The 63,276-nt window shown below is 36.5% G+C and overlaps 1 long non-coding RNA gene across 2 annotated transcripts; it reads right to left on the minus strand.

Moving 5' to 3' along the window:
* Positions 1-36,680: 36,680 nt before the first annotated feature.
* On the minus strand, positions 36,681-42,568 carry LOC147843516 (uncharacterized). 2 transcript variants are annotated; one of them, XR_015492921.1, is made up of 6 exons: positions 42,520-42,568; positions 41,204-41,237; positions 39,786-39,841; positions 39,547-39,692; positions 39,359-39,435; positions 36,681-38,036 (listed from the first exon to the last, which is right to left on the minus strand). It is a non-coding gene; the product is annotated as an uncharacterized LOC147843516 (long non-coding RNA). The 2 variants fall into 2 exon arrangements; XR_015492922.1 differs by lacking the exon at positions 42,520-42,568 and adding an exon at positions 41,852-42,203.
* Between the last annotated feature and the right edge of the window lie 20,708 nt (positions 42,569-63,276).

A 63,276-nucleotide genomic window follows, 5' to 3' on the forward strand; every position in this document is an offset into this window, starting at 1 on the left:
TGCAAACTTAACTGGGTAAAAAACAAAGCCGGCTTTGTGCAGTGGCCTCTGTTATTTCATATATTTATGTCCTTTCTCTTTGTAAGTTTTGGTACTTTTGTTGTGATTTCAAAGACCATCAAAATAACTAAAATCATTTGGCAAAGTGACAAAATCTGCCCAAAAATACTTTAGCTGTGTGTTATCCCTGAAAGAACATTCATCAGCCAAACATTCAACAGCTTTCACGTTATATAATCTCTCTGACAGTGTGATTCAGTTCAGCATGAGCAACAGGACAAACATGCCTCAAGCCTTGATCAGCAATCTCACCAATCCTAGTTCACTGTTTCATGCTCTGAATGAATATCAACACTGATTGGGCTTATTAGAATTCTAATATCTGCACGCAACACGAGCACCGCCCTATCTGAATCCATTTTCTACCCTGCAGGATTTAAAGTCACATTTTCTGTGACTTCACTAATAGACAACCAGACGGAATCTGCATACTTTTTTTTATCACATAATTTTGTAAAAATAAATAAATAAATAATTATAATAAATTAAAAACAAATAAATGAATATAAAAAGTAATACTTACTATTAATAGTAAAAGTAGTAGTTGTAAAAATAATAAAAACAAACATGGATTTATGCAAAATTATTTTATAAGTGTTTAGGAGCTGAAAAACCTAAAATAAAAAAGAAAACAAAACTGCTTTGAGGTTTGCTATCAAAATAAAACTCACTTAGAGCCCGCTTTTTGTAAATAAAAGTCAAACAAAATATGTTAATTAATTTTGTTTAAGTTTTTTTCATTATTTAATTATTCATTGGAGCGTCATGGTGGTGTAGTGGGTATCACGATCACCTCACAGCAAGAAGGTCGCTAGTTCGAGACCCGGCTGGGTCAGATGGCTTTTCTGTGTGGAATTTGCATGTTCCCCCGGGTACTTCTGTTTCTCCTAAAGTCCAAAGGTGAACTGAATAAGCTAAATTGGCTGTAGTGTACGAGTGTGAATGAGGAAGTGTATGGGTGTTTCCCAGTGTTAGGTTGCGGCTGTAAGGATATCCGCTTTGTAAAACATATGCTGGATAAGTTGACAGTTCATCATTCATTCATTTTCCTTTGGCTTAGTCATCAGGGGCTGCCACAGCGGAATGAACCACCAACTTATCCAGCATATGTTTTACGCAGCGGATGCCCTTCCAGCTGCAACCCAGTACATACACTACGACCGATTTAGTTTATTCAATTCGCTTATAGCGCATGTCAAACCAGAGCACCCACATAAACACGGGGAGAACATACAAACTTCACACAGAAATGCCATCTGACCCATCCGGGACTCGAACCAGCGACCTTCTTGCGGTGAAGCGACAGTGCTAACCACTGAGCTATCGTGTCAATTTTCTCCAGTCTCCGGCGCCTAGACTGCAGCTCTGCACAAGAAGTTTGGCCATAGGATAAATGGTTGTATCCAACTGAGCCTGGTTTCTCTCAAGGTTTTTTTTTCCTGACCAGGTGAGCATCCATGGATTTGCTCTTTACTGTTTGGACTTTCAGCAGTGAAAATTAAACCACACTGAACTGAACCAAACTTCAACTATGAAAACTGGACTGACACAGTTTTAATTTACTATATTCGTCTATGTTAAGCTGCTGTGACAATCTACTTTGTAAAAGGGCTATAGAAATAAAGATGACTTGAATAATAAAACTAATATATATATATATATATATATATATATATATATATATATATATATATATATATATATATATATATATACTTGTATATATATATATACTTACACACTGACGGAATAAATAGACTGAAGTATGGACTCAATAATCTGTGAAAATCTGCAGATTTCTGTTGGTGCAGATTCCGTGTGGGCCTACTAATAGGTAGTTGGTGGTTGTGAGTTGATGTGTGATGATAATGCAATTTTGCATGTCCTCTTGCACAACCTCTCTCGTGCACACACAGAAGCACACACAAACATGAAGAAAAAGAGATATTGGTAAGGCATGGCTGATTGGCACCATGTGCAGATCACATGCAGCGACAGTGAGAACCATGTGGCGGAAATGCAATTACACCCTTCAACCACAAATGCCATTTACTCGAGCACACAAACACAAAAAGCAGTCAGTTCTTGAAGCACAAGTCTGGAAGTGGAGTTTCAAATACAACATGAACATAAAGAAAGAATTTTTGAGTTGAGGTGGTTAAAAGGTGAAACGTGAGCAGCTCGGTTGCCATGGCAACCATAGACCCAAGACAATGTGTGTTTTGTGCAGCTAAAGTGGGGGATGGTGGAAGGGGTGTTGGAAGTTATGTAACAAATCTGGGTCAAACATACATTCCCCCACCGACAATGATCAGGTCATCTGCTTGGTTGAACACCCTAAATAAAAACTGCACAAATCATCTGTTGCGGAAAGCTGCTCATTGTAAAATGGTCACATTAGCGTCTATAATTATCAACTTACATAAAAGCAGAATTCGTTAACAATCTATAGGCCATCCAAATGTCCTTTTACAGCTAAATGAATCACCATGCTTAACCTGTTGAGGCCTGTTAGACTTCACACGGACAGCACGTGATGTTAGTAAATGACTAAGCTATAGGGCCTAAAATTAAGACTCACCAAACAAGTAAAAACTGGTACGGACAAGTATATGTAACATTTTTACTCACTAAATTCCCTGTAGCCTTTTTATAATTAGATAGCTAACACCTGAGAGCGTGATATTGTTTAGAACGACTATGAAATCACAAAATCTGATGTGCAGCTCTGATGTGTTCACGTGAGCAGCTCATGATAACAGGGTTTTCAGTGTCATGCTTATAACATGCATTTAAAAACAGAACATGTGATAAACATTAGCTTGTAATGAGAAGGATTTATAAAAGTCAATTTGTGAATAGTTTATTTGGTCAGCTTTAGAAGCTTTTCAAAAGATACAATGGCTATGTAGTTTTTCACCAAAATAAAAGCTCTGTTTTATCATTTTAAATAAAAAAGAATAAAGATTCTTATATTACAATACAAAGATTTTTTTTTGACTGATTAAATAATGATAGAATCATTAACGACATAATCACCATTACAATAATAATAATAATAATAATAATAATAATAATAATAATAATAATAATAATAATAATAACAAAAATAGAAATTTCAAATAAATGTGTTTTTCAATTTTTTATGCACTTACAGTTTTGTTTATAAAAATAAAACAATAAATAAATAATTAAACTTTAGACTAAATGCCATTTCATGGCAGGATCTAATGAAAGATGAATTATAATAGGCAGTGGTGTAAAGTAATAAATTACCTTTACTCAAATTACTGTAATTGAGTGGTTTTTCTCAGAAACTGTAATTTACAAAGGGGTTTTAAAAATGTGTACTTTTCCTTCCCCTTGAGTAAATTTATTTTGCAGTGTTGGTACTTTTACTCCACTAATTTCCTTTAACCTGCAGCCACTACTTTATGTTTTCCTGTCTATGGGGATTAGCAAAATCAGTAATGTGATTTTCTGTCCAATCAAATTGCACATAGAAGGTAATTTGCATCATAATGAACTACCTCAAGACATGGGTGATTAAAGTATCCTAGAAAATGTTTACATGCATTGACCCAGAGACTGTTTAGATGCATGTAATTGATGAAAAGATGATGACCAAAATGACCTTAAACACCCAGCAGACACAAGACGTCAACATGACATCAGATTGACGTTGTGCCCAAACCTCATAGGGGCATTGCACTTAGTTTTGAAAAGAAAATCGTGTTGATGTCAGAACCCAACATCAGGCTGACATCCATGTCCAACCTAAAATCAACCAAATATCAATGTCTAATGATGTTACAGCTTGACGTTGTGTGGACGTTACCCCTATGACGTCTATCATACGTTGAATTTTGGTTGCCATACCTGAGGAATAAATGTCAGAATTTGACGTCAATGTGGCATTGGTTTTTTAGTGTTGGCTCAACATTGGATTTTGGCCACTTAATATTATAACCTAAAATCGACCAAATAGCAACATCATTAGATGTCGTTATTAGACGTCAATATACAGTAACATTTCCCTTATACTCTTTCTAGACATTAAATTTTGGTCACCTGACATCACATCCTAAATCTAACCTAATATTAACGTCTCTTGACGTTGTGTGCCTGCTGGGCAATAGCTAAATGCACTAGAAGGTTATGCTTATACACACATCCACAAAATAAATGTAAATGTATCAGCTTTTCACAGCGTAATACTTACTACTCACTACTCTTGAGTACTTTTAAGTGAAGTTTATTTATGAACTAATTTCGATAGGATCACGTGATTATTATTATGATTGAACACGACTGGTTCTGTATTAGCTACGTATGATCCACCAATCAGGTCAGTCCTAACCCACTATAAAGAGCCAGGGTTTTTACTACAGCCATCTTTGATTGGAAGAATCCCCTCATCCACCCCTACTTCTCCATCTTTTCCTTCATAGGCCCAGTGGTTGGCATTGTTACCTTACAGCAAGAACGTCACCAGTTCTAGTCCTTTAACAGGCCGGTGGTTGTTTCTGTGCATAGTTTGTATGTTCTTCCCGTGCTCGTGTGGGTTTTCCCCGAGTTCTCGTTTCCTCCCACATTCCAAAAACATTCACTACAAGTGAATTAATCAATCTAAATTTAGCACTACAGTCAAACTCTCATCCTGCAGCATATCTCTTCATAGCATTCATTTTAGTCATTAGCACTTATCAAAGGTTGAGTTGTCGAGATCTACCTGAGCTCAAAGCTCCCCTCTCGCCCTTCAAACGGGAGGGAGCCCAGGGCTCTTCCCAGGAAAGCATGCCAAACTTGCTTATAATCAATCATCGGCTAAGTGTGAACTCTTGAAAATGACTATGAAACTTGACTTTTACTCTACTTGCACTACATTTGTAGGCAAATAATGGCAAGTATGATTTTTCAGTATTCTTTCCACCACTGGTAATAAATATATAAAATAAATACCTCTGACCTTTTGGTATCTTCGGCAGCGTTTGTTTAGGTAAAACGCTGATATGGTGCTAAGGACAAGGCTGTTTGCAGCTGAAAAAGCAGTTTGTTGTGAGAATAAAAGAGGACAAAATGTCCACCAGACCTTTTAACGTCTGGGCTTTGCAGCTGTGTGCCAGTTATTAGCATGTACTTTGGAGAAAAATACATTTAGGTCTCCTGTATTGTGGATGTGCATCAGTGGTATGGAAAAGTAACAAATGTATGCTGTGTGTTACAGAAAAAAAAATCCTGATCTATAGGATAAATAAAACAGCATCTATAACATCTATTTGAATAAAATCTAATTAATTTAGCAGTGTTTATGGTACAGCAGGATGATTCATTGTTTTTACAGCTGCATTGCTTTGAGACTGTCTACAAAAGATCAGACTGTCTGCAAGAAACCCAAGGAAGACAAACTGGAGTGAAAGGGAAAGCTTGAACGAAATGATAATCTAAACTGAATGTTAAATAAAGTAAGGCTTGTTCCTGCAAAAGTATAATATATATATATATATATATATATATATATATATATATATATATATATATATATATATATATATATATATATATATATATATATATATAATAAGTCAGTAGTAATATATAGTCAGTAGTAATATATAGTAGTAATATATATAATAACTCTTTTGCTTAACAATTTGGACCGGCAAAAAAAAAAAAGGTTAAGAAAAAACTCTGGGTCAAGTAAAAAAAGAAAATGTATATAGACACATATTTATAAATTAAGCCCTATCTGGCAGTTTTAATGAGTATGCAGTCAGATAAATTATTGTTCTGTGCTCCATTTAGGTAAAACATTGTGGTTTTCAGGTCTTACTTTGAACTCTCCATGAGACTTTACTCATTTCATCTTGCCATGAGAACAAAGAAAGTGCTGTCATTAGAGGTCAAGGCCCAATAAAAAAGGGCACGTGTGATCAAAGAAGCTCCACTGACATGGAATTAGCATCAAAATAGCAGAATTTCATTTGTGTCGCTATTGTACAACGTGACATTTGGTGTTGTTGCCTGTCCCATAAACAGCATATCTAAAATGAACGATGTTCTCGGCCTTCATCAAACCACATTATTTTAAAGTAAATAACTGCTTAAACTCTTTGCTTGTCACACGAATCAGTCACATAAAATCAGAAGTAGAAGTCACTTTAGATCATGAATGTCTTTCAGCCCTTTCAATATTTTCAGCATTTGATTTGTTGATTGTGAACACAGGGATATGCACACTATATACTGTAACTAATAAATGCATAGTGCATTTCTATTTTCTGAACTTTTTCCACATAAAAATTTGGGGAGACATCATAATGGGAGGAAGATTAGGATGATTCTGTGGTGAGATGTGCTTCAGAATGCAAATTATAAGCTGCTAAATTCAAATCAAAAGAGGCGCATGGTGCTTGTCATAAATCACAAATCATTAGTGTTTTCAAACAAATAACATTTATTTTAGGTTTCAGGGGTCCGTTCTTCGTACCTCGTTTAAATGATCTAAGATGATTTTGCCGATCCTGGATCTTTTAATCTTGATAACTGATCTCTGGATAATTTGGTTCTTCAAACAAGTTCGTGAATCAGATTAGAATGTCTGGATGAACTGATCTGAGATTGCTGCGTGTGTTGTGAAGGACAGATCTATCGATCCTCGAAATCATGATCAGCAATGCAACGATTGGCTGACGAAACAGCAGCGTAATGACATCATCTGATTAATATTCAATTATCCATGTGAGCAAAATTACATCAAATTAGCAGTCGACGGTTTGTTAAATATGACACGCAATAACCTTCCACGTATGTTGTGAACTGCAGGCTTTACACTTTCATGTGTCAAGAGTATTTATCATGTATTTCAATGCATATCAATGTATTTAGTTCTACATTTAGAAAATATTTTCTTTATTACAGTAGCCGTTTTTTTAATCGCTGTATGGAATAACTGGATGTTTACAAAAGCATATTGGTGAAGGCGTCTGCAACTTTTGTGAAGCATAATCACTGGCATATTTACTAACATGTTCATGACTGCATTAATGTATTATTTCTTTTTTTTAAAAAGTCACATATTCTGCATTTCTATTATCATACACAAATTGTACTAAAGCGATCTAAAAAGTTCATATCAATAAATTTTATCTTTGTACTTTCATTTCGTGGGTGCAGATTGCATAAGTTTTGTTAATATAACTTTATTTATTTTATTAATAACTATAACTTTATATATATAGTTAATTTTTTAAAACTTTTTTCCCAAGTGTATATAACTACTACTGTAAGAAAATATCATAATTCGGTACTTTCTCTATTATCTTTGCTTGAACTGACCCGATCTAATCCTGTTTATATGAATTGAACCTGCTTCCGATCAGGTTTGAGCTAGAAGAACTGTTGCCATGACAACAACTCTCAGATCAGCTTCGAAGAACGAAACGATCCTGGATCATGTCAAATCGTCAATATCCAAATCCAGCTAACTAAGTAATCCACGTACGAAGAACGGACCCCAGATATTCAAAATCCACATGAATTCCAAGGAAACATAACATTTATGGTTTGTAAAATACAAGTTAATGTCTATGGAGACGGCAATAATTATGTATGTAATGTGTGTATTGTACATCAAATAAACACTGAGTATAATTTGATTTTAATGCGATTAAGACAATACTCTGATTAAGGGCTCTATTTTGACGGTCCATGCGCAGAGCGCAAAAGGCAGGGCGCAAACGCTTTCAGAGCGTGTCAGGACGCGTTTTTGCTAATTTAAGGACGGAAAAATCTGCCTTGCGCCTCGGCGCATGGTCTAAAAGGGTTGAGTTTATTTTCATAATGAGTTATAGGTGTGTTTTGAGAATAAACCAATTAAAATCTCATCTCCCATTCCCTTTAAGAATCAGCTGCGTCCCGCCAAGAGCGCATTCGCTATTTACAGGACGCAAAGTAAGTCTAAGGGCTCTATTTTGACGGTCCATGCGCAGAGCGCAAAACGCAGGGCGCAAACACTTTCAGGGCGTGTCAGGACGCGTTTTTGCTAATTTAAGAATGGGAAATCTGCCTTGCGCCAAGGCGCATGGTCTAAAAGAGTTGAGTTGATTTTCTTAATGAGTTATAGGTGTGTTTTGAGAATAAACCAATTAGAGTCTCATCTCCCATTCCCTTTAAGAGTCAGCTGCGTCGCGTCAAGAGCGCATTCGCTATTTACAGGATGCAAAGTATGTCTAAGTGAAAAAAATGAGCATTTCACAAGCAAACAGTTAACAATTAACAGTTTTTTAACAGAAAACTGTTAAACAGAGCATCCACTGCGTGAGAATGAGAGATAAATGATCTACTTTCACTTTCGCTCTTGGATAGGGAAACCTTTATGCACAGACATCAATTAGCCTATAAATAATTAATTTCGTTTGTTAAGCGCAAAGATTTGTTTCAAAACTATTTCTAAATTCAGTTCTAATTTCTAGCATACGAATAAATGAATAATAATGACCAAGTTTGGTCAAAATACTGAGTTATTTCCAAATACACCTGCCATGCCCCATATGGTCTTAAACCTGACAGGTGGGCTTGTTTTTAATAAAACAAATATAATTATGGATATATTAAATAATACTGCTAATAATAATAACATTATACAAAAGCAAATTGTTATGAATGAACTGAAAAAGCCTCCCGAGATGAAGAAGTGATTTTTCATATTTATGTAGGCTAGAAAATAATATGTTTTGTAATATTTTAATCCTTTATATTTCTATCCTATATCTATTCTTAGTATATCCTATATATATCCTTAATATTTATATTTTTTATATGTAAAGATATTTGCCTATTGCTCTCTTGTGCGTATTAAGCAGTGCGTAAGCGAGGCGCAACTCTGCGCCAGAGTTTAGACCGGGTTAGTTTTGGTCTAATGAAAAATCTATTATAGTTTCTCAAAATAGCAACGCGCCAGCGGTCCGCCTCAGAACGCCTTCCTTTTTAGACCAGAATGCCTATGGGCGCACAAATGAGTGCATTTGCTATTTAAACAGCGTAGCGCAATGCCTCAAAACGACTCTTGGTCCAAGCTGAAACTACCAAAAGACTATTGCGCCGCGTCTTGCGCCACATTGCGCCGGGTGTATGATATGGCCCAACGTGGAAAAAATGAACATTTCACAAGCAAACAGTTAACAGTTAACAGTTTTTTAACAGAAAACTGTTAAACAGAGCATCTACTGCATGAGAATGAGAGATAATGGATCACTTTGACTTTCGCTCTTTGATAGGGAAACCTTTACGCACAGAAATCAATTAGTCTATAAATAAATACTATTGTTTGTTAAGCGCAAATATTCGTTTTAAAACTATTTCTAAATTCAGTTCTAATTTCTAGCAAACGAATAAATGAATAATAATAACAAAATGTGCTCAAAAACCTGAGTTATATCCTAAAACACATGCTGTGCCCCATATGTTCTAAAACCTGACAGGTGGGCAAATTTAAGCTTGTTTTTAATAAAACAAATATAAATATGGATATAATAAATAATACTGCTAATAATAATAACATTATACAAAAGCAAATTGTTATGAATGAACTGAAAAACCCTCCCGAGATGAAGAAGACATAAAAGCAGTGGTTTTTCATAATTATGTAGGCTAGAAAATAATATGTTTTGTAATATTTTAATCCTTTATATTTATATTTTATATCTATTCTTATTATATCCTATATATATCCTTAATATTTACATTTTTTAATATGTAAAGATGTTTGCCTATTGCTCTCTTGTGCGTATTAAGCAGTGCGTAAGCGAGGCGCAACTCTGCGCCTGAGTTTAGACAAGGTTAGTTTTGGTCTAATGAAAAATCTATTATAGTTTCATATAATAGCAACGCGCCAGCGGTCCGCCTCAGAACGCCTTCCTTTTTGGGCCAGAATGCCTATGGGCGCACAAATGAGCAGTAATGCATTTGCTATTTAAACAGCGTAGTGCAACGCCTCAAAACGACTCTTGCGCCAAGCTGAAACTACCAAAAGGCTATTGCGCCGCCCCTTGCGCCACACTGCGCCGGGTGTATGATAGGGCACTAAGAGTCTACCATGTAAAAAGCGATTTTTGAATAATTTAATCGGATTAAGGTCATAATCAAACTAAACTGAAATTAAATTAAGACATGTGAGTACAGTAGATTTTAGTTGCATTGTTGAAGTGCAGTACAGACATAAAAACACCTTAATCAAACCTTTGTGTAGAATTTTTGCTGCATTTTGTGACAGGATAGTCTATACACACGCTGTTTAACACTTTTCTCTGCACCTACCAAGTCACTGAAGAACCACAGAAACCATTGTGCATTGTGAAATGCTAAAGATTTTTCCGGCGTGCGGTATCAAATTTTTTGAAACAACACTCTTACAGCAGTTCATACTCACATTCAATATCTTGTTTGTCACAGGGGCATGCATGAAATGTTGCCAAATAAAAACAAAAGTGCTAAACTGCAGTTAAAGTTAACAAATAAAAAATTAAACACCTGAAATTAGATGAAACTCTAAAGGATAATGTGGACAGCGTGGTGACGCGGTGACGTTAATCGAATTATGTACTATAACATGTAAAACAAGATCATAAAAGGACCACTCAAAAAGATACTCATCTAAACACCTTAATCATATTATTGTCTTATTCAGATTAAGACAAATCATTCAATAACTGATGTCCATGTAAATGTCACTGTTTAGGTGACTACAATGTTTACTTTATTCCTTTCTCATCTAAGCATCTACTTGATTTCATGCATTTCAGGAACAAAATACGAATTAATGTAAATTGAACAGCTCTGATCTCTCTTGCAGCATCAATGAACATTGATTAACATGTTTTTTTCACATATTTAAGAGTCAGAATATCAGTTCAGAATATAATGAGGACGATTGTCAATATTGGCAGAAAAGTGAAAATAAGAAACAAAACAAAAAAAATGCATAAATCGTTAGGGCTGTGGAAACTTTAAAGCGATGAATTCTCATTATAATAATATCACCTTAAAAAAACTCAAGCATATAGGGGTGACCAGAAGCATTTAAAACTTATGTGCACCGCCCATAATTTTGTATATGATTTTTGGAATTTAAGTTGCCTCTTGGCATGTATTACAATGCACATTATAATGAATCCAATGAAACTCTCATCTGTGCCAAGAACATGTGTGGCCCTATGAGTTCCGTATCATACACCTGCACAATAAGGCGCACATTGTGTGCACATTGGCGTGATGTGTTGCTATTTTCAGACCAACGCATCCCTAATTTTCCCGATTTGTGTCTCATGGGTGTTTTGGTCTAGAAAATGTAATGTAATGTGTGTATTTATATAGCGCATTTATTGTGTATGGCCATACACCCAAAGCGCTTCACAATCATGAGGGGGGTCTCTCCACACCACCACCAGTGTGCAGCATCCACTTGGATGATGCGACGGCTGCCACAGGACAACGGCGCCAGTGCGCTCACCACACACCAGCTATTGGTGGAGTGGAGAGACAGTTATAGAGCCAATTCGGTGGAAGGGGATGATTGGGAAGCCATGATCGTAAGGGCCGATAGAGGGACTTTGGCCAGGACACCGGGGTTACACCCCTGCTCTTTCACGAGAAGTGCCATGGGATTTTTAATGACCACAGAGAGTCAGGGCCTCGGTTTAACGTCTCATCCGAAAGACGGCGCCCACTGACAGTGTAGTGTCCCCTTCACTTTTACTGGGGCATTAGGACTCACACAGACCACAGGTTGAGCGCACCCTGCTGGCCTCACTAACACCACTTCCAACAGCAACCTAGTGTTCCCTTGTGGTCTCCCATCCAGGTACTGACCAGGCTCAGCCCTGCTTAGCTTCAGTGAGTAACCGGTCTTGGGCTGCAGGGTGACATGGCTGTTGTCGATTGTTGGTGTGTTGCTATTTTCAGGAACTAAAGTAGACTGCACAATTGACCAGCTGAAAGCAGGTCTAACACCCAGCGCAGAGCATGTTAGTTGTGCACCTTTAATGTATACACATTGCTTTATCCTCATGAGTGTACAGCAATACGCAAATATCTTTACAAGTAAAAAAATAAAAAAATAAAGTATTAAAATATTACTAAAAATATTATTTTCTACATAAATATAAAAACCACAGTCTCCATGCCTTATTCATGTAGGGCGGCTTTTTCAGTTTTTTCGTAACAAGTTGCTTTTATATAATGTTATTAGTAGTAATATTATTATTTATTGTATGCCTATTTGTATATTTAAAAAAAAAAATAAAAAAACATGCTTAAATTTGTCCACCTGTCAGGTTTTGTACCATATGGGGCATAGGACATGTGTTTGGATATAACTTGTGTGTTTGGTGTTTTGACCACACCTCATTAATATTGTTCATTTACTTGTTTGGTGGAAATTAAAACTGAATTTAGAAATACTTTTAAAACAAATCTTTACAAACAAAATTTAATATGTAAGCTAATGGATGTCTTCAGTAGACTGTACAACACCATTTCCGTACTCATGAAAGTAAAGAGGTAAAGAGTAAAAGTAAAGAGAAAGTAAAGAGGCCAAATAGAGGAGGCTCATTCTTTATCCTCTCACAGATGGTCTGTTTAACTGTTTTCTTGCTAGTGAAGCATTTCTTTTTTTCCACTTTCAAAGTCTGCCATGTAAATAGCAAATGCACCCCAGCGCAATGCAACTGACTCTCAAAGGCAATGGGAGATGAGTCTCTGACTGGTTTAATGCACGCTATTCTCAAAACACACCTATAACTTATTAAGAGAATAAACACAACTCTGTTAGACCATGCACCGCGGTGCAAATGCTATTTTTCTGTCCGTAAAATAGCAAAAGTGGTTTTGGACACACCCTTAATCCTTTTCCATGATGCGCTTTAGATTTTGCGCCTAAATCGTTAAAATAGAGCCTTAAAGTGCCATATACTGCTTTGATTTAACAAGTTATACTGTTATATGTTATATATATATATATACATTGTGGTTATATGGTTTGTGTACATTCCAAAATTCCCTGGAAAACTTTTTATATGCTTATTTATAACCCCACAAAAAATCCTTATTGACCATATTTGGAATAGTGATGGATATCAATGAGCTCTACTCAAAGCATGATATCCTCGTAAATAAATGTGCAAAATAAAAAAACTTAATTTGTCACTGCGAGGCAGTGGCGCAGTAGGTAGTGCTGTCGCCTCACAGCAAGAAGGTCGCTGACGGCTCAGTTGGCGTTTCTGTGTGGAGTTTGCATGTTCTTCCTGCCCTGCCGTTTCCTCCAGGTGGTCCAGTTTCCCCCACAGTCTAGTACAGGTGAACTGGGTTGGCTAAATTGTCCGTAGTGTGTGTGTGGATGTTTCCCAGAGATGGGTTACGGCTGGAAGGGCGTCCGCTGCGTAAAAACTTGCTGGATAAGTTGGTGGTTCATTCTGCTGTGGCGACCCTGGATTAATAAAGGGACTAAGCCGACAAGAAAATGAATGAGTATATTCACTAAGTTTTTTTATCTTAAATTATGGAGAGGTTTATTTTATATATTGTCATTTAGATTTGTCATTTTTCACCTAAATGCAGAAAATGCAGATACTCTGTGATTCAGATAAAAATGCAATTACTGTGTAATTTAAATCATAAATGTTTAGAATTTAAACAGTTCTTGATTCATTTTATTCGTAAAATGTTATGGAAAGTTTGCCAAAAAGTTTTGGAGAATTAGATTTTTCTCCATTTAAATAGAGTGCCCGAGCATACTGCCCGAGAGGCATATGACTTGCCTAAAGGGACTGAATTTTTAATGTATATTCTGCAGTTTGCATTTAGCTGCGTCTCCCATTTTCAAAATAGTCCCACATAAAAAAAAACACACAAAAATAAGGGAGGAATATGATTATTGTTATAATCTCAAAGCATAGCCTGAGGTGTAATGATCCAGTGTGCAACATATGAGTGTTTTGGCTCATGATTTCCTGTTGACGTGGTTGCTCATCAGGTCTGGATAATTTAGAGTGAAACCTAAAAAACATACAAATCATAAGAGCATGCCCCGGGGCTGTTTTCCACTGGGGTTTTCCACTCACAGAATATACTTGAGAATGAGGAAAAAAATTCTTTGAGGCTTCATTCAAAAAAAAAAAAAACTTTTCTCATAATTGATGATGACCACTTGAGAGTGAGTTTTAAGTCATTTTTAATTTTGGGTGAACTATTCCTTTAAGACATGATGCAGTCAAAATCAAGACACCAAAAGGACGCAAGAGTAATTAAAGAGTAGTGAGCAAGATAGGGAAGACGTCACCCAGTTTTTCAAAGCAAAGACAAAAAAAGTGATTTAATGGTCCCTGTTTTATGTTATGATTGTGATGTATTTATTAATCTGTTTAAAGTGCCATATAATGAAAATCTGAATACACTTATAGGCATAGCTGAATAATTAGACTTCAGTTCATGGAAATGACATACCATGAGCCCCAGAAATCATTGCTTCCTCAAACAGGCAAATCTTTTGAGAGTAAAATTCAGCTGAAAATCAGGCCAATCAAAACCAAACACAGACATTGACATTGTACACATGATTCTTGACATGCATTCAAATAATCTGCTTTCTCATTCCACAAAGGGAAACTGAAAGATGAATTGCGCACAACGCATTTACATTATACATTATCACAGAACGTGTCAATCACCATGAAGGAATTCACTCCTGCAAATATGTCTGATTATCTAGTAATTCATATAGTTTGCAAATGTTTCAGAAATGTAGCAAAATTACAGCTGGTTACTTTGTGTTCATCCTTTACTTTGCTGTAAATTTGTTGTTGTTGTGATCTGATTTAATGCTGAATAATTAGTAAGAATGCTTTCTTCAGTCAACCGCTGGCACCAATTCTACATTTGTGCACATCCTAGTAGCAGTTTTTCATTCTTTTCAACAAATTGTGAATGCTTTTGGACAAGCATCAATTGCTTTCATACAACTCTCTGCTATTTATAACATTATCATTTGCTTCTGTCATGTCAGTCAAAATGAACTAAACTTGTAAATGCTGAATAGTCATTCTATATAAAACTAATAGTCCTCATTTCATTACTTGAGTCAGTACATACAAAAATGGTGAACTGGTTGTCAAAATCTGTCAAACAAATTTTATAAAACAAATTTAAATCTTTATTTTCCTGAAAATGTCTTTAAAATTAAACAATTTGATGAATGATTTACAGACCTGTGTATGTTGTAGACTCAGTTCCAATATGTACTGCAATATTGTGTACAGTTGTGCACACCTCTACCTAAAGGGAGTTTATGTTTGTTGTAAATAAGGGTGTGTTTATTATTTTGCACAACGCTGTGAGTAAATTAGGATTGCAAAGAGCGAATGCAGTAAAAATGTGAAACATACATATTTAGTGTCTTGTACTCAGATACCTTACTAAATGCAGTGATGTCTCACTTTACTATAGTTTTCAAATGACTGTGCAAATAGTATATAGTGCTATCTTGAGCATTTTCAGGAAGTGTCACCAAAATCTGACTTTTTTGCATTGAAAAAATGTACAGAGTAAACTGTCATAATGAAAACATGACTAAGCCATTTGACTATCTTGTTCATAAACAATGGTGTCAGGACTTTTCATTTTGACGATACTGACAGTTTGATTGACATGAATACTCGCTTTTGAGAAATGAACTATCCATTTTGAGCATGTGACGTGCTTTTGCAGGTTATCAGCTAGGTTTTGCAGTTTGCACTAATTGTTTTGAGAAATGCATTAACTGTTGTGCAGAAATGCACTGGTGTTGTGAGAAACACACTAAAGCGACTGAGAAAAACTGTAATCCAGTCAGAGGTGATGAGTGGAACACACCAAACCAACTATCCGAACCGATGGTGACAAAAGCCCAACACTGCCAACAACCGACTGATGTTGTTGGCAGAAAGAGATGTATTATGTAATTTGTGTATGTATTTGCATAATAGAGAGAGAGAGAGAGAGAGAGAGAGAGAGAGCAGGCTGACACAGCGTAGTTTAGAGCAGAGCTTATTAATAATAATGACTTTTCCAAATATGGTCAAACCCAAGCTTCTGAATGTAGGGAGAATTTATAGGGTAATAAATGAGCACATGACACTGCTTTTGGATAATTTTGCAACATACCTAAGCCACATGTACTAGGGATCCACAATATATCGGCGTCTTATTTAAATATATTTAACTTGCTTGTTGATTAAATCCCATTTTGTTATTTAACCTATTATTTTTATGCAACAGTCAAGTTGCATGTTAATTTGCTTTGAAGAAAAGGAAGTCATGTATTTTTTGCATGCTGATTTCTGTGAAATCGTGAATAGGTCTAAATAATCACCTTGCAATTTTGAAGGTATAGCTTTTTTGCTTTGAGTGTAGACTATTCAGTTCAAAAGAGCAGTTCAATCTTTTATAAAGTTTGCTGTATAAAAATATACCATTTTGAAATATTTATAATTATCGGCCTATACATATCGGCTATCGGCCTCCAAGTCTCAAGAATGATCGGTTATCTGTATCGGCCAAAAAATTCACCTTTCAAGTAATTCATTCATTCATTTATTTTCTTTTCGGCTTAGTCCCTTTATTAACCTGGGGTTGCCACAGCGGAATGAGCCATCAACTTATCCAGCACATGTTTTACACAGCAGATGCCCTTCCAGCTGCAACCCAACACTGGGAAATACCCACTCTTGCACACACTCACAAACACTATGGCAGAACATGCAAACTCCCCACAGAAATGCCAACTGGCCAAAAGTGCTAAAATGGACAGTACAAAAGTGCTTATTGCTATATTGTTGGTAGTAAAAAAAACTAATAGTATATATTTTAAACACATTTCAGTTCATGTAATAAAATTTTCTAATTTAGCTCTTTATTGTCTCACATTGAATATGTAATTATTCTAATGCTTATTGCTACATGTAGCAAAGAGATAATAAAATTGGAAGGCGGCCCGAGGTACCAAATTAGAAGGTCCAGAAACCTTCGCGCCACGCCTGGTTATGAGCAAAAACTTTGTACTTTTTTAGAGTAGCAGATATCCACTTGCCAATGAAGAAATGTCTGAATGCCGACACAATGCAGTCTCAGACATAAGCAAGATGACCTTTAATGTGCACACCTACCCCTGTCCCTAACCCTACCGTTCACATTGACGTCATTTCGAGACTGCATTAACGTAAGGGCTGGGTCCCACAGAAGCAGGTGTCCCTTGATTGGCTGAAGAATTATTTTGAAATATAACACAGGAAATGCCTCTTTGCGTCATTCTTTCGCATGCAGATAATGTGAAGTTTTCCTTTCAGCTTACTGCTGTTCAAAAACAGCGATGCCCTCTCATAATATAACCAAGATACTGTGTAATGAAAACTATTAGCCTACACAACTAGTAATCAAAATGTCTATCACTGCAGAGTGAATCAATAAGATACATGGTTTAAGTTTATCTCAGATATAAAGCAAACTTTTAAATTATTAAATTTTCCCGTTTATAAATAATATGGAGAAATGAAATATTTTTGCTGGCTTTTATCAGACAATATATCTGAGGGGAAAAAAAACATGCTATCTGTAATTTTAAGTGACACTGACAATGGAGTGCGGATCCAAATGCAGGTTTTATTAACAGGAATGGTTAGGCAAGCAACAATCAACACAGGAGCAAACATATGTATACAGGCAATCCAGAGTCGTGGTCATAAAACAGGCAGATGGTCAAAAAGAAGGCAGCAAGGTAAACAAACAAAACAAAGAGAGACTTAGAAACAAGGCAAAGCAAGACAAGGGAAACGCATCGTAATGTTCACAGTGACAGTATAACAAGACTTAGGCCCCGTTTACACTAGTGCGTTTTAGAATGAAAACGATCCGCGTTCATACTAGCGTTTCACCCAGCGTTTCTGAACAGCTCTCCGTCCACACCAAAACAATGAAAACGCACATCACGTGACCACACACACACTCTCCGGCATGCGCTGCAGCATATCTAGCCAGATGAGAACCCTGCTCGTCTGAGTGTTCATCAAGGATCTCCTGCTAGATCTAATCTCACTATATTTGTTAAACGTGATATTTAATTCATCTTGTTGTCTCTATCTAACGACATATTCCCTGACTTTGGTCTTTTGAATCTATTACTTGTTCTCAGGTAACGTGTTTCGGCTGAGCGCAATCAGTCAATAATTAATGTAACCACGTACATTCTGTGTATTGACTGATTGCTTGCCTTTATTTTTTATGATGTATAAACTTAATGTAAGTTATACTTTATTAATGGTCATTATTGATTATTAAAACAGATATTCAGCAAAAGAGAGGGTTTCATATTTTCAATGAAGATGAAAGGAGGCATTAATGGTATAAGCTCCGTTTTGTTATGAATACGCATACAGCAAAGATGTTGCTCATATATACAGCTACACGACGCCTCAACATTTTTGCTGTCAAGTTGTTAATATCAAAATGAAAATAGCAGCTCCTTATATCATGTTTTCATTTTATTATTAGGATATAGTGAAACAACGTGGCCAGGATGTGAATAAAGTTAGAAAGTACACTGTTCCCTTTGAAGATTTACCGGTCCTCGGGAGTCTGTTTTCCATATCAAACTTGCAAAGTCTGAACTTACAAGGAGAGGATGCAGGACTTAACTGTGTGTAGGGTACTTAATATTGAGGGAAAAGCCCCAATCAGAGAGGCAAATGACTGCAGCACCGCCTCAGTTTTCAGATGTCTTCGTTTTCCACCATCTACACTGGAAAGTAGCAGCAGCATTTTAGAATGAAAACTGACTCTTCAGCGTTTTCAAAACGCTCCGTTTTTGGCACTCGAAAACTCCGGCGTAGTGTGGACGGATGGCGTAACCGTAGAAAAACTTATGTGTTTTCAAACTAAAATGCATTAGTGTAAATGGGGCCTTTTTAATGAGAGTGTCAAAGTGAGCTGTATATATATATATATATATATATATATATATATATATATATATATATATATATATATATATATATATATATATATATATATATATGGAGATGTGGAGGGCCTGGAGCATGGAGCTGTGAAGGGCCTAGAGCGTGGAGCTGTGGGGAGTGCCTGGAACATTGAGCTAAAGTAGGTCTGGGGGCTTAGATTTAGCAGGCACAGACAGGTCATACCCCCACATTGGGTTAGGAGGCTCTGGTTCAGAAAACACTGGCAGTTCATTTAACCCCAGTGGGTCAGAAGGCTTTGGTTCAAGAGGCACTGGCAGTTCATTTAAAACCAGTGGGTCAGGAGGCTCTGGTTAAGGAGTTATGAGTTACTGGCAGTTTGTATAACACCAGTGGGTCAGGAGGCTTTGATTCAGGAAGCACTGAAGGGTCACATGGCTCTGGCGACCATACGTGGCATTTAGGTGGCGGCTCTGGCCTTTCGTGGAACTCAGGTGGCACCTCTGGCCTTTTGGGGAATTTGGGAGGATCTGGTGCCCCTGGCCATTCTGGGAATTTGGGAGGATCTGGCAGTGGGGGCAACTCTAGCAGCTCTGGCGTCAACTCCAGCAGCTCTGGCAGATCTTATTTTTGGCAGCCAGTTCAAAAATTCAATTCAAATCAGCTTAAAAGTTAAATTAGTTTAATGCTTTGTGGTTAATTTGTATTCTTGTACACCTACTTTAGTAAAATAGAAAACATGAAGGCCAATAATAATAAACTATAAATCAAATAGTGGAAAAAATGGATAATAGTATTAACTAGCAAATTAATAATATTAACAACAACAACAACAACAACAACACAATAATAATAATAATAATAATAACAACAATAATAATAATAATAATAATAATAATAATAATAATGTAAGAAAAGCTACTTTTGTAAGGAGATAAAATAAATGGGGCCATTGGGTTTGCTACAGCCCCAGGACACAATGCGTTCTTAATCCGACTCTGTGTCTTACATTGCACGTATGACACTGTACGTCTCAGGTTGCATATGCAAGTTTACAGATACTACTGTGTCAATGTGAGTGTCAATATTCAGTAGTTTGTTGCTGTTTTTGTTTAGCTTCTGACTGTGAAGAATTATCTGTTCAATACTGACAACTTAAGTAGACAAAATAAGTATATGTGTCCATAATAAGAACACAGTAATATGCAAGAAAAAATATGCTGTGCACTTACAGTATGCATGTACTGTTCTGATGACAAAATTTCTGTCATGCGCACTGCAAAGATACCTTAGTGTATGCATAATAAACCTAAAGTATACTTTTGGTTTAAGTGTTATCACCGCTAGGTAATGCATTTATTGATCCATGCAAATTAATTGTCTTTGGTTTGTTGTGAATGATATTGTAACGGTGAACTTTGCAACAACTAAGATGTCTAACTGCAAAACAGCTCAGGTATGCAGTGTGCAAAAGCTGCTGGACTAGAGATTGTAAACACGGGGGATGGGGAGTTTCAACTGTTTTTCCTCAGCAGAGTCCCAACACCCACCATGCTTATTTCCTGTATTTTAATCTTCTCTGCGACTGTGTCAAATAGCACAAACTAGAACAAAGTGTTCTTCACAAACACCTCCTCGGCACGTTTTTCCTCAAGGAGGGAAATCTTGGCAGCAGTTGTATTACCCAATGACACAGCATTAGCATGACACATTTTAACCAAGTGGCAACTTCCTAGTGTCTCTCTTGAAAGCAACATAGAGGTAACTAAACCTGCAATTCATCAACTGGCCACTAGCACCAAAAGGGAGGAAGTTCCATAGATACCTCATGTTGTAATGCTTACAACCTGGTTCAAAAAGTGGTTTTGTTTTATATAGCTAATTTTTCCCTTTTGGCAAATTTTTTTTAATTACTTATATATAAATTAATTTAATTCATTTAAAACAATTTAATATTTTTTAATAATTTATTAAAACCTTAGACATTAGAGGGAATTAGCTGTATACAACATAAACACATAGCGTAGCATTTACTATCACAGACTATATTGGAAGCATGTGGAAGTAATTACTTGTAAAGTGTTTTCCTCTGTAAAACCGTTAACATTTAAGAGCTTAATGCATTAAAACTGTTTTTAAAAGGCTATCTCAGTAAATACATTAGATAAAGCATACAACCAAGCAAAACATATTCTTTTCTCTCATATGCAACATATACCTTCATAAAAACACTCCAAATTCAGCACTCAATAAGATAATATAACTTGCTTTAAAACCTGTTTGGCCAGTATCTTAGACAATTGTACATTATTATGCATAGTACATGTATTTATTCCACAATTTATACTATGTATAGTTAGGTTGTGACTTCAGTAAGCTAGCTGTATAAGTTTAAATATTTACACTTATGTCCAGTTTTGTGTTGATATGTATGTATGTCCACACATGTAGCAGAATTACAGTAAACCTCGACTTGACATATGGCCAGATTATGAATGCACTGTTTAACAAAGTGTTAAGTGTTTCACTAATATAAAGAAAACACTCTTTTGCCCAATTCCAATGATCCAGGAGTGATGTGTGGTGACGCACTGCCAAGCTGGCAACAGTTGGTTCCACCTATTTTGAAGTGGGTGGATGTAAAAATGCTTTTCACAGACCTACAGGTGACATCATGAACACTTTGTCTGTGGTTTTACCTGTCAAGAGCTCTGATTAATGTGACGTCAAGTGATGTGAAATTCTGTCAGCAGTTAAGTTTAATATTTCCAGAGTACAGGGCTCAAGATATGTCACCACTTCCTGCATGTGCAACTTTACATATGCAAATATCAAACAAATAAAGTGACATGGTGAAGCAATTTATTATAAAAAGGCATAGAGATCACATTTTGACATTCACATTTTTGCAGATCTCTATTCAAAATTATATTCTGCATGAGGATTAGAATTTGCCAAAGCAAACAGCTCTCACAACATCTTAAGTATATCATTACACTAGTGTGAGTAAATATGAGTGGCCGTATAATTCAGGGGTGTCCTATCCTATCTATTTTGCCCTCTCCCCTTGATCTACTCTATCTGCTATTGACTTCACCACATTCTTTATAAATAAAACAAAAATCAATGCCCATTTCACCACACCAGATTCAGTCTCTCCATACACACAAGTAACACCATTTAAATAGATTTTGTCTGTTTTATTAATGCAGTTTGTCATTATTCTGATGTACTAATGAATTCCTGTTTTATGTTTACAGCCTAAACTTGTCTTTCACCTTAACCTTCTTCCTCCATTTTGTTCTGACCACAGAGATTTTCAGAGCACCCTGAACAAGAAATAATTACAACATGTACAAAGGCTCTAGGAGCCGTTGCAAAAACAATTGAGATTAAGGAACAAAGTAAACAACTCCCACAACATCTAAGTATGTCATTACATGAGTGTGAGTAAATATGAGTGGCTGTATAATTCAGGGGTGTCTTATCCTGATTATACAGAGCTGTTCTATTGACCTTATTCTCCGCAGACGAGCGGGCGCTGCCATTTGAAGCTTTTTGGCACGAGACTTCCGGTCTCATTCACTTCCATTCATTTTTAGACATTAAAAACTACTCATTTCGCGGTTTGATGTTGCAAACTGATATTTCCTTGTTATATTATTCTACTTGGTCTGTAAACTCATGCAAACATTTGTTTGTAGAGCAAGTAGTTTGACCGTTTTCTGCCATTTATTATTCCAAGTCATTTCTCCCATAGGCAACTGAAACGGAAGTTCTAAGACAATCGCGAAAACAGGCGCACTTCCGCATTTTAGAATAAGGTCAATACAGTACAGCTTCAATCCACTTGCCTGGAATTTTTTAATGGAACTACAGACCTTGACTCGCTGTTTTACGTGTTACAACTAAACTTTGTGGGACATGAACTAATTATTTGATCTATTCTGCCCTCTCCCCTTGATTAACTCAGTCCAACTTTATATTAAGTGTCCTTAACTACTATGTAATTGCATCAAAAAAATAAATACATTGTACTTACTGTGTTTATGATGTATTTGAGGACACTTGTGGTGCATTTGAGTTGGGATAGAGGTTGGGTTATGAACAGGTTTGGTGGTATGGGTAGGTTTAAGGGTGGGTTAAGGTGTAAGGCATGGTCAACAGTGTATTTACAAATGTAATTACAAAAGTTAATTACATTTGTAATTACATAATTGTATTAAATCAAGCATAAGTACACAGTAAATACATGAGCTTACACAACAAGTACTTTGTAACAAATTATTAATTCCTGTGTAAGTACATAGTAGTTAAGGCCACTAAATATAAAGTGGGACCATTAACTCTATCTGCTATTGACTTTACCACATTCTTTATAAATAAAACTAAAATCAATGTCCATTTCTCCACACCACCTTCGTTCCTTTTTTATACACACACAAAATAGTATTTCAAGAGTGTACACTAAGCTAATGACTGATAATAAAGCATGTTTGGCATGCTGTCCTGGGAGAGAGCCCTGAGCTCAAAAGATCTTTGAGCCCGTCTTCATCAGGAGAAAGGGGAGTCTGAGCTCCCTCAAATTCATATGCTCAGCCTGTTCCTTGATTATTAGGGGGTTGTGTGGTGAATGCCCAGTACTAAAACACTCATATACTGTGCCAATTTGGTTTAATCAATTCACTTATAAAGCATGTCTTTGGACTGTGGGAGGAAACCGAAGTATCTGGGGGAAACCCATGCGAGCATGAGGAGAACATGTAAACTCAGAAACACTAACTGGCCCAGCAAGGACCCAAATCACTGATGTTCTTGCTATGAGGCAACAGTGTTAGCCACTGAGCCACCATGCCGCCTTCGTGCCTTTCTTCGTATATTTAATTGTTTTTCTTCTATTTTCTTCATGTTTTTTTTGTTGTTGTTACTTTTTTCAATGGAAGAGTTAAAATTTGCAAAGTTACTGCTATTGTATCTTAAATAAAAACCAATTTATCTTAATTATTTCTGAACATAAAATGAATGCTTAAATATGTTCCAAAATATATGAGCGCAAAGGTAATCAGTCTATAATTATATTCCTTCAATTTTGGACAGTTTCCCTGGTTTTGTCATTAAAATTGTATCACAATGCTATTACATTTCACTAGTCAACATTTTCATTGTTTAAGAAAAAAAAAAGTTATTTGTGAAGAAAATTGTAAAAAAAAAATGTGTAAAGATTTGTAAAGTTATTTGTATCTGTAAAGAGAGTTATTTAGATAAAGTTTATCATTATGCTGATGTACTGAAGACTTCCTGTATCCCGTTTACAGCCTAAGCTGTCCTTCACCTCACCCTTCTTCCTCCATTTTGTTCTGACCACAGACATTTTCAGAGCACCCTGAACAAGAGAGAATTACACCATGTACAAAGGCTCTACAGAAGCCATTGCAAAACAATTGACATTATAGAACACAGAGATCCTCTAGAACACAATGAGCTCCAGTTCAGACAAAACAGTATGTTGAGTTCTCAGACTGCAGATAGCTATCACTACACCCTTGCAAAAGATTTGCATTTATTAATATGTACACTGCACAAAATCACACAAAATCTTAAGGTCAATATCTTGTATAATGAATTATGTTTTAGCACTGATGTCTCATTAAGGTGATATTTATTTCATCCCAAATTTTTTTTTTTTTGTATCCAAAGTTTTAGTATGTTTTTAAATATATTTTTTCTCTCTCAAAACAACAAAGCAGATGATTTTGCTAAGTCTAAGGGGATCCAGATAATTGTTTCACAAAAAAAATTCAACTTTGATATTACATGCAAGCACATGCATGCATAAAGAGCTTTTTTTTCTCTCAGTTTTATCTTTATGCCATGGTTATGTTCAATCGTTTTCACTTTAAATGCAAGAAACTCTTATTTTAAAAGAAAGTTTCAAAGATGATTTTTTTCTTTACATGCATTGTAGGCTTAGAGAATAAAACATCATAATTATGCTGTTGTTTTATATATATATATATATATATATATATATATATATATATATATATATATATATATATATATATATATATATATATATATATATATATGTTCATTATGTTGTGGCGATCCCAGATTAATAAAGGGACTTAGCTAAAAAAAGAAAATGAATGAATATATATATATATATATATATATATATATATATATATATATATATATATATATATATATATATATATATATATATATATATATATATTTATTTCTTTTTTAGCTAAGTCCCTTTATTAATCTGGGATCGCCACAACATAATGAACCACCAACTTAACCAGCATATGTTTTACACAGCGGCTGCCCTTGTAGCTACAACCCATCACTGGGAAACCTCCATACACTTTCATTCACACACATTCAGTACAGACAATTTAGGCCCCGTTTACACTAGTGCGTATTAGTTTTAAAACGGCGTTTTAGAATGAAAACGATCCGCGTCCACACTCGCGTTTTACCCAGCGTTTCTGAACTGCTCTCCGTCCACACCAAAACGCTGAAAACGCACATCACGTGACCACACACACACACTTTGGCAATCGCTGGAGCCCATCTACCCAGATGAGAGCTCTGCTAGTCGGACTTCTCATCAAGCATCTCCCGCTGGATCTAATCTCACTATATTTATTAAACGTGATATTTCATTCATCTTGTTGTCTTTATCTAACGACATATTCCCTGACTTTGGTCATAGGAATCTATTACTTGTTCTCAGGTGTTTTGGCTGAGCACCACTTGGAAAGATAAGTTAATGATTAATGTAAGCACGTAGCCTACATTCTGTATATTGACTGATCGCTTGCCTTTATTTCCTATAATGTATAAACTTATTGTATGTTATACTTTTATAATGGCCATTATCGATTATTAAAACTGATATTCAGCAAAAGAGAGGGTGTGTTTCGTATTTTCACTGAAATTGAAAGGAGGCAGTTGTTATCGGCTCCGTTTTGTTATAAATATGCACACAGTGAAGATGACGCTCGTGCAGCACGACGCCTCAACATTTCTGCTGTCTGTTTAGTTGTTAATATTAAAATAAAAATAGGCAGTTCCTTATATCAAGTTTACATTTTATTGTTGAGAAAGTGAAACAACGTAGCCAAGGTGATGTGAATGAAGTTATAAAGTACACTGTTCCCTGTGAAGATTGACGCGTGTCCTCGGTATGTTTTCCATATCAAACTGAGAAGAAGAGACTGCAGCCTTGATCAAACTTGCGAAGTCTGAACTTACACGGAGAAGATTCAGGACTGAACTGTGTGTGTTAGGCTACTTAATATTGAGGAAAAGCCCCAATCAGAGAGGCGAATGTCTGCAGCCCCGCCTCCGTTTTCAGAAGTCTCCGTCTTTCCCCATCCACACTGAGACGGAGCTGCAGCGTTTTAGAATGAAAACGGCCTCTCCAGCGTTTTCGAAACGCTCCGTTTTCGGCGCTCGAGAACTCCGGCGTAGTGTGGACGGATGGCGTAACCATAGCAAAACTTATGCGTTTTCAAACTAAAACGCATTAGTGTAAACGGGGCCTTAGACTATCCAATTTACCAACACCACATGTTTTTGGACTTGTGGGGGAAACCGGAGCACTCGGAGAAAACCCACACCAACACGGGAAGAACACAGATCCACAAATCCACACAGAAATGCCAATTGACCCAGCTGGGGTTTGAACCAGCGACCTTCTTGCTGTGAGGCGATTGTATTACCCACTGTGCCATATAAATACACACACATACACTCTTCTATGCTTAAATGTCATTCTTTTAGAGTAGTTTAGTTGAAATTTCTCTAATTTACCTGCTTATAAATCAGAGGTACTCAAATCTGTTCCTGAAGGGCCAAGGTCTGAAGAGTAGTTCTAACCCTAATTAAACACACACAAACCAGCCAAGGCCTTTAGGGTATACTCACACTAGGCTATCTGAACCGTGCCCAGGCGCGTTTGACCCCCATTTCCCAGTTCATTTGACAAGTTTGAGTACTTAGTGCTGAGCCCGAGCAGAGTTCAGTTGGCCGGCCCTAGCCTGGTTGGAAGAAGTGGTCTGAAGTATGCAGTATTTTGGTGCAGTATGTTTGTAGTATGACTGCTAAGCACACCTGAGTGCAAAACGTTCGAGGTTACAGAAGTAACCCTTCGTTCCCCGAGGAGGGGAACGGAAGTGCTATAAGTGGATTTGATCTTGGAAAATCCACGTATGGGGGGATTCGGTTCAGAAGCCGCTTGTCTGAAAGAGTATTGAACGGGCCAATGAAAGCAATGAATTGGCAATGTAAGCTTGCGCAGGTGTGCTTCATTGCCAATTATCCCACCATATAAGCACACCTGGAGCGAGCAAACGGCATCCTTTTAAGCTGAAGAGACTTTCTAACACCTAAGGGACAGTCATTATGGCGATGGAGTATAGCACTTCCGTTCCCCTCCTTGGGGAACGAAGGGTTACTTCTGTAACCTTGAACGTTCCCCTTCGGTTGGGGAACTTCAGTGCTATAAGTGGATTTGATCTTGGAAAATCCACGTATGGGAGAACTATGGAAAGCACCACAATGACTGCACCTTACCAACGTCCCTGATGAGGGGATAGTCAAGCAAACGTGACGCACCCACATCATGGGAGGCGCGGTCCTCCAACGTGTCCCTGGCCCTAACTTATCCCACTTCAACAGAAGTTTTACGGATTTAGATATATTTTTGGGAAGTCGTGAGCATCTAGACAATTCTAGGAAAATACGACAGTACGTTGGGAAGCGTGCAATCCCGATAGGGAGGACGCTGCGGAGGCCATCCGCTACCCAAGGGGGGAATAGATGGCAGAATTACCTATGGACTAGCCCAGGAGTGCGCATAGAAAAAAGTGGTTGGCGGAAGACACGGGTCCACCCGGGGGGGGGGGGGCTTAACCGTGGCGGAATAAGCATTTGGGATCGCCTAGTGGGGATCACGCATAGCAGGCACCTATACCCAAGACGTGGGCTGACCAGCAGGCAGACCAACAATGTAGTGGGCCAGCAAGTGACTCCTCCGCTGAGTCAGTGCTGGGGGCCACGGAGGAATCTGCAGGGCTCACCTGACGGGGAACTTTACTGACAGATAAAAAGGCGCACATATCTCCGTGTTAGGGAGAATGGCGCAGCAAGCGTGTTTCAACACCCTACCAATTTGTTTCCTCAATCACCAAAGGGTTACCTAATACCCTTGAGGAAACCAGCTCCACTCGCAGATTGTAAAACCTTGCAAATGTGTTGGGTGTCGCCCAGCCCGCAGCTCTACAAATGTCTGTTAGAGAGGCGCCGCGTGCACGCGCCCAAGAGGATGCAACGCTCCGAGTGGAGTGTGCACGCACTTCCGGGGGACACGGCTCACCTCTGCTCGAATAAGCAAGTGAAATGGCATCCACAATCCAGTGGGATAATCTTTGTTTCGATACAGCACTTCCCTGCTGCCGACCGCCATAACAGACAAAGAGCTGCTCAGATGATCTAAAGTGTTGAGTACAGTCCACATAAATGCGCAGGGCGGGAACTGGACAAAGTAAGAAAAGGGCTGGATCTGCCTCCTCCGGGGGCAGCACTTGCAGGTTCACTACCTGATCTCTAAAGGGGGTGGTAAGAACCTTGGGCACATAACCCGGGCGGGGTCTCAGGATAACGTGAGAGTAATCCGGCCCAAATTCCAGGCACGAGTCATTGATCGAAAATGCCTCCGGGTCCCCGACCCTCTTGATGGAGGCCAACGCGACCAGCAGAGCTGTCTTCAGGGACAGAAATAGCACCTCTGAGGAACCGGATGATGAGGTTTTGCTTTCCCACGGTGCCGCCAGCTACCGCGTTATGATAAGCGGAGATGGTGGCCACGTAAACCTTGAGAGTGGAGGGTGACAGCTTCTCTTGGAGAAAAGAGAGCACAACACTGATCTGGCAATTTCGGGGGTCTTCTCTGCGAGAGACGCACCATTCAGTGAATAGACTCCACTTCAGGGCGTAGGCGCGCCTCGTGGAGGGGGCTCTAGCCTGAGTGATGGTATTAACCACCGCACTCGGTAGGTTACCTAAGTCTTCTTTTCGTCTAGGGACCACACGTGGAGGTTCCAAAGATCGGGGCGAGGGTGCCAGATGGTGCCCTGTTCCTGAGAGAGTAGGTCCTCTCTCAAAGGGATCTGCCAGGGGAGGGCCGTCGCGAGGGGGGAGAGCTCTGATATCCAGGTCCGGTTGGGCCAGAGGGGCGCAACTAGCAGAACCTGTTCCTCGTCCTCCCTGACCTTGCACAGTAACTGCGCGAGCAGGCTCACTGGGGGAAACGCATACTTGCGCATGCCCGGAGGCCAGCTGTGGGCCAGTGCATCCGTGCCGAGAGAGCCCTCGGTCAGGGAAAAAAAACAACTGGCAATGAGCGTTCTCGGGGGAAGCAAACAGATCGATCTGGGCCTCCCCGAATCGTGCCCATATCAGCTGAACAGACTTGGGGTGGAGTCTCCAGTCTCCAGGGCAAATCTGCTGCCGTGAGAGTGCATCGGCTGCACGGTTGAGCGTGCCTGGAACATGAATGGCGCATAGCGATTTCAGCCGCAGGTGACAGCAGAGGAGCAGACGGCAGGCGAGCTGAGACATGCGGCGAGAGCGCATACCCCCCATGCGGTTGATATACGCCGCCGCCGTACTGTCCCTCCTGACCAGCACGTGTTGCTGCTCCAGCACCGGAAAAAAGTGGTGGAGAGCGAGGAACACTGCCAACAGCTCTAGGCAATTGATATGCCAATGCAACTGGGTACCCTTCCACAGGCCCGCAGCTGCATGCCCGTGACACACGGCCCCCCAGCCCATGTTGGAAGCATCTGTTGAAACAACAACATGGCTGGACGCCTGTCCTAGAGGCACACCGGCCTGTAGGAACGAGGGGTCGTTTCAAGGGCTGAGGGCGCGGCGACACAGCGCAGTAACAGAGACTCGGTGTGTGCTCGCGTGCCATGCGCGTCTTGGGACTCCAGTGCTGGAGTGGTCTCATATGGAGCAATCCAGTCATCGAGATAATTGAGTATGCGGATGCCCGCGAGCCGAAGGGGCACTAAGGCACCCTCCGCGAGTTTGGTGAAGACCCGCGGAGACAGAGAGAGCCCAAAGGGGAGGACCTTGTATTGCCACACTCGACCTTCGAATGCAAACCGCAGAAACTGGCGGTGGCGTGGAAGAATGGAGACATGAAAGTACGCGTCCTTCAGGGTATGGCTGCAAACCAATCCCGAGGACGAACGCATTGGAGAATGCACCTCTGCGTGAGCATTCTGAACGGCAGCTTCAACGTCAAGGGCGGTGAGGGCAGAGGGACATGCAGCACGGGCAGAGAAAGGTGCCCTCCAAGACTGCGTGAGCCTACTGTGCACTTCCGGGAAGAAATGGACGAGAGGCTTCGAAGGCTTCGCCTTTTGGTCCTCCAAGTAGCACCCATCTAGTCGGTCCGGCCGCGGAGCTGGGGGATGAACCAGCTCCAACCCAAGGCCGAGGCAGCCCGGGAAAGCACGGCTAACATGTCCACTTCAGGATCCATTTTGATGGCGCTCACCTGCCCGGAGGGGGCGTGCGGGTTAGGATCTTCGTTGGACAGTGAAAGCCCACCCTCCGATGCCACGGAGGACATCTGATCTCCGGTGTCAGAGAGCGTGAGAGCTACCATCTGGTTAAACGGATCACTCCCACTGGATGGAGCGCTTTGAGGAACGACAGGTCCGCGAGCCCTTGGGCGGCGGATTACCCGCTGGAACCCTCAGATCTGCCCGAGCGCCCGCTGCAGAGCAGTAGGCAACTGGGGTGGCTCGCTCTCTTACGAAAGTTAGCCGCGATCTTAGCTGTGCAACGGTCATGGCATCGCAGTGATGACATAAACTTGTAATGCACTGATCATATCCATCATCCGGAGCCAGGAAACCCCAGCATCCAGAAATGCACAGTCGGAGCGCCATCCTGAAAAGGACGTGCTGCACGACTATGTTGCTCTTTTAGGAAAGCTTGCAACTATATGCACTGCTCTGGAGGACCGGACCCAAAGAACCGCAGGCAAGGGAGAAACCCAGCTCGACCGTCTGCCGCCGCGAAAACCCACTCTGGACCGGGAGACACTCGTTCGCTCTGAAGTCGCTGAATCAGCAAGAGGAACCCTCATCGACTCGATCAGAAAGTCTCTGAAGCGAAAAGGATGGCGTTTGCTCGCTCCAGGTGTGCTTATATGCTGGGATAATTGGCAATGAAGCACACCTGCGCAAGCTTACGCTGCCAATTCATTGCTTTCATTGGCCTGTTCAATACTCTTTCAGACAAGAGGCTTCTGAACCGAATCCTCCCATACGTGGATTTTCCAAGATCAAATCCACTTATAGCACTGAAGTTTCCCAACCAAAGGGGAACTGAAAACACAATGTCACTTTTAAGGGAATGTTTCATATGGATTTATTAATCATTCATACTTTTCAAAAAAGGCAAACTGTCATAGTTTATTAAAGATGCAAACCACTCGCTGCACATTAGCTGCCACCTTCAGCAAACCACCTAATACTAAAACATGAAAGCAAGGCTGCGGTGGGAAGAAACTCGGAAGTATAGGACCAGCACTGTAAACATTGCAGCAACATGCGGTGTACTACAAACCTCCAGCTGTTGCCACGATTTCAATATGCAGATATTTGTGAAATCAGTCCATACCTGCAGCACAATGACTTACATGAACATTTATGAGCATCAAAAGTGGTGGATCTGTTCAGCAAATTACTTCACTGTGTATTATCACATCTCAAAAGACTTAAAATAACACAAAACAATATAACTAAAGTAATCTCCACTGTATGTAGGGAGAGTGCTTCTCTTTCTAACTGGACAGTTGCATTATTGATGGCATGCGCACCGAAGCTTCAATCACATTACAAGCGACTCGCAGCGAAAAGTGACTGTTCATTTCAATGGAGATCAAGTGACTTCCGGCGACCTCTGTCTACGTAAGTGACAGTGACCATTGGCGACCAGGTTGGCATGTCAAGCTACACGACGAAGTTGAGAATTCTTCAACTTTATGGAAATGAAAAGAGATTTCTTGACCGACAGTCAATAGGAACACCAGTAGAGCTCACGTGACCCTCTCTCAGCTCACTCAGAGGCCAGTTGTATTCGTGCTGTACACCTACTACACAGACCTGCATTTGCAGCTGGTCGCCACCCAGAGGAACAGGTAGTTACAAAGTCGCTGCTAGTGTGAATAAGGCATTACAGTGTGAATGCTACAGTGTGACAGCAGGCCGAGGGGGAGAGGAGAGGGGAAAACAATCGCGTCCAGGCTTGGTTCAATGCAACCATGCCTAGTGTAAGTACACCCTTAGACTCACTAGAAAATTTCAGGCAAGCGTCTTTGTTGGAGATATCTGGAACACATCAGTTAATTAATTTATTCAGACAGATAACTGATATATAAACTCTAGTGCTCAATGAAGTGTTCAGGAATTCACTGAGAAAAGCCAAGAGACAAACATGCTAAGACTAAGACAGGTGATCTTCTGTGTGGAACTGATACTATCCAGACTGCCAGGAAAGGTCGTTTGTCTTTCCTAGTAGCACTAAAGCTATAAAAAGCAAACAAACGCAGCTTTGTGCTCTTTCATAGCCACTTAGACTGAAGACTACTTGTTTGTAAATGAAAGACCTTGAGAAGACCTTCAGGTTTACTTTGTCACAGATGCCTCAGATCAGCCAAATTTACCAGTTCCAAATTTAAATGGTCTGAGAAAAAAAAATTAAAATCTGCCAAGACTATGTATGAAGCATTGGCCATTATGATGTTTGTCATTTGGCCTATAAGTTGACAAAGCTAAAAACAAGGGATCTAAAACATTCTGAGTTTTACCACTTACATGTAATTGTTATGAAACATGTTGAGAGTGCACCAAAATAAGAAATTTTTACTTTTCAGCATTGTACCAAATCAGGGAATATGACTGAAATGTGCCACAAGACTCAAATTTGATTGCATATTAAAACTGATCAGTTCCCAAAAAAAGGTCAGCAAGTATAAAGCTGCGGTCAGACTAGGCTTTTCCTCCCATAAACTTCCATTCATATGCACGCGAATGCGTCAGACCGGAAAATGCAGGGTCATGCGTCAAGTTTTGCAGGTTGCTGCGGTGCAAAGTTCAAGCTTGGTGAACTCTGACCTGCGAATTCGCATCATCTGACTGCTTGAGACCAATCAAGGATCAAAACATGAAATCTCTGCACAGGAATTTAAAATAGCAATCGCTCACTTTTTAAATGTCTGATCATCTTGATTAATCCTATCCCTTTTTGCAGAGCCGTACGACAGAATTTCCCAAGCTCAAACTCTATTGTGACCGCAGCTTAATACCTAGTGGGAACATGACTTTAGCCCATAGGTCTTCAACCCTGTTTAACCTGCTTCAGCACACATGCTTGTGAGGTGAACCTGAAAAGATTGATTACCTGCTTCAGGTGTGTTTAATTAGAGCTGGAGCAAAGCTATGCTGGATATTGGGCCTCCAGAAGCCAAGAGGCTTTTTTGACTTCATGTGGCTTCATGAATCAGCTGCCGCATGACAAAAGCAATTTATACTGGTGAGACAGTTTGTCCATCAAGAGCAAACACTCAGGTCAGCCAAAGCAGCTGCTCAAAATATGCTGTGATGATGATGACACTTTATTCTAATTGGTGAGATTCTGGGAGAACAAGGATGATGCATGCTACTTGATTTAATCATTCATTTACACTTTACACATTTATATATTAACCAAACATTTTATTGAATATCTAATATTCAAATAAACACAAAAAAACATTAACAAAAAAGTTGATAACACGGGAAGAACATGCAAACTCCACACATAAGCGCCAACTGACCCAGCGAGGCTCAAACCAGCGACCTTCTTGCTTTGAAGCGAACGTACTACCCACTGCACGACCATGCAGCCTGTAGAAGAGTAAATACTTGGAAAAACATTCTATATTAATAAAAATAAAATAACGTGAACTTGAACATGTTATATACACAAACAATATTGAAAAAAAGATGATGCTATTTATTTATTTATTTTGTTCAGAGATCAAACACAGCAAAAATTGTTTGGTTTTAATTGGTTCAGCATAGGCATGGGACGATGGTTTCAAAGTTTACCACAGTTTAGTAAAGTCAAGGTTTTACCATTATACCATTCCTAAGTTATACGTACGTTTTTTTTTTCTTTTTATATAAATCTGTGTTTTTAAAACTAATGGAGACAGCAGAAGTCAATGATTTATTTGAATTATTTAGCTTGACATGTTTTCTGTTCCAAAATAGAATAAATGTTTTCTACAATGAAATATGTTGTGTTCAATAGGGTAAAAAAGTTTATTTTTATTTATTTTTTTCTTTAGACATTTAAAAAGTACATATTTTAGAGAAGTTATCATAATACTGTGATACTGTGAAACCGTAATATTTTTAATCCAAGGTTATCATACCATCTGAAACTTATACCGCCCCATACCTAGTTCAGCACATCTCTGAAAATAAAAAAAAAAGTGTCTGAATTGACCACAGTCACTAAACTCCTCCCCTGCCTGGCAAATGGCAGATCTCGCCAGCCGGTAACAGGCTAGTGTGGGTTAATTTGAACAAGCTTAAACATTGCTATAGCCTGTAGATCTCCCAGAGGGAGAACTTACACCTTTAGTAGGATGGGAGACCTTCAAGTCGGAGAGACTTTAGGCCGCAAATAGGTTAGTTGACCTCCAAGTGAGAGGGCTGTAAGCAAGAAGGGGGTAGAATTGTTAGAGCTGCAACTATTGCAAATTAATATAGAGTCATTTTTGCAACACAGTACAACAACAAAATCCTTTTTTTTTTTCATTACTCTAAAGCAGGGGTAACTAACCCTGTTCCTGGAGAGCTACCTTCCTGCACATTTCAGTTGCAACCCTGACCAAACACACCTACACCTACACCTTTAGGTACTATAAATTGGTTCAGGTGTGTTTGATCTGGGTTGGGACTGAATTCTGCAGGAAGGTAGCTCTCCAGGAACAGGGTTGATGACCCCTGCTCTAAAGAGTAGGGTTTAGGTTTGGTGTAGGTGTAGACATTAATAAAACACAATAGATTGGACTTCTGTCCTGTCCAGTTGGAGATTATAGCTTGTAGCACATGTCAAATTGAAAAGTTGCATTTAAATAGCAGTGACATTACATCTGTCGCCCTGAGGGGCAGTTGAAGTTGCTAAAGGGTGTTTCCAACTTCAGTTAACATTCATGATGATAATCACTGAAAACAAATGAGTTCACGTGTTGCTAAAAATAAGCATTGTTTAGGGAAAACATTAAATATATGTGGGTCTGTGTAGGTTTCTAAAGCATGAAGAATACAACAGACTGCAGGAGCAGAGAGAAGATCACATGAGTTCTACTGCTTGTATTGACTGTCGCTCACAAGTCACTCCTCGTTTACATAAAGTTGAAGGATGCTCAACTTTGTTGTGTCACTTCCGGTCACAAACAGTGGCTGTTGTTCATGTACTGGAGGTCATCTTGTTCTCCATTCAAATAAATGGTCAGACTGAACACACAAAACACAAACAAGATGCAAGACTCATCTGGAGTTCATCATCATCAGCATGACACACATTCACTCAGTTAAATCCCACAGCAAATATAACCATCTCTAGTGTGAAGTTTACTCACAACATGCCTTGTTAATAAAACTGGATTTAGTTTTTCTTGACATTTATGGCTTATTGTGTTTAGTGCTCCTATTGGTTCTTGGTTTGGAAGCCCAGAAATTCATTAGAGGGAAATTGGTATATTCCAACAGTCAACTTTATCAAAGAAAATGAGTGTAGCTAACTCAAAATTGACTGAAAGTTAATACTTCTCATTTGAAAAGAGGGTTAAACTCAGTGTTAAAGGTAATGAGTTAATTAAATACCTCTTTACTTCAACTTAAACGGAGTAAGTTCATGGTACTCACACAATTATATTATATAATTATTTCATAATTATTTAAAAAATAATTATTTTATGTAACTCCAATGGTTTGTTGCAATCAGTTTTCTTAAAAGGTTTGAGTTGCCTTAACTTATTGAGTTTTACAGTACGCAGTTGGTTTGAGTTCTCTTCTCTTATTGCACTGTAAATTCTAACATGTTCAGTTTACTTAAAAAAAGTTTGGAAACCGATTGCCTTATTTTTGCAATATAAACTTACAAGGAAATCTTAAGTTAAGTTTAATTATTGCTTTGAAGTAAGAAAACTAAAACTTATAAAGTAAACTAACTGTTAAAAATTAAGTAAGTTTAATAGAAAATTCTAGTTAACATACTTGTCATTATTTAGTAATTTTACTTAGGGTTTTATAGTAAGATTACTTTAATAACTCTATTTAACTAATACTGTTCTACCATGTTCAGTTAACATCTTGAATGCTAGTAGTCTCAACATTGTTTTAATCCACCATTTTAAGTAATGTCAACTAAAGAAACTACGTGCAATCGGTTTCCACATTTTCTTCAATTAAACTGAACATAAAATATGTAGTTCAACTTACAAGTAATGACATTATACAGGTCTTAAATGTAAACATTTTATTTGACAAAATTAGCAGAATTTCACAATACACTTGTGATATTTTAGTATCACAATACACTTGTACACAATACATTTTTGTAAAAACCTGTTGTAAAGTGCTGTAATATACTGTAAACAGCAATACAGACAAAAAATATAATAAACATGTTCAACCCTAAAACACAAGTTTTCGAAAAGGTTTGAAAATCTATCAAAAAAACTTTAAATACTTGACACTTGGAAAAAAGATACTTGAATTAGTGTAATTAAACATGCCATTGCACCAGCACCTTAAACATGGCAGCATATAGACACTCACAGAGGAACAGATATTAAGCTTTAAAGCTAATTTGTTAGACTGTGTAGTTTAGATTTTCCTACAGAAAATATCACATTAGTGTGGTCAAAAGTATTGAGTTTGGTATCAATCAATACTGTAATATTAAAAATATCCATTTTCCACCAGCATTTGAGTGCTACTGAGCTCGTTCTTAAACACCATTGATTGGCCACCGTGTTCACATGCTCAACAGAAATGACTGTGATTGGCTGTGACTGTCATAGGTTTACCATTTTTCACTGAGTCCAAACAAAGTTACACAGACACTGAAGTGTTTCAAAGCCATGTCGATAGCTGATTTGTTTAGAAGCTAACATTTAAGCTATCTGGTGATGAATCGACTGATCGACAGTGCTTTGAAGTTATCCAGTGTCTTTGTATCTTTGCACCTGGTGAACAGTGGTGAAGTGTGGTAAAAATAATGACCTTCAAAGCCAATCAGTCATATCTACTGAGCATGTGAACACAATGGCCAATCAGTTCTTGCGATGTTAGTGGGAAATGGATGGACTTTTTTTTTTTTATTTCAGTACCGATTGGTACCAAACTCAATACTTTTGACAACCCTATAAATCACAATACACTTTTTTGGTAAAAAAAAAAAAAAAGTGTTTTAAACACCAAAATGCTGCAGTCCTAAATGTAACACTGCAAACAGCAACATGTTAAAAAGCAACACTTTGTAATTAAACATGCCATTATACCTGAACCTTTAAACATAAAGCACAGCAGTATACAGGCACTCGCCGAATAAAACACATTACGCTTCCCTCCCAGCAAAAGCAACACACGTTGAACAAATTCAAATGCATTGCTCAAAGTCTTTGGGTAGTCCGAATTCAGTGTGTAAATCAAAGCAAAAAAAGAGACATACTGCATGTGGCAAAGTCCATAACCACTTTTCCTTCCAGTATAAAGGCCCACATTGCATCCATAATGAGGTTCTCTAGACATCTTCACACACGACAGTCAGCAGGCCAACATCTTCTGCACTGAAGTCCGACTCTACAATTACATCCTATGAATAGAGAAAGAAAAATAAGTAAAGTTTGATATTCTAAATGGCACTAATAAAGCCTGTAGTGGCCAGGAGACCAAAAGCAGAGGTGAAAAAAATTACAATTCCTTGTGCTTAATTTAGTAACACTTTAGTAGGAACCAATTACCCTATTAACTAGTTGCTTATTAGCATGACTATTTGTGTTTATAGTACATTTTACATTCAAATGCTTCTTATAAGAAGGCCTTGCTATGGTGCTCCTTCTTCAATGTAGACCAACACGATGGATTTGCCTGTACTGCTTCTACTAGGCTTGTCATGATAGTGGAATTTATTACCAATCCATATAGTAATTTTAAAAACATCCATTTCCTGCTAACATTTGAGCATTGTTGAGTGTCATTTCTGTTAAGCATGTGAACAGAATGGCAAAACAGTGCTGTTTAAAAATGTGCTCAAAAGTGCTTAAAATGTTAGCAGGAAATTTGCTGCTTAAAATTGCAGCAGAGATTGGTACTAAATTCCAGTATCTTGAACATGATACTATTCTAAAGGAACAATACATTTTTTTAATTAAAGAAACACTGTAATGTAATAAAACAAACTGCAGTAAAAGTACTTTTAAAACATTTTCAAGAAATTAAATGCAAATGTGTGAGAGACCAATTGGTGCTACATAATCAATATAAATATTTTGTAGGGAAAACTTAATAAATTGGGAACCGATTCATGAATGCATTTGGTTTTGCTAGATTAAAGCAGTGAGTCAAGTTTGCATTATTTAGCACACTTTTTAAAAATGTATTAATAACTATTTTTTAATAAGAAAATTGATGTTTTAGTATGGCTTTTAGAACAAGGGTGCAGCCATCTACAATCCCACAGCAGGTGACTTCACAGGGTTGGTTATAATACGGAGCATCTTTGACTTTGTGGCTTTTAACACTATCTTTTTACATCTTAATCCAGCAGGTTCTTTCAACTGAAATTATATTTCTCTCCACATATTACATAGGTATTACACTTATTAAGATTTTTTTTTCAAGCTAATCTTCCTCCTTTTCAAAACAAGTGTGTTTAAAAATTAAAGAAATGCATTCATTACTTCACTGGCCTATGAAGCTAACTGACCCTGTGACGGCACAAGCTGCTGTATTTGCAACATAGCAATGCTCTTGCTCCAAAGGCCATAATATAACATCCCTCTTACTTTCAAATACTTACATTAAATGCATTTGTTTTATTTTTATAAAATTGAAAATTTTTATTAATAAGTGAAGTAAACTGGAATGACTGCTTCATTTCCAGTCTAAGAAAGCAGAAACAATAATACTACTTACAAAACACATCCTGAAAATTTCTTTAGACTCATCCCTCTAAAGGACTGAAAGACCCCGGAGAACTGCTGCCAGATGACCTTGAAAAAGTAAAGACAAGTAGACATGCATTATAGCCCAATGAAAACATCAAATGCAATTTATTGCAATCAAATGCAAATTATGATTCAAAGATGATGTCACAAAAATACCTTTGAATTAACATGTTGAAAATTTCTTCTAGTTTTCTTCTGCAATTTTCTCCTGTTTTTTTTTTTATTTCAATCAAAAGAGCAGTGTGTGTCCAATGCAGCGTAGAACTTGGATCTCACATTTCTTCCTGATATTCGATTGAATTCTGCAAAGATCCAATCAAAACATTATTAGTCATTAATAACATTCAAAAACACAAATTCACAAAATCACACAAAGTTTTGAAAAGAAAACAAACCTTCTGCAGCACTTGCATCAGCTGGTGTTTCCTCTATGACTTCCTTCTGGATGTCACTGTTGTGCACAAAAACGTAAAGTGTTATTGACATGGCTAAGCGAAATTCTAAAACAAAAAACAGAAATCAGAAACACATGCAATGATACAATGCAATGCCATATAGCAACAGATGTTACACTTTAACATGACATAGTTAAATGTTCTTGAGTAATAAAAGCTGCCAAATACTCCCGGCGCCTGTCATCAAAAGCATGAGCTATACTTGTCACCAAACAGTAATAAACACAACCCCCGATTAAATATAATCATGGCATTGTTGCTGGTGTGCCTTACTTTTATGCGCATTAAAAGTGGAATAAATATTTGTCTCAATTGATGTCTTTAAAAGGACACTGAACTTTCTGACTAGGGTTGCAAGGTTTACCGGTACTATGGTAGTATCGTGATACTATGGCTCCAAGATACTGGCGGTGCCACTGTAGTTTGTAAACGGTAGTATTGTCATTAACAGTCTGCCTACAATACATAATGCTGCATGTGAAAAAGTCACTAAAATACTTACACGATTCAGCAACAATAGATCATTGTATTTTAATAGTCTATGGAGCCTTCTAAGGTTGTAAAACTGTAGAATTTGCGCCTTTTATAGTAGCCTATTGCATATTTTGTGATGGTTCATTTTGAATCGGAATTCGTTTATTTCTGTTCCTGTCAATATGATATAATAGCTACAACAACCGTGACAATCTATTAAAAAGAATGACTCATAAAGTGAAATTTTGAATTACTTTGGATTCTTATCCGATAATAAGTGTGAAAAAAGTATGATAGATGAAAAACCCAAAATAGCAACAGGAAACAATTTTTGACCACTTCATATAGCCTAGGTTTGTTAGAAAAATGCTTTTCTTTATGTATCTTTAATTTAATGTATTTTTTTTGCTGGAATGAATACATTTTAGGTGAAGAGATGTGCAAATACTTTTTTCAACAATAAGGGAATTATTTAAATTCAAGTAGGCCTATAATAACATATACAATATATTATTTCTGACATTTTTCTTTATTTCATGGATTTAAGTTATGAATTACAGTATTGCAATACTACTTGGTATCACCATACTTCAGCTGGTATAGTATTGTAACATAAATTAATGGTATCACAACACAACAACCCTATTTCTAACTAGTCCTCAGATGATTATTCAAATGGACAAAATATTCGGACTATTCTTGATCATGCAGTTCTTTGCTGAGAATTTTGTTAAATGTACTTTTAATGCATTAAACGATTTAAAATTACCCTGACACTCAGTATGGAGACAAGGTAACGTTAATAGAACAATTCATGAATATGTTCTATGGCTTGTGCGGTATTGTTCAAAAAGTTTTCTTTGATGTGTAAGTGCAAAACTTACATTTCCACTGCATATCAGCTCACAAACTGGTAGTCTGAAATAAAAAATAAATAAAGGGTATAATGATATTACAAACCAAATATGCCACTCACAATACTCTAATGGTGCGCTACATTTTAAACAACCTTGTAATTGTTCAAATTTATTTGCCCTAAATTGTTAAAAATTAGTGAAACCTTCTTTAAAAATGCAAACTAACAGGTTTGGCAAAGCCTGTTTCTTTACAGAAAGTTTGCTTATAACAAAGGCTTGTTGATGCCTTTGTGTGATATTGAGCAAACAAAGGGATGTTTCTGTGCTTGGTTGTACGAGTTATACCACTTCATCATTAACGTTATCCATCACACATATTCAGTCGCGTCTGGTCAGATTTATTTGTCATTACAGCAAAACAAAACACTCAATAACGTAACGGCAACACTGGAATAAACCTTCAAAACGGCATAAAGAAAAGACAAATAGCATATAAAACAAATAAATGAGTTAATTAAATATCTCTCGCATTTTCATAAGTTTAACTTTAAGTTTCATAGGGATTGTTAGCATAAGCACACTTTAGCATCATGTGTAAATATGTATCTGCCTCATACAGTGACACGAATCGTAATCGCATCGAAATCCTAAATTACCTAACGTTACGACACTCACGGGTCCATTTTGAGCTGAAACTGCTTTATAATGTTCTAAAAGCCTCGGCGGGTTAAAACTGCTGCTGCCCCGGCGATCATGGAGAAAAAAACGACTGGTCTGGTCATGAGCCGCTCGCTGACGCCGGACCGAATCACAGCTGATCTCCTCACCTGCTTCCTGCAGCTGATCTCATAAAAGTAAATCTTTAAAAAAACACGCATATTTTCGTCACAACAAGCGCCACTAAAGTTCAGCGATAACTAACGTTACTGTATTTGTAATGCGGATAAATAGGTTTCGTTTTCTTTTTTAAAAATGTAGACCTACAGCTATGTGTTAACTTTACATCTATTTGAACGGATCATTGCGCGCGCTCTTGCTCTCTCAGTGCATCATTTAAAATGGCGCGGCCCGCTCTTTTAGAGCATAACGCCCACTTTACAAATTACTACTAACTTTACAAATTATTAATAGTTATTAAAAAGGACTAAGCAGCTAAAAATAGCTTATCTAGTAAAGTAGACAGTATTGCAAATAACGTGCAGTGGTCAAAACGTTTAGTCACAACATCATGGGCTATTAATTAGTTCACAAAACAGCAAACAATTTCACAAAGTGCAGGAAATAAACAGATTACTGATACTATACAAATAAAATCAAAGTAGTAATTAAAACGAAAAGTTTACCTTGATTTACAGCAGAACATCTTGTCAATATGAAATCCTGTCCTTCAATGGCGGTGCTGGGTGGCGGTTGGTTGTGACTCGGGATGGGGGATGGGAAATCACCACCCAGTACGCATGCGTAACAGCATGGCTTAGCCCTTATAAGCAATTTTACTCAAATTACATAAGTTATGGGAACTTTATACCTTACTATGTCAGCAACACTAATGCATTTCTAGTAAACTCAACAATTAGCTTAAAATTAAGTAAACACACTAGAATTTTGATAGTAAGGAATACTATTCGCATTTACAGTGTGGGTTTTACTATGCTCAAGTTGCTTCTTTTACTCAAATGGATTAAGTTCGCAGTACTCATTAGGATTAGTTTTTAGATTAGTAAACTTAAATGGTTTGTTCTAATCGGTTTCCTCAAATGGTTTGAGTTATCTTTTCTATTATCTATTTTGGGTTCTACATTGCACTAATTATCAACTGCTGTAAACTTTAGAAACTATAATGCAATATTTCTTTGTGACACAATCATTGATGTTGTCTAATTTTGATCACTGATTCCACAAAATAGCATGTGTTTGCTAAAGCCCTAATTGTTTGGCTTTTTCATTACCACAACTGAAAAAAAAGTTACAACTAGTTAATATTCTTTTGCACTTTTTTAAAGTCCCATACTAAATTAAATGACCTCTTATATCTTTTAACTAAGCCAATGGTCTCAAACTCAATTCCTGGAAGGCCACATCTCTGCGTAGTTTAACTCCAACCACCTACAACTCACACCTGCTTGAAGATGCAGCATGTAAATTTGACACCCAGTGGTTGAACTAGGAATTGCACTCCTGGATCAAAACACATGCTAGCGCAGGTTGCCAGATTGACGTGAGTGTCAAGCCTAAATCCTGAATTAAGTCTGATTTGAATCGTTTTCTAATTAAAAGCAATGGCATGTGATAAAAGAGATATATATTTTTTTATACTAAAAGGAGTTTTTGTCCTAACCAACACCTGAAATTGATAAATTAGAAATAGCTTCTATTTTTCACAGCTGAACAACAGGAGAAACTGACAATAACCACATCAGGTATACCTTCTGTGCTTTATTTAGTGTTAAATGCTAACAGTGTGAGTTTGAATGTCATTTTACATCACATTTATTGCTATTCTACTGAAAGCAGCAGCAGATGATTCACCTCAGATCTTGAAAATAAAATAAACAATTTAAAATTGAAGTTTAGAATTGTGACTGAGTGCAGGCCATGTTAACAAACATCAATTATTCAGCATGTACATATTATATTGTTAAAGTGGTTTAATATGTATTAATTATATTATGAACCTTACCATTTTGTGATTGATTGCACTATTCTGTGTCTCTGAATGGCTGTATTTAAATTTCTGTTGTGTTTCGTCTTGTGCAAACAGCCAAATTGCTTTCAAATTTAGTCACGTAGCCTGCTGTTAGGACATGGGGCTACAATGAAACCTGCTCACCTAATGTTTACAATTGAAATTTTTATATATTAGCTGATTAATAACTTTTATCTGTCTTATTTTCGAGACTGCTATTGTCCACCGGAGGTCACAATTCAGTCACGAACGCATGTTTTTAGAGCCTTCCTGACTGAATAAACAAAATGGTTTTCTATTAAGACAACCCGGAATGCTGAAATATAATTGGCTACAGTGGCAGTGGGCGGGTTAAAAGAACCAAAACAAAGACAGCGTTACGGCATGTAACATATTTTCCAAGCAGAATATCTGACTTCAGCATTTCAGAATGTTCACTTAACATGTTTCTTAAATACCTGCAAACATATTATGTTTTTTTTAATGCTTTAGAAAAACTTGCATACAGCACCTTTAATAGTCTTTAGTAGTCTTCTTGAACACCTTGGATTAGCTGTGTTTGATTAGGGTTGGAGCAAAACTGTGCAGAGCTGCAGCCCTCTAGGAATTGAGTTTGAGACCTATAAACTAAGCAGTGAGCAGTTAGAGTCTAAAAAATAAAGGTGCTTTAGTTTCACTACACATGTCTGGTTCACTTAGGGACCAGAGGTCACTTCTGTGTTCCAGAGATAGTATTGCTGGGGTTATCAAGTGCTTGACGCACAACACCACCCCTGGCACATTTTCACACACATGCTGTGGATAAGTCATTCCTTTTACAACATAAACAACCGATCTCCAGTGTGACGTACAAGCACATTGTTTTTATACACTGGTCGGAGGAGTCTAATTTTCCCACAGTACAAAAGGACAAACAGAACTAAGCAACACCTGTTAAACAAGTCGCACAGTCACTTTCCAATGTAAGGCTAGGAAACAGTGATAAATTCCTTCAGATAAAGTGATTCTCATTGAAAAGTCTGTTTTGACTGAGGAGGCAGACAGAAAAGAATGAAAGTATGTAAATTATCTTACTACTGACAGACAAGAATGTGCATTTTGACAGTAGTACACAGCTCGGAAATAATAAATCTTAAATATATTATTATCAACAAATCTGTATTTATTTGATCAAAAATAAAGCAAACAGAACAGAAGTTTTTTTATTATTATTATGAAATATTAATACAATTTAAATCCACTTTTTAAATTGTGTTTTTTTTTTAACTTTTATTTAATTTATGAAAAAAAATTCACAAGTCTTCAGTGTCACATATGTATTTCTTTCCTCAGAAATGAAATACAAAAATTGATTTTTTTAGAAACACTTAAAAAAAAATTTTTTTCAAGATTTTTTTTTTTTTTTTTACTATTGACTGTTGCTGGTGGAATGATCTTTTTAACCCTACCAGAAGAATTCTTGATAATATTGAATCTCTGCAAACTCATCTCTTTCATGATCACCTGATGATTATAGATAGATCTTATAAGCTTGCACAGAGAGTGTACTACTTAGTTTCATTCACAATCACATTATAATGTTACAAAGAGGACATTTGAAATCTTAACAGAACATTCCTCTACAGGTTATTACCAATGTACCTTTGGGAACGTTCTGTATTGGCTTTTTAATAGTCATCGAAGACTGTTACAAAGAGGACAGAACATTCAGAACATAACAGAACATTCTTACAAGGTTCTCTACCCTTCATATAAAAGCATTATTGATTCAACTATTGGGGAACGTTCCATGTTGGTTACTTTATGTAAGAATGCTACAAAGAGAACATTTGGGACATTAACAGAATGTTCCCATACATTAATCAGACGAGGACAGTTCATTCAGGACTGTGCTGGAACATATCTTCCAGACCCATTTGAAGACGTCAATTATTTCATTAGTTAAGGGTGTGGCCACTAGATTGACAGTTATCTTCTGCTAGCTGTAATGCCCTTGCAGCTAATGTAGCTACATTTGATATGTCTGCCATGTTTTTGATTTTTTCATATCCAAGTTTTAGGAACAACAAATAATAACTTGACTTCATTTGATATCAGAAGAGGCTTACTGTATATGAAAGGCAAAGGCCTCTAGATTATGCTTATTTTACCAAAAATAAAATATGAACATGCCTTGATTGTTGATGTTGCCATCCACTCTGCAGATCTCTCCCACGCCCTCATACTAAATGTTACCCCAAACTATGATTTTTCCCTCACCAATCTTGACTGATTTCTGTGAGAACCTTGGGTCCATGCGGGTTCCAATAGGTCTTCTGCAGAATGATTTGGGATGCAGTTCAACAGATAAGTCACTGGAAAAATCTACTTTCTGCCACTTTTCCAAATAATCAACTTGAAGTCATTATTATTTTGTGCTCTTACAACTGGGATTGCCGACAAGACTTTTGTCAGGTAGTGTACTTCAGTTGTCAAAATAAATATAAAAAATGAAGTTAACCAAGATCCCTTGTTAAATGACAATATTTTCAGCTGAAGTGGAGATGTTTGTTCTAGATAGAGGGAGTGAGTGAGCTATCTTTATTCCAGCAGAGTAACCTGGTTAGCATACTGTAGTTAGGAAGTTGAAGTGCATAACCTGTTGTGGTAATCATTTCCCAGTTGTCTGCTTTAATAAACCATTTGCTTATGATTTGCTATTTTACCATTATAATATTTCTAGCACAGGCAGGACTAACTAATTACCATAAATAAACAAACAGTTAACAGTCCTGTGTCTCAACAAGTAAAGTCATAATATAATCATACCTTATTAAATCATTAGCTAATGATTAATTAAAGCAGACAACTGAAAGTTAAAGTACATAACTTTGACTATTGTGATAAATAACTTTAATTTACATTGTTAGCTAAAATAATGTTATTAAATAATGTATACATTAAATTATATGACTAATAACAATGTACAGATCATCTATGAATCATATGATCTTTTGTTGCTCATGCATTAATCATTAATAAACGGTTTAGCTCAACATGAGTTATACATTAACTCATAATTATCTGTACGTTAGTTGAGCATTATTTAAAAGGGACAAATTATGCAAAAAAATATATATTTTTAAATAAAAAAAAAACTGCAAAAGTTTGTAAATATAGCCAGCCTTCTATTTCTTTATCATCACACTTCTTAAACCGTCTGCAGAAACACTCTGAAGTCCCTCCCATTAATGATAATCTCTCCCTCATTAGTGTTGGTCTGCCACTATGCTGACACACAGGCACTTGCAGCTCCACCCTCTTTTGAAAAAAGGCTGGGAGCACAATCTTATTTGAATTTAAAGTGACAGTTTTAAAACATTATATGTGGGGTATTTTGAGCTAAAACTTCACATACACACATTTACATCTTGTGAATAGAGGAATAAATCTTTAATGCATATTAGTGCACATTATTGCAAAGTGTTGCTGACAAAATAATCATTGAAAGAACACTAAATCATGACTTTCTTGGAATATCCACAGTTCTAAGCACCATTCTTGACACCAGCAAGGAAGTTCTTAGAATGTTCTAACATAAAATTTCCAAATAAAAAATAGTTCCCTATATGTCCTGGGAACTCTCTAAATGTTCTGTGAAGGTTAAAACCTTAAACCTTAAAAACAAACATCATCACCTTTATGAATCTTCTGGGAGAATTTCATTAAACAACATCGTTGCATGTTATGACCAAATTGCTTTCAATTTTTTTAATGATGAAAATTACTTTATTTAAAAAAAGTGTTTATACATTTTTTCACAGTGTGTGGGTGTTTCTCAGCACTGGGGGTTGTGCTCTTGGTGCTGGGATGCTGCAGGAAGGATATCCACCGGTAGAACATATGCCAGATTAACTACTGATACATTCTACATGTGGCAACCCATGATTAAGCAGGGACTTAAAAAATGTGAGTGAGTGAAATTGTTTTCAAATTTTGATCAGCGCAGTATATGAACTAGGGTTTTCCCTATACTCTTTTTGGAAAACAAGATAATTTGACACCTACAGTAAGACAGAGTCGGGTTACGTAACAGGTGTGCCTACATGGTAGTAAAACCAGTTCGTCTGCTACGGCCAACTCATGTCACACAAACAAACAGCTGAGATGTCCAAGCCAAACATACAAATTCACACTTCAAAACAATACCATCATAAAATGTAAAGAACTTTAATACTTCATATAGTCCAGTGACTTCACTGAAACCTTCATTGAGTTTCTTGATGTATAAAGAGCAATCCTTTATCAATTAAACTTTCATCTGACCTGAACGCTATCACTGATGGTGTAACCAAAACATAAATTTCCATCATAAAAAGATTCATCATTATGTGTAAAGCGTTTGATAATCACCATGACTCTTATTGTTTACTGTCCACAAAGCAAACAAAAGTGACATAATTACTTCATGAGAAATAAAAAAAAAATTCTGTTGCACCTACTCTATAGTCTTTTTACAACATTCCAATAAAACTTTGGGTTTTCTGATTATTAGGTACCATAAAATTAATCAGATAAAATATGAAAGCAGGAACAGGATCACATCATTATTGTTAGTGCCTCTTCAAATATTTATAGTTCCTGTTCAAATGACTCAAAGACACGTCATTTAAATCATCCACAAGTCAAAGGACAATTCAACCACATTACAGTACAATTTACTTTTTTTTTTTTTTTCCAGTGACGCTACTGACCAATCATAACATTGCTCCACATCATACATTCCATCTGACACCACAAGACTGCATCGACATGCCCCACCTCTGCAACAGTCTTTGTATCAGAAAGGGTTTAAGACTTTTAACCTTGTAGCTTCAGGGCCCATCCCACTACTGTGACGCCATTTAAGTATGCAAGGATTATCTGTTTAGTCAGACTTGCTTTGTTAATTTTTGCCACGTAAATCTTATTATTCACAATGATTCCACTTATGTATTGATTCTTCACACCCAATTATATATAAAGTATAAAGTTGAAGTCAAAATTATTAGCCCAATTTTTTTCCCAATTTCTGTTTAACAGAGAGAAGATTTTTATAGCACATTTATAAACATAATAATTTTAATTACTCATTTCTAATAACTGATTTATTTTATCTTTGTCATGATGACAGTAAATAATATTTGACTAGATGTTTTTCAAGACATTTCTAAGAAGCTTAAAGTGACATTTAAAGGCTTAACTAGGTTAATTAAGTTAACTAGGTAAGGGTAAGGGTAAGGGTAATTAGGAAAGTTATCGTAAAGTGATGGTTTGTTCTGTAGACTATTGAAAAAATAGCTTAAAGGGGCTAATAATTTTGCCCTTAAAATGGTTTTAAAAATTAAAAACTGCTTTTATTCTAGCCACAAAAAAAAAAAAACAAGTAAGACTTTCTACAGAAGAAAAAAAAACATTTTCAGACATACTGTAAAAATTTATTTGGTCTGTTAAACATAATTTGGGAAATATTTAAAAAAGAAAAAAATCAAATGGAGGCTAATAATTCTGACTTCAACTGTATATATAATAAAAGTGGTCTTGAAGTTTAAAACTTGCAGCATTAGTACACTAATATCATCACTTTAAAGTGAAACCTTCTCTAAATAAAGCACAACAGAAGTTACAGATTTTTTTATTTATTTCCAAAGAAATAAAAATAGATTGATAGATAGACTGTACTATTAAACTAAAACCCTACTAAAATAACTTCATTCTATGGGTCTGGAAATGCATGACTAAAGTGGTTCCAGGCAGATCATGACTGCATTAAAGTTCTGTATTACAACGTCAATTTATTTTTGTTTTGTATAGCCTATGTCAAAAGTCAGAACAAAAGTCTTTTGGAAAAACTGGCAAAAGCCAGATCTGATAATAATTAGGTGTTTTAACTTTTTTTTTTTTTTCAATTATTGGAAAATAATGCACATCCAATTCGCATTGTGGTCACATCCCCTTTGGTGCACATTGTTTTCTAATAATTCAATGGCCTGTCATCATGAGTTATTCAGTATATAATTTTAACTATTTTATCTTACATTTTAAGGTCAAAGAAAAGTTGTTTAATCAAACCTATTTAAATATGAAATCTGATCCTTGTACATATTCTTAATTCCGCATTTGGTTTACCCATTGTATACATTTGTTGGACATTTAGCTTTCTTTAAAATATCTTTCTTTAATGTTCAACAAAATAAAGAAACTCATACCATTTTGTTGTTTTTAAGCATTTAAATAGTTTGGTTCCTGCTTATTTGTCAGATGTAACTGTGAAAAGAGCAGCCAGATATTTGTAATCATCATTAGTTAGTTAGTTTGTTAGTTAGTTAGTTAGTCAGTCCTTATGAAGTTCAGACTCAATTTAACATATTCAACAGGAGAAAGTCCTGAAATAAAATTATGGTAAGCACATTGATCACATAAAGTTTTGGTCCACTTTAGATGACTACAGTATGCACTTTGATGAATAATAATAATATTATTATTAATAATAATAATAATAATAATAATAATAATAATAATAATAATAACAAAACTAAATCCAGTGTTTAGCATCCTAGAGCCAATGAACATGAGTGACTCAGCATTTCTCACTTTAATACATGAACTCCTAGTGGCTAAAATACCAGCTTAAGCTGTTTCAAGAGATGAAATACTAAAGCTATTAATATGATTTTTTAAGATGACCTAAAAAAAATGTGTGGCAAGTTTAATCCAGCAATTAGCCATCACAGCTGCCAAAGAGACGTACCAGTAATATCTCATAATCAAAAAGATAATCATTATAGTTGCCAGTTATGGCCTCAATGATAACTGCAATGTAGTTTAATCTTCACCTGAAATCATAATGTGTGCATGTGTTCCATTGAAAGTAAAATTGTAAAACATGGATTGCTAACTTTCTACAATTAAGTAAGTTAATTGTTATGTTTTTTTTATGTTGTACGGAACAAAATATTTTTTTTAATATAAAGTTTAGATTAGGTAAAACATGTTTACTATTTAGCATGCTAATTGCTAGCATAATGCCAGTTTATAAGCACACATTAATGTCTTATTCTGTGTGGCATTTTGTAATATCTCTGACCTTATGCACAAATAGTTCATTCATTTTCCTTCGGCTTAGTGCAATGTTTATAAGGGATCGCCACAGCAGAATGAGCCACCAATTATTCTGGCATATGTTTTGCACAGCAGATTCTCTTACAGTCACGACACAGTACTGTGAAACACCCATACTTTTTCACATTCACACACACACACACTCATACACTACGGCCAATTTTGTTTTTACCCATTTCACCCGTTGAAACTGGAGCACTCGAAGGAAACTTGCAGAGAAACTCCACTCAGAAATGTCACCTGGCCCATCAGGGACTTGAACCAGTGACTTTCTTGCTATGAATGACAATGCTGTGACAATGCTAACCACTGTGCCACTGTGCCACCCTAAACATTTAACGTTTTTTTTTTTTACCATCAGAAAACTGCAATTAGGATTGATGTTAAATTTTAATGTTAGAAATATGAATGAAAATTTAAGTGTTACCTAATGTGTTAACATCAATTCTTTGTTACAAATGTGTTAAAAGCCCTCTATACTAAAATAACTACATTTATTCATTCATTTTTGTTTTAGCCACTTTATTAATCAGGGGTTGCCACAGCGGAATGAATCACCAACTTATCCAGCATATGTTTTATGCAGCAGATGCCCTTGCAGCCGCAACCCAGTTCTGGGAAAATAACTACATTGTGGTTACTCAAAAATTATAAGTGTGACCTAAATGTCCTAAGTTGTCCAAGATTTTTATCCTCTAGCTAAAATACCCTCATGGAAAGAACATAATGTTGTAATATTGTTGTCTGTTGTCAACCCCCTGCCGAACAGAGAGCACATGAGTACAGACCGACTGCAGAAATACAGCAGGTGTCTCTTGAACAGCCACTGGAGATCTGCCAGAGATGACAAACATCAGTCTCCACATCACACACACAGATTCACAGAGCACAGCCTCTCTGTTGTCTCAGCTTGGAACGTTTGACCTGTCCAGCTGAGTTAAGAGGTTTGATCCTTATGATCTTTTGACTTTATTAAGATCCTTCCCAGCACTGAACTCATGGAATCGACACAATATACTACGTTAACTCCTTCATATCCACAGAACTCCCAGTGCCTAAAAGGTCAAAAGTGTCTTGGGAAGGGGGAGGTGTTGTGATAAATTAACCAGGCTAACAGTTATTTACAATGAAAAATCTAACTTTTGGTCTTTTTTTATAATGGCTAAACTTTAAATAATGGCATGCTTTAAAAAGATACTTCACTGGAAAATGTATGTGTATACAAGAATATAAGTGTAAATGTATGGTGCTTTGCATCAAAGAAATGTTATTATTATTTTTTGTTTTCATGTTTTAGGGGTTGGGTCAATTTAACATAAATAAAACAGAAAATCTATGACATTTTAGGGCACCAATAAACCTTTTAGCTGTGTCCTCTCAGAAAAATAAGGTAAAAAAAATAAGGTTTTGTAATCTACAGAACAAACCACAGTTGTCAAATGACTTGCCTACTTATCCAAACACGACTAGTTAACATAACCTAGTTCAGTCTCAATAATTGCTAACCTAAATTGAAATTGTAGTGGATAACTAGTAGTTTTATTTTTCAAGCTGATCTTAAACGTTAGACCCTAAACTTGTAATTATCAGTCCTCTGATGTTTGTCACACACATACATGGTAATAAAACATGTGCAAAGAGTAATAATTGTTGTGTTTCACAAACATCACAAAGCTAGTCTGAGTAAAGCAAAGATGTAAACTGCAAGAACTGGAGTGAGACGTTTAAAGCCGTAATTATACAGTATAAGTGGCTTAAACAGACAGGTATACTGTAACTGAGCACAGACCAATTAGACAGCTATGTGCCTACGTGACAAATCTCAGAAGCAGAATTTAACAAGTTTAGACACACAAAGGTTGTCACAGAGAATTAACCATCTGTATTTTCACCATGTATTTCGCTATTGCTAAGTGTAAATAATAAAATAATAGATTAATAAATAAATAAGATTAATAAAAGAAATTAAATTTTTTAAAAGAAAGTCAATTTCCTAGTGATGCGTTGCAGTTGCAAGGGCCACTTCTGCTGCATAAAACATATGCCGCATAAGTTGGTGGTTCATTCAGCTGTGGCGACCTCAGATTATGAAAAGGGACTAAGCCAAAAAGAAAATGAATGAATAAACGAATTAATGAATAAAAGTCAAATTTTGTGTAATTAAACAAAACTGTTGAAATGTGATTAACTGATTAAAATTAAAGCAACAAAACATGTGTTGTCATGACTTTTTGTGATTATTTTTTAAAGTGTAGTGTGTAAAACATTTTACAGAAAAAAGTAAAAATAAAGTTCTTGAAATAAATGCATCATAATGGGGCTCTATTATAGAAAATGTGCTTAAATAAATAAATCATTTTGAATATTTTGATTATAGAAAAGAAGCATTCTAAACAAACCAATAAATAAATATGATGTATGAGCATAAATGTTAGACTAATAAAAGTAGAAATTCTGTGTAAGCATAATGTATTTTGTTTGTAATCATCAGCTTTAACCTGAGATCATTTTTCAATACAATAAATAAAATAGCAGTAGATCCCCACACATTCACATGCAAAACAAATCACACATTTTCACAGCTGGATTTTAGTCAAGAGTTTCCATCAGACTGTGACTCTACTAAGTAAAACATAGCCAATACTTTTGGCATCTTACGTAAGTTTTGTCATCAACAAAACCCCAAAGCAAACGTTGTCTCTGTGTCACAAGACTTGGCAGAATGAAGGCATCTGTTCAATATAAAATCCAGGAAATGTTCGTCAGTTCCCAGAATACAATCATGGGGTAGAGAGCGGTTTCAGTTTGGCACATTGTTGGTTTGGCATAAGATCTGATGATTGACTTGTTTGGGATCATCAGGTTTAAAACATCCCAGTATGCCAGTACAATGTCAGTCACTGACTTAATGAAAATAAAAGGGGCGAGCAAACTAAAGAGATTAACTTATGGTAGAAATTGCTTCAATTAAAAATGACAGTAAAAAGGAAAAAAAGGTTAAACGGTAATAATGTTGTGAATACTTTTCTATTTGGGTGGCATGGTGGCTCAGTGGTTAGCACTGTCAAATCCAGGGCTTGACATGAGCTCTTTTGATCACCAACCCCTGTGGCTAGTAGTTTTCCAGCGTTACTAGCCACTCTGCATTTTCACTAGCCACAATTTTGTTGTTGAGAAAATATTTTTATATGCATAAATATGACTTTGACATGGTAAAATGACTTGATTATGATTTTGTAGTATGTCCAAATGCCTCCTCATTCATTTCACTTGTTGTGTGCCGTATATGAGCAAATATGGTTTCATAATATATTGCAATTAGTTTTTATTTCATGTGACTTTTCAGAACTCAAAATTAAGGATTTACAAAATTTATCTCTGACCACACCAAACAATAATTAATTTTTAGCCACAAATTTTAAATGTGTTAAAACAAGCTAAATACATCGGTATTTTATCCTTTTTATTTAACAAAACATAAAAAAGCAAAGAAAACTTTTTAAAAAATGACTTTTTAAAAAATGGAATTGTCTAAATTAAAAATATACACAATAATCTGTCCTGGCTAAAGATCTTTCAGAGTTAATCTCATATTCAAACAATGTTATTGTAAAATAAATAATAATAATAATAATAATAATAATAATAATAATAATAATAATAATAATAATAATCATATTAATTTAATTATTAATCAATTAAACCATTGACAAAAATAACCATAAGTAAAAGAAAGCAGGTGACAAGCATAATGTGTGTGATAATAAAAGGATGATCACACACACATGGTTAAAGGTCAATTAATAATGTTTAAAGCAAAATCAACTGGTTCTGCTTACAAAAGACAAATTTGGAGCTCTTGAAAGCAGCAAGACTGTTGGTGCATGAGCATTACTTTTTGTCTAGTCTATTTGAAAAAGAATAAATCAGAGTTGCCTTTCAGGCACGGTTGCTTCACGCAAGTAAAGGGGAGCGCGCATGTGTTTTGAACAGTCGCGCGCATCACATCAGGTGTTATCTTGCACTCATTCAGCATTCTTCTGCTTTCTTTTGCTCGCGCAAACACAATTATTTTGTTTGTTGTGTTGCTTCTTGATTGTGAGATCCCATTTGCATGCATATTGGGTCACCTTTATTGTTGAACCCTACTTTTAAGAAAACCACAATTTCAAAATTATTTTCAACCAGCCAAAGTGGCTAGTAGGAGTGACTGTCTAACCCGCCAAAGCTGAAATCTACCTGCATTTGGTGGGTTGGCGGATGTTAATGTAAAGCCTTGGTCACGTCAAAGCAAGAAGGTCACTGGTTCGAGTCCTAGCTGGGTCAGTTTGCATTTCTGTGTGGAGTTTACATGTTCTCAATGTTCATGTGGGTTTCCTCAGGGTGCTATACGGTTCCCCCACAGTCCAAAGGCTAAATTGGGCTAAACTGGCTATGGTGTATGTGAATGAGTGTGAATGAGTGTGTATGGATGTTTCCCAGTACTAGGTTGCAGCTTGAAGGGCATCCGTTGCGTAAAACATTTGTTGGTATAGTTGGTGGTTCATTCCGCTGTGGCGACCTCTGAAATAGAGTAAGCAGAAGAAAAATTACTGTAGGAAGAAATATTGTTCTGTTTCTTGCCCAGATCAATCATTTTCATTAATATTATCTTGCAGTGTTGTTTGACCCTCAGAATGCCAGCAGCCTTTGATCAGCATTTTATGAATGAACAAAGCACCAGAGTTTTAGCTCACCATCTTGGATGGCCAGAGGAAAATTTATAGTAAATGTGTGAACCATCTCTTTAACTGTTACTCAATGGGTTTTCTGGTCCAACTGCTTTACAAAAAATGTACTGTAAGTCTTAAAGTAGCAGTTTCTTTTCATGTGAGTGGTCAAGTAATGGAACCTTAGTTTAGAGAATTTGGTCAGATGTCTGTGGTTAGGCAAATCCGAATACCAAAACACAACTAAAGGTCATTGCTGCCTTTTTTTTTTTTTTTTTTTGATTGTTTTGCAACGGTAGAGCCAAAAGAAGATTGTGAATAACAAGGTGCCAAAAAAAAAAAGTTAGTTACGTTATTAGGGATAGTTCACCCAAAAATTAAAATTTACTCACTATTTACTATTAACCTTTATGAGATAATTTGAAGAAAGCGGACCAGCAAGAAGATTGGGCCAGTTGGGGTGTCTGTGTGGAGTTTGCATTTACTCCCTGTGTTGCCAGTTTCCTCCAGTCCAAAGACATGTTCTGTACTATAGGTGAATTAAATCAGCAAGCTTTTTTTGTTTTTAAAAGATGTCTAAAAGTTGTCTAATAGATGTCTAAACACAGTTGTCTTGGCTAAAACAAGGCTAAATTTGGTCTGTCAGAGAAAATCGAATAGACTTTTTAGAATAGGCCAAAACTAGACTAGTCATCAAATAAACAGAAATGAATGAGTACAGGTATAAAGTCTGTCTAATCGGTCTGTTTGGTGACTAGTCTAGTTTTGGGCTATTCTTAGATGTTGATTAGATTTTCTCTGATAGCCCAAGTTTAGCCTTGTTTTAGCCAAGCTGTCTACGTTTAGATGTCTATTAGACTTATATTAAACACAAACTTGTTTGCTGGGAATAAGCTAAATTGGCCATAATGTATGAATGTGAATGTGAGAGTGTATGGGTGTTTCCCAGTGATGGGTTGCAGTCAGAAGGGCATCCGCTGCGTAAAACATATGATAGATAAGTTGCCGGTTCATTACCTGGATAAATAAAAGGACTAAGCAAAAGGAAAATTAATGATTGAATGAAAACATTGATTTACAACGTATAGGAAAAACAAATATTATGGAGGTCGATGATTACAGATTTTCGGCTTTCTTCAAGATATCTTCTTTTGTGTTCAACTGAAAAAAGAAACTGAATAAACTATTACTTTAAAATATTGTTCTCTCATTCTCTCAAATTCTTCCCTTGAACATTTTGAATAATCTGGGATCCAAATGGTATCATCATCATCGTCATCATCATCTTTAAATCCTACTTCATCATCATCATCATTGTCATCATCATCATTAGATCCTACTTCATTGTATTGGTAAAGGAAAAAGTGTCAGGTTTGAAAGAACATAAGAAGATGACAAGATGTTCAAGTTTTTCATGGCTATTTTCAGTTTTCACTTACACTCTTGTAAAACCCCACATACATTTTGTTTAGCCTGGATTATAGCTAATCACTCTTCCAATCTACATTTGTATGATAAGGAAATAAGTAACTAAAATAAAGTATGTGTGGTTGTGAAAACAAGGTAAGCTACACTTTCAAGGTAATGTACAATGACTACACTGTCAGTAAATCAATGAATTAAAACTTCCATGAAGCATTTTGACAATGTTGATAACGGGAATAAAATGATTTAATAAATAAAAAAAAATGAAATGTTAAAGATATTTGTTAGTGCATGTGTTTTTGTAATAAATGAAGACACAAATTGGTATAACATGTGACACAGATATTAAGAAATAAATTACACAGAATACTTTTTTTTTTTTTTTTGAAAATGTAGAAAGAGGTAGGGGAGAGTGGGGTAAGTTGAGCCACACTGTAAAAAAATAAAAAGTTGAGTTAAAATTTTTAAAGCAATCAGCTCCAATTTGTTTTGAGTTTATTAAGCTTCAGTTTCAATTTCCCAGTGTTGGGTTGCAGCTGAAAGGGCATCTGCTGTGTAAAACATATGCTGGATTGTTGGCGGTTCATTCCACTGTGGCAACCCCTGATTAAAAAAGAGACAGAGGAAAAGAAAATTGAATGAATGAATGAATGAATGAATGAATGAATGAATGAATGAATGAATGAATGCTTAGTGAGATGGTCAGCTCACCCCAAGGCTGGTCAGTTTACCCTCTGGCTCAGATCAATTTACCCCTAACCTGGGGCCACTTTTGATAATATGAATTATCCTCATTTTAAACTGAAAAGAAACATCCTGAAATTAAGTTAAATGTTTTAATTGTACTTCTGCCTCTTTTTCTCTGGTCATGAGCACCACACAAGTTTTAAAAATGCACTGTAAAAAGTCCAAATTTAATAAATAATAAAATGTAAAATAACTAAGTCTGAAACTTAATTAGGAACAACCAACTTACTAACAATGACCTGCTAACTAAATAATAAATGATGAAATGACATGTCAAATGCAAAACTTTTCAGACCTTTTATCATGTTTGGAAATTTTGTTTTGTCATCAGGCATCTCAGAAACAAAGTTGAGTCAACATATTAGGATTATTGTCCAAAAATTTGCACTGATTTTAGTATAGATGCTGAAAGCAACCAAGCCATGTTAAGAATGCAATAATATTATATTTCGTATTCCTGATGATACAGATATAATTGTACCAGTGGGGTTACGCATGTGGTGATATTTATTTTATTAATATATTAATATTAACAGTATTTAATGTCTGATCTGAATCATGCTGTTCACTTTAAGACATTGTAGTGATACTTTTGTTTTCCAGAAATAATACGTTGATTATATTTATAATTTCAACTTTTTCAAATATTCTATTGCATATTGAATATTGCAATATTTAGATACCTGTTGCAAACAAGCTTTGTGTTAACTTCAGCTTATAGATTGCTGCAAGTTTTTGACGTTGAGAATTTTTCAGCACATCACTCATTGGGAAAAACACCATTAAAACACTGGCTCAAGTTACTCCATAGCATGTTGGTAGTTTTGCCCCATAGTTCTTTGATAATTTAAACAAGAACTGAAACATACTATGCCCACTACAAAGTGAAATAATTAAACACTTTAAAATGCTTAATGTAAAAAAATAATAATAAGGAGATAAACTGCCTGAAATGTTCTCTGTTGTCAAAATGTTACAGGGCAAAATTATTATTTTTTTTGTAATTAAAATTATCATTGTTGTGAGCAAAAATTTGCACAAAAGCCTGATCTACCAAATGTGGTACAAAATAAATATCATGAAATAAAATGTGTTTTTTTAATTTATTTTATTTTTATTTTGCTAGAAGGTTTAATGAACATCTTAGTTTCAGAAAATTAGAACTTTCTGACTTTTTTTATATGTCAGGTCTTTCAGGGTTAACAAGCAAAAAAAAAAAAAAAAAACATTAGTATTAACCACTTCTACCACATGCCATGCTTCCCATTTTCATGGTCCAGCAGAATTGATGTATAGCTCCAAAAATTATGGTTACACGACAATATTTTGAAACGGTTACCTAGATACAGGGGTAGGCCAACATACCCACAGGATCATCTTCCCTACTATCCCCTATAGGGTTAGGTGTAGCTTTGTAAAGTATCTAAGAAAAAAAACATTACGCCTATGGATACACAAAACAAACCTATAAGTGTGTTGTTTATAAGATGCTTGCGTATTCCCGTCAAGAGCTTCAAAAAAAGTAGGCCTATTTTGGTAAACAGGCTGTGGCATAAATTAGTTAATTGCGCTCTCTGCTGCACAACCGTGGAATAACACGTTGTTTACTTCAGTTGGCTTAAATGTGGGTTTTAAACAAAAGCCAGGACTGGCGTGAGAGGAAAGAGAACAGAATGTGCTCTTTAATATAGAACAGGGCCTCCTCTTCATCATGAACAAAATATTTATGCTGGCCTTCAAAAAGTATGCAAACTTTAAATAAAAACGCACTTACATGCAGTCAACGTTTATTGGAAAATAAAAACTCAGGGGGTGTTCAGGTGGTTCGAAAGACCCACCCCAAAGGTCCAAAATTTACCCCATACATGAGGTCATTTGCTCTATTTTGACTGCTATGCCATCATAAATTGTGTAAACATCCAATCAAAAAAGGCTTTAGGACCAAGTGGAATCTTTGTCGCTTTGATGTGACTTCATCTAATCAGTTTTGGCAAATGCAAACAATTGTTTTACATGAGTCCAACATCCAGTTGTGCAGGAAAACATATTAAACTGATGTAAATGAGGTGTGAAGTGATTTTTCTCTACTGACGTACTGTATTGTTGTTAAATAGAGTAAACATTTTACAAGTAAATATTATTTTAAATCTTGGAGCCTATTCTTAAAAAAACGACAAATAAAATATTAAAATTAATTTAAAAACTAATTTGATTATTGTTATCCATGACCTTTCAAATGTACTTTTTTACAAGAGAGGCTATAAAAATCCTGAAGTTCTACATTATTATTAACATATTTTTTTTTCCTATTATACAAAGGGCCAGATTCTGACTGAGGAAAGTTAAATGTGCTGGCCTATTTGTTATTTACATATACGTATGAGGGTGAGGCAGTGGCGCAGTAGGTAGTGCTGTCGCCTCACAGCAAGAAGGTTGCTGGGTTGCTGGTTCGAATCTCGGATCAGTTGGTGTTTCTGTGTGGAGTTTGCATGTTCTCCCTGCCTTCACGTGGATTTCCTCCGGGTGCCCCGGTTTCCCCCACAGTCCAAAGACATGAGGTACAGGTGAATTGGGTAGGCTAAATTGACCGGTGTGTGTGTGTGTGTGTGTGTCTGGGTGGTTCCCAGAGATGGGTTGCGGCTGGAAGGGCATCCACTGTGTAAAAAAAACTTGCTGGATAAATTGGCGGTTCATTCCGCTGTAGCAACCCCGGATTAATAAAAGGACTAAACCGACAAGAAAATGAATGAATGAATATACTACAGTTCTTAATTCAAAACAGATTCCTATTTTATTACAATGAAATATGATGTAATTAATTTTGCATTCATATTTCTTTAATCTTTTTTTGTTTGGTACATCAACAAGTGTGGTTGTGATGTGGTGTGATGACCATTTGACAGGCTATCCAGCTAAAAATAGTGCTTAAAAATGTCACTAAAGAGCAGTATTTAAATCTCACAATTAAATAGAAAATAAAGTAAATAACTGCAAAAAAAAGTCCATTCCAGTTCATCTCACTTTACAGCAACACAACAAAAAATCATTTTAATCTACACGTTATTTTTTATCTCTTGTATTGTGGATTAAGTGTCTCTTTTGGCTTCTGCCATGTTACAGTATACAGGGTTTATTTAAAATGATTTTTTTATCTCATTTACTCTGTATTTTGAGTCTTTCTCATATAGTGTTTATCAATATGTGTACAAGGGCATTATTTCAATTAGCATTCAGTTAGAAAACTCACATTTTTGAGGTCAAGCTCTGGATACTTGAAAGTGTTTCTGTGAAACAATATTTTTTTCCTATTTGAGGTGCTTTGGTTGGCTTCTTATGATATATCTGAGTTTCTGTTATTAACAGCCAAATGTTCCTCAGCATGAAGCCAAAACATTTTTATCGCCTCCTGGTGGCTGGATGCAGTACAGGCCAAAAATCCTGCCCACTCAATTTAAAATAAAAGAAAATAAATTAATAATTGTAATAAACATCTAAAAAAATAAATAAAAAAAATCTAAATAGTGTAATGTAATTTTTAAAGATATGTGGCTGTATATCTGTAGATCTAAATACTCTCTAAAAATGCTGATTAAACAAATTTTTTTTTAATAAATTATAGATATAATAATTCTATAAGTCATCTAAAAAATTGCAGTATATAATATTCATTATTACATATATAATTTATTACATTTTTTTTTATTAAGCAGTTTGAGACCTGATATTGCAGAAAATTGCACGGCTATCAGCCAATCAGATTCAAATCAGATTCAAATCAATCTAAGAACCAGATATATACATATAAAACAGTTATGAAGTTATAGTGATACTTTTGTTTTCCAGAAATAATATGTTGATTATATTAAGCCGTGCATTATTCTGCAATATATGGTCTCATCTAGCCTCTTCAACCTTCTGTATTTACATAGAGTGAGAAAAAATCAATAACTCTCTACAGTTTGACAAATAGTGAAGCTGTTAGACAACATCATTTACTTTTGAGGCATTTTTAGGAGAGAATGCAGTTGTTTAGATTGGATCAATGCAATTTATTATACCGTATTCTGTTCATTTATACTGTCCATCCACAAGATGGCGACAGAGACTGCATAAAACGCCTTTAAAGGAGAAAAGATTGGCGCATTTTCAAACTACAGCTGACCTTTATTAACTGGCCCTGAACTGGACCAAAACAGGTTTATTATTGGTACCGATTCTCAGCTATAAGTTTATATTTTAACCAGAAACCCCAAAACTGTGCCATTACCCAGCCTAATGTTACCAAACAATGTGAACAATCCCTACACTGATCTGGCCACACACCTCCCATCCACAACTGGCCTAAATGTAGTTTGCCATCATGCATGTAGTACCATCATTGCCATCCATGGCCCACATTCAGATGACATTATGCAGTCCAATGCCGGCAACACGCCAGCAGTGTCATAATGAGGCCACATTTGGGCCAAGTCCGTTTGATATGTAGGTCTTTGTATAACCCTGAGTTTTTAGTTGGCCATCTCTTTGTAATGAGTCTCATGTTTTCGTTACTGAAGACTAGTTCAGTAAAAAAAAGAAAGAAATGCACGCATGTGTTTTACCAATTTTCCCATTTTTTTTCTTCTTCTTATTGCAAACACAACAGTAATCTGATGGTGTTTGCGTTGCTTTGGCTTTTTCTGGGTTGATTATTGTGATATCCTAATAGCAACAGAAAAATACTAGGAAATGTTTCTAGACTGATGGCATTTCGTGCTGTTCAGCCTTATAATCTTAAAATGTGAGCAAAATCACCTGTTTTGTCATCACTTTAGACATTACGCTAGAGAATCATTCAAATACTAGCTCTAAAGATATGTTGGTGAACAACAGCAACAAAGAGTATTCCCCACATTAGTGCTAATATAGTCTAAAAAAATAGTGAATGAAAACCAGTGAGTTATTTTTCTAGGATTAAGTGTGTTGGAAGGCATGCTGTTTTGCTATGCTGGATGATAAATCCATCATATTGATTAGATTATCAATGTCTGGATCAGACCCGGTGATAGTTATCATTCGGCATGCAAACTCTCACAGCACATTGTGGTTATTGTCTAACTGTGGAGTCATGGGCTGAAAATCAGTTATTGTGGTGGATTGTGGGATTGATTGAGTGCATGTAAGAACATCCACTGGTTTTAGACACCAATACAAATACTTCAAATAGTGCACTATTTAAGGGTATGGGGCGATTTTGGATACAGCCAATGACTGACTAGTGCAACTAATAGGCGTAACTTAGGAAAAAATGAGGGTGTGGCAGAAAGACACATGAAATGTGAATGAGACTTTATGCATGCATATGACAACTGTCATGGTAAGCAAAATTATTCAACAGTTTTATCTCCTCAAAG

This window comes from Danio rerio, chromosome 6 (assembly GCF_052040795.2).
Source record: "Danio rerio strain M-AB ecotype USA chromosome 6, GRCz13ab, whole genome shotgun sequence".
In the NCBI taxonomy this organism is placed as follows: Eukaryota; Metazoa; Chordata; class Actinopteri; order Cypriniformes; family Danionidae; genus Danio; species Danio rerio.